The 72,089-nt window shown below is 42.9% G+C and overlaps 2 non-coding genes across 2 annotated transcripts; one reads left to right on the plus strand and one right to left on the minus strand.

Moving 5' to 3' along the window:
* Positions 1-13,958: 13,958 nt before the first annotated feature.
* On the minus strand, positions 13,959-14,035 carry Trnas-cga. Its single transcript has one exon. It is a non-coding gene; the product is annotated as a tRNA-Ser (tRNA).
* Positions 14,036-28,535: 14,500 nt separating this feature from the next.
* On the plus strand, positions 28,536-28,606 carry Trnag-gcc. The gene has a single exon. It is a non-coding gene; the product is annotated as a tRNA-Gly (tRNA).
* The last annotated feature ends 43,483 nt before the right edge of the window (positions 28,607-72,089 follow it).

Here is a 72,089-nt window from a genome sequence, read left to right on the forward strand (position 1 = left end):
AGACAGGAGCGCCTGCGATTATGTACTCGACGACGAACCTGGGTGCACGAATGGCAAAACGTCATTTTTTCGGATGATTCCAGGTTCTGTTTACAGCATCGCGATGGGCGCATCCGTGTCTGGCGACATCGCGGTGAACGCACATTGGAAGCGTGTATTCGCCATCGCCATACTGGCGTATCACCCGGCGTGATGGTATGGGCTGCCATCGGTTACACGTCTCGGTCACCTCTTGTTCGCATTGACGGCACTTTGAACAGTGGACGTTACATTTCAGTTGTGCTTCGACCCGTGGCTCTACCCTTCATTCCATCCCTGCAAAACCCTACATTTCAGCAGGATAATGCACGAGCGCATGTTGCAGGTTCTGTACGGGCCTTTCTGGATACAGAAAATGTTCGACTGCTGTCCTGGCCAGCACATTCTCCAGATCTCTGACCAACTGAAAACGTCTGGTAAATGGTGGCCGAGCAACTGGCTGTTCACAGTACGCCAGTCACTACTCTCGATGAACTGTGGCATCGTGTTGAAGCTGCACGGGCAGCTGTACCTGTACACGCCATCCGAGCTCTGTTTGACTCAATGCCCAGGCGTATCGAGGCTGTTATTACGGCCAGAGGTGGTTCTTCTGGGTACTGATTTCTCAGGATCTATGCACCCAAATTGCGTGAAAATGTAATCACATGTCAGTACTAGTATAATATATTTGTCCAATGAATACCCGTTCATCATCTGCATCTCTTCTTGGTGTAGCTATTTTAGTGGCCAGTAGTGTAGATGTAGAAAATGTTTTGCAAATAATGCTTCCAATCACAAAATTTGTTCACAACTAAATTATTGATGTAGCCTGGGTACTATTGGGTACAACGATGAGTAACACCCGGTGCGTACGCAGGGCACTGACCTTTGTCACCAGTGTGAATGACATAGCGCAACCCCTTCTGCAGAACACCCCAGACGCCAGTTTCCAGCAAGACAACGCACGACCACATGTTGCTGCACGAACACGTGCCTTCTCGGTGCCGCAGGATGTCAGCCTTTTGACCTGCCCGCCACATCACCGGACTTTTCGCCAATCGCAAATGCATGGGATATGGAGAAAGAATGGGTGCAGTGTTGTGCTCCAATGCCGACCACCGCAGATGGATTTTGGAACCAGGTGACTACAGCATGGATGACTATATCACAGGACGCCATTCCCGCCTAACGAGGAGCGTTTGAAAAGTCCGTGCAAAGACCGAGAGATGGCAAACCGGCATGTATCGAGGTCACGTTGGTATATTTCTTTGTGTTTGGCATTCGTTTGAATCAAAAAATGGACGAAAAAGAATTTCGTGTGGTGATTAAACATTACTTTATGAAAGGCAAAACGCGTCAGGAGACTAAAGAAAAGCTTGATAAACATTACAGTGACTCTGCACCTTCGATTAGATCAGTTTACAAGTGGTTTTAAAAATTTTCAGAGTGGCCATACGGGCACAAGTGATGTTGAACGTTCTGGACGCCCTGTAGAGGTTACGACTCCAGAAATCACTGATAAAATCCGTGATATGGTGATCGACAACAGAAGAGTTAAGGTGCGTGAGATCGCTAGTGCTGTGGGCATCTCGAATGAACGTGTGCATGATATTTTGCGTAAACATTTGGACATGAGAAAGCTATCCGCAAGATGGGTTCCGCGATTGCTCACGCCTGACCAAAAACGGAACCGTGTGAAGTGCTGCAAGGATGGTTTGCAGCTCTTCAGGAAGAATCCGCAGGACTTTCAGCGCCGTTTCGTCACCTTGGATGAAACATCGATACATTACTATACTCCTGAGACCAAACAACAATCGAAACTATGGGTTGCCGAGGGAGAATCTGCACCAAAAAAGGCGGAGAGCATTCCTTCGGCCTGTCTTTTGGGATTCGCAAGGGATAATTCTCATCGACATCCGGAACAGGGTAAAAGAAATACAGGTGAATATTATTCATAGTTATTGGACCGTTTGAAAACCGAGCTGCAAGAAAAACGCCGGCGATTGGACCGCAAAAAAGTCATTTTCCATCACGACAATGCACCAGCACACACCTCAGCAGTTGTAGTCGCAAAATTGTTGGAAAAAGGGTTCCGACTCGTTTCACATCCCACCCTATTCTCCAGACTTGGCTCCCTCGGACTACTATTTGTTGCCCAATTTGAAGAAATGGCTGGCGGGACAAAGGTTTTATTCAAACGAGGAGGCGATTGCACCAACTAATAGCTATTTTGCCGACTCGGACAATTCGTATTATTCGGAAGGAATCAACAAATTAGAACAGTGTTCGGCGAAGTGTGTAAGTCTAAAAGAAGACTATGTCGAAAATAAAAAAGGTTTACCCCAAACACGTAAGTAGTTTTTATTTTTGCACGGACTTTTCAAACGCCACTTATATATTCCTTGATGTCATCATGCATGTTACCAGGGCCTAATATACAAAGAGGACACATGCTGAACCGAGGTGACTGAAATGCTAATCATTTCTGCAGAACGTACTAATGTACATTTTCTGAATACGAACGTCCTCTCTCTAGTCGCTCAAGGTGATCTGTTTTTTTTTCTGAACGTGAATGTACAGCTCCTTTGTTCGAGTAGTAAAACTACCGCGCCGGCCGAAGTGGCCGTGCGGTTAAAGGCGCTGCAGTCTGGAACCGCAAGACCGCTACGGTCGCAGGTTCGAATCCTGCCTCGGGCATGGATGTTTGTGATGTCCTTAGGTTAGTTAGGTTTAAGTAGTTCTAAGTTCTAGGGGACTAATGACCTCAGCAGTTGAGTCCCATAGTGCTCAGAGCCATTTGATTTATCGTGTAACCGAAGTTTATCGAGTTCCTTTTAGCACTCATGTGGGTGACCTCACATTTTTCGTTATTTAGGGTCAACTGCCACTTTTCGCACCATTCAGATATCTTTTCTAAATCGTTTTCCAGTTTGTTTTGATCTTGCGATGACTTTATTAGTCGATAAACGACAGCGTCATCTGCAAACAACCGAAGGCGGCTGCTCAGATTGTCTCCCAAATCGTTTATATAGATAAGGAACTGCCAAGGGCCTGTAACACTACCTTGGGGAACCGCAGAAATCACTTCTGTTCTACTCGATGACTTTCCGTCAGTTACTACCAACTGTGACCTCTCTGACAGCAAATCACGAATCCAGTCACATAACTGAGACGAAATTCCATAAGCACGCAATTTCACTGCGAGCCGCTTGTGTGGTACAGTGTCGAAAGCCTTCCGGAAATCCAGAAATACGAAAACGATCCGAAATCCCTTGTCAGTAGCACTCAACACTTCATGTGAATAAAGAGCTAGTTGTGTTTCACAGGAACGATGTTTTCTAAACCCATCTTGACTGTGTGTCAACAGTTTTCTTCAAGGTAATTCATAATGTTCGAACACAATATATGTTCCAAAATCCTGCTGTATATCGACGTTAATGATATGGGGCTGTAATTTAGAGAGACTGAGAGACTCAACTACTTCCCGCACACTTTAAACATAGTTTCAAACCTTTTCAAGTTTTCTGTCCCTTGCAAACTTGAGCTCAAATGTTTAACGCATTAAAAAACGTTTGCAGACGAAATGTGTGTAATTAATGTAGTGATAAATTGTCACAGGTCTAGTATTATTTGATTTGCTTCTTTTTTTCACCGTCTGTAAATAAATATTCATTGTCCTGATTGCAACCTTTAAGCTGTTCCCTTCAGAACAGTTCAGTACCTAATACATGGTATCTTTTCTAGCGCAAATAAAATCGAAGAAAAATCAAATAATACTAGACGTATGACAGTTTATCACTACATCAATTCCTGCGTTTGCTAACCAAAAAACGTATCTAAGTGGTGAATATTCCCTAATGCCCTAAGCTGTGTACCAGTGGTTTGCAACGCGTTGCACCTAAAACGTCGTTAATAGACGATGAACCTTTGATGGAGAGTCGCAAGGACCTCGTCAGCTGAACCCGTCGCGGGAAAACTGCGCCGGCCGCGCAAGGCTGCGTCCAGAAAAGAAAAGAACAATTGTCCGTCCCCATTCAGCAAAGCGCACGGCTGCCGGATTAAATCATCGTCCCGCTATTAAACAATTACACCAGGCGACTGGGGCGACGCCACGAGGAGACGCGTACAACTACTTGCTGGCGGGAACGGGCTCGTCCCAGAGCCATCTAGCGGTCGATGCGTCGCAACAACTAGTGGCACTCCTGGTTCTCGTGTAGCTCAACAGATGGCGAAGCCGTACACATGAAAACAGACGTATTCAACTCTTTTGAATACGCTGCTTTAAATGGTGGATTAATCCACACAGAAGGCGGAAAAAGACAAGTGCTGAAAATGATGAAGTAAAATAATTGAACGACAGCGGCAGAAACTGGACCACATCTGGATAACGTCTTGGGAAGGTGGTTCATTAAAACAGAGTTCGTACGAAGGGAATCCAACAATAAAACTGTACGTGAGTAAACGAGAAAAAAAAAATGGTTCAAATGGCTCTGAGCACTATGGGACTTAACTTCTAAGGTCATCAGTCCCCTACAACTTAGAACTAATTAAACCTAACTAACCTAAGAACATCACACACATCCATGCCCGAGGCAGGATTCCAACCTGCGACCGTAGCGGTCGCGCGGTTCCAGACTGTAGCGCCTGGAACCGCTCGCCACCCCGGCCGGCGAGTAAACGAGACCAAGAGTTTAGTGTTTCCTAGCGAGTGTGTAACGAAGAAAAATGAGTCGCGGGATTATGTGTTGTGGTCAGTTGAAAGCAAGTTCAATGTATACCGAATTGATGGGCGATTAAAAGACGTGAAGGTGGAAGAATCAGGCCCCCACAACCGCACGAGTGGTCGACTGTGAAGAGCGGACAAATTGAATAGCTGGCCGGCGGCCATTAGAGTGGTAAACTGACGCCCGGAGTTCGAATGTTTATACATCGCTTTTGGTTATAAAATGCCTTCCCTTGACTTAGGTCACAAACATAATGCCTCATTTAAATACGTTACTACAATATACTTTTTAATTTACGAACAAGCAGCAACTAGTCACTGTTTATGAATTTATATTACGTAGTACATGGAATCTGCCGTAGCTACAAGTTATGCACTGGAACCCTAGCATTTTTCGTAGTTCATTTACGATAGATGTACGCAAAATGTATCAAAATACTCCAATATTTGCCTACTATATTAATAGATATTTTCTGACTCTACCTTGCTTTAGATTTTATGACGAGATGTGCGTTATATACGGCATAGTGCTTTGGCAACTCACGACGAAATTATCAAGTTTCAACCTAACCTAGACCGTGAAAAAACTACCTATCAGCCAACTTTCTTCAAAATGATCAGAACATATAAAATGGTATTCAGTCGGTCGGAAATCTTGCCTCCTGACAGCGTGTAACCATTTTTGTAACATCTGTGCTTTTGAGAAAGGAAACCTGCAAATAGATGCACAGACATTATGCTAATACCGTGTTACAAAAACATTTAAGCAAGTGCACTGACATACAAAACAACTTAAAATAATCACATACCTGTGAAATGTAATATTCGTTCCTTTCTCGAATTTATTTCTACAATTAATCGCTGCACAATTCTTCACCGTTGTACTTCTTTTGATTGGAACGTACAGACAGTAGAATTACGAGTAACAAATACTATATGTACGCCCCAACAAATGTACAACGTTGAATCAGGGTCTTCACAAACAACAATACTACACAACGCATCAGACTACAACCACTATAATGGCGTCCAGCCGAAGGTTCAAATTATCCCGCGACTGCAGCGCCATCAGTGAGTCTAGTTATTTTTTACAGGGTCTTTGGGAAGAATACTGAGAGGAATGTTAAAAATATGGCAGCTACTGTCAAACGTGGAGCGGAAGGGTAATGGTACTGGAATGGATGGCGTCAAGCTGTGTGGGCGAACTAGCTTTTATTGATGGCAACATGATCAAGTATGTTCATAGGAATATACTACAGGAACATCTGCACAGAAGATCGCTCAAAATCTAAATCTTGGAAATAATTTTTGTTTCCAAGACAACGATGCTAAGCATACCTCAGCCGTTGCAAGGTTATCGATCATTTACTATACAACAAACTCATTCACAACACCACTTCAGTCACCCGATTGAAACCATCTCCCAATGGTTGGAAGATAGAATCAGGAAATACAACATCACAAGTAAAACAAAAATGAAAGACGTTATTATGCAGGAATGTAGTGATATTGATCCGGGATAACCAGCGAACGTGTACATTCTTTGCAAAGGCGTTTGGCAGGAAAGTGGTGATAACCAAGTACTACAGCGCTATTTCAAAAAACGGCTCAAATGGCTCTGAGCACTATGGGACTTAACTTCTGAGGTCATCAGTCCCCTAGAACTTAGAACTACTTAAACCTAACTAACCTACAGACACCACACACATCCATGCCCGAGGCAGGATTCGAACCTGCGATCGTAGCGGTCGCGCTGTTTCAAACTGTAGCGCCTAGAACCGCTCGGCCACCCTGGTCAGCTCAGTGCTATTTTTTTTTTTTTAAGATACTTTCGTGCAACTCCTGTGAGAACATTTTCCACTGTTGAGTACGAAAATTTATTTGTCTTCAGTTTAACTAAATACAGGTCACATTAAAAATGAAATGCAGGTGTGTTAAAAACAATGAACAGGTTGTTCGTTTTACTGTATATGTTTTGATAGTTAAACGTTCTGTTTTAGTAGCAGGAATGCTTCTGTCAGCTTCTATGGGTCCCTACCAAAGGCAAAAGCAGAGAGGTGGCGAAAAAACTAACGAATAAAAAAACAACATGAGGCTGTGTTTACGTGGGCCATGTGTTAGGGCCATGTGTGACTGTAGTAGTGTTGCCGTCAATCTTGCTCCAACGACGCAGCAATGCACACGGATATTCCTAAATTGCCGGGCAACACTGCAGGGTTGCCGGGCAATATTGCTGGGTTGACGGGCAACACTGCTGCGTTGCCGGGCAATACTGCTGCGTTGCCGGGCAATAATGCTGCGTTGCCGGGCAATACTGCTGCGTTGCCGGGCAATACTGCAGTGCTGCCGGGTAATACAACTGGGTTGCCGGGCAATACTGCTGGGATGCTGGCAATACTGCTGGGTTGTCGGGCAATACTGCTGGGTTGCCGGGCAATACTGCTGGGTTGCCGGGCAATACTGCTGTGTTGCTGGGCAATACTGCTTGGTTGCCGGGCAATACTGCTTGGTTGCCGGGCAATACTGCTGTCTTGCCGGGCAATACTGCTTGGTTGCCGGGCAATACTGCTGAGTTGCCGGGCAATACTGCTGGGTTCCGAGCAATACTGCTGGGTTCCGGGCAATACTGCTGGTGCCGGGCAATACTGCTGATTGCCGGGCAATACTGCTGGTTGCCGGCCAATATTGCTGGGTTTCCGGGAAATATTGTTGCGTTGCCCGGCAATATTGCTTGGTTGCCCGGCGATATTGCTGGGTTGCCTAGCAATATTGCTGGGTTGCACGGCAATATAGCTGGGTTGCCGGGCAGTATTGCTGAGGTGCAGGGTAATATTGCTGGGTTGGTGGCAATTTGGCTGGTTTGCGAGGCTATTATTGCTGTATTGCCGGGCAATATCGCTGTGTTCACTCGCAAATTTGCTGGGAAGCTAGGCAATATTGCTGGGTAGGTGGGCAATAGTGCTCTATTGCCGGGTAATATTGCTGGACTGCCGGGCAATATTGCAGATGGAGTAGGCTATTACAAGTAACTGCCAACGTATTGCCGAGGTGCTACCGGTCTCTTCTACCAATGGTGGAGGATATTAAGTACTTCTGGGTCATATCTGCCTCTGTCCTCGTCTGTAAATGTTTTTCTCTCTCACTCTGTTCCTACTTGTCTCTCCTCTGCCGAGTTACGTAATCTGAGAAGAGGAGCAATGTTATTTCGCGTGAGGTCAAAAGTTTGCCTGCGAATATAAAGCCAATCGATTTGTTTGTTCATTACGAGACTTTAGAATTGGACAAATAGATATGATGTGCACATTTACAACCACAGCTGTGAAACACAGAAAGTAAAATACAGAAAGAGCGAAATCAAAAAGGTCACATCCGCAACTGTCATCACAGTAGATCTGCATCAGTGAAGCCAGAGTTCTGTTTTACATAGAATTACACAGCTAAACAGTTTTGAACCTACATCACATGTATTTCCGCTTTCGTGGGTAGCAGCTTGCAAACTTTTTTTCTTTTATTGTGGTGTTTGGACACATTACTTGCGCGTCCATGACAAGGGTATTGGAAAGTTGGGACAACGCTACGACAAATGTCTAAATCGTAGTGGCGACAATGTAGAGAAGCACATGGAAGGCGTAGCTAACTGTTGCAAATAAAACATTTTTGGTTTTCACGGGGGTTTCCATTTTGCGGCCGATCGGACCTTACTTTCTGAACAGGCGTCGTATATACGTATAGGCTTTGCCGATGCCGACTGCTGCTCCGTATTCTATCTGTTTACGTATCTCTGGTTCAAAATGGCTCTGAGCACTATGGGACTTAACATCTGAGGTCATCAGTACCCTAGACTTAGAACTACTTAAACCTAACTAACCTAAGGACATCACACACATCCATGCTCGAGGCAGGATTCGAACCTGCGACCGTAGCGGTCGCGCGGTTCCAGTGTGAAGTGCCTAGAACCGCTCGGTCACACCGGCCGGCTATCTCTCTGTATTTGATTTTTTTTTTTTTTTTTTTTGGTCATCAGTCTAATGACTGGTTTGATGCGGCCCGCCACAAATTTCTTTCCTGTGCTAACCTCTTCATCTCAGAGTAGCACTTGCAACCTACGTCCTCAATTATTTGCTTGACGTATTCCAATCTCAGTCTTCCTCTACAGTTTTTGCCCTCTACAGCTCCCTCTAGTACCATGGAAGTCATTCCCTCATGTCTTAGCAGATGTCCTATCATCCTGTCCCTTCTCCTTATCAGTGTTTTCCACATATTCCTTTCCTCTCCGATTCTGCATAGAACCTCCTCATTCCTTACCTTATCAGTCCACCTAATTTTCAACACTCGTCTGTAGCACCACATCTCAAATGCTTCGATTCTCTTCTGTTCCGGTTTTCCCACAGTCCATGTTTCACTACCATACAATGCTGTACTCCAGACGTACATGCTCAGAAAATTCTTCCTCAAATTAAGTCAATCAAATTGACAGAGTCGGAGGGGGCTATTTGAGTAATCAGGCATGAAAGTGTGCTTGTATCGGCAAAAGGAGTTCCCAGAGTGGGGGTTGGTGGGGGGAGGGGGGGGGGAAGCCTTTCACAGAAGGATGGATCTTCAAAAGTTTTGTAGATGCGCTTCACAAACCATCCTTGAAGATTACACTTCTGCAGGACAATGGTGATGTAAAAAAAAGTAATCAGCACTCCGAATGTAAGTTACACTTCCTTTTAATTGCTTTTATTGCAATATCACGTAACACACAAAACATCACTTCACAATACAAAACGTACCTGAAAACATCTTCCTCGCTATTAAAGTTCACATTTTATAAGCTGACTACGTTATGCGTCTTTCCAACATCACGTCCAAGACTTGACCTTCTCAAGGTCCGACTAACTACTGCTTACGTGGCCAAAAATCAGAGTTACAAGTACGTCAAAGATCATAGTGACAAAAGAAAGAATACACGTAAGAATAATATCATTGCAACATAAACATATCGATGCTCTACATTAATCAAATCAAATCTGAATGTTGTCTCAGAAATACGTTAACTACTTTACAGAAACACAGTAGAATATTGCTAGTATCGAGAGGTTGAGGTGAGGCGCCATAATGGTTGCGTAATTCAAGTACCATTACACATGGGGGTCATAAATCAACCCGCAGGGGGTCAAAATCCGCTTAGCAGAACAGTAGGTTAAGGCGAGGGGGTGAGGGTCACAAATCAATCTGCTGCCACCATTTCATTAATTAGCATATCAATTCGACATCAAAACTGATTTAGAATAATAGGTTAAGGACCTGCCAATCAAAAGACAACAGTAGATTAAGGGCTGATATGGAGCAGAACAATATATTTGCCCCTGAATGTATGCTAGCCCCTGATGTAGGCAACATGCACTAACAAATCCCCCTTATACCCACTTTGTCCTACTACTATTACTGCCCTACAGAAGATCTTTGTCCCGAATTTCTCTGCTTCTCCTACTTGCTACATTCCTCTCATGCAGAGAGATACATTAGTTCTGCTCACGTCGAGATGGCTTTTCTGTTGTACAAAAAATGTGTTCCCACGTGAAAGTATTAGTCATCCTTTCTCACCTGGTGTTACAACTGTTAAAAATAACCAGTAGGGAAAACAGAGAATAGCTATCAAAACTGTCTCAAAATAATTACCTTCAGATAAGGTGCGACAACGTATCAGTTTCGATTCACCCTAGAGAAGGGGTAGGCTGGCAGAGCTTTTTTCCTTTTTTTCTCTTTACTGTATTTCAAATTAAGCCCCCCCCCCCTATAGGGCGGAGGGGTGGGGGTGGGGGGGTCAGCCTGGCAGCAGTATAATACACTTCTCTGCAGCCTACAGGCAAAGCTAAAAAACATATTGAGGAGACATAACAATAAAATGAGGTGATAATACGATGACTGTTTAAAACTGGTACATGGTGAAAAAGTTGTGAAGAAAACAAAAAAGAAAGAGGTCAGTGCTGCTGATTAAAAACATCTTCAATTTTTTTTAGTCCTGTCTTCCTCAGTTGCGTGTAATATTACGGTATATTGATAATTTTTACTTATGGGCCGTCTGACAGCAACTGAATAAAACACAATTTTAGTGCCATATGCGTTTCGCCTTTATTTTTCTGCTAGGCATCATCAGTGGCCTGGAATATGTACATATGTTAGCTATTTAATTTACATTTTTTGCCACTGTGCCTATAGGTTATAAACAGTTCCGGTGGTTGGTATTTCCTATTAACACACACACACACACACACACACACACACACACACACACACACACACACACAAACGCATGCACGAGCAGATCACAGATACTTCAATAATTACACTCGAAAGTTTGGCAATAGCATTCGATCTTTGGCAAAAACATTTGACAGTCGGCAACAGAAACCAAAACATTGCATTGAAACAAGCGTTCAGTTCACAGTGCTGTGGAATGTGGGGAAAAAACCGCAAATTGGCATTCATAAGAAGAAGACCAACACTAGAAATGCAACAGGAGCGTAATATGTGAGAAATTGTCCACGAAACCTGCAAGTGCAGTTCAAAACATTACTACTTAATAGGAAATACCAACCACCAGAACTGTTTATAACCTATAGGCACAGTGACAAAAATGGTAAATTAAATAGCTAACGTATGTACGTATTCCAGGCCGCTGATGATGCCTAGCAGAGAATAAAGGCGAAACGCGTATGGCACTAAAATTGTGTTTTATTCAGTTGCTGTCAGACGGTCCATAAGTAAAAATTATCAATATACCCGATTAAAAACGCTTAGGAAATAGACAGGCACAGTTAAAAAAAAAATGACGACCGTCTAGTTTCTGTTTGCAGCACCTTAAAAAAGGGGAAACATAACACAACACTCGCAGAAAACACTGTGTTATAGAGTATGAAGGCATATGGTTATGGGGGACGAGGGGGGGGGGGGGGGGGGGGGAGGACCCCTTCAGATGAGGGGGGGAAGGGGGAGAGACGATGGAGGGAGAGGGCTCAGAAAAAAAGGGGTGAGAGCAATGTATCGGTTTTTTTTTTCTTTATTGATTTTCGATTCCCCCCCAAAGGGGGTGGTAGGGCAGCAGCTTAGTATGCCACTCTTCAGGCTACAGAATTTGTTTTAAAAAGACGAAGATAATAAATAAGAAAAACAGGCGGTAAAATCGGAGACTTAAATGGTAACATGGCGGAAAAATCGTGGAACTTAAAATCATAGAACAAAGGGATGATGGTGCTAATAAAATACGTATGAAGCAGACAGGTAAAATAACAGACAGACAATTAAAAAACACGGCGACAGTCTGGTTTCTGTTCGCAAGAGACATAAAATTCACACCCAGCGACAGCATGGTTTTTTTTCGCAACACTTTGGAAAGACGAACAACACTGCACTAAAAAATTGGCACAAATGTGATACACCACAGTCGAGGGCAGATGGGGGGAACTTGGACAGATGACGTGAAAGGAAAGGGGGGGCGGGGGAGGGAGAGAAAAAAACGAAGTGGGGGGAAGGTGGGGTGAGAGCAATGTATCTGTATGCTCTTATCACGCGTAGCTCCTGGCGCCTGCACACCACTAGGCAGTACAACTTAACAACAAATAAAGACTCTGAAATATTTGCACAATTTAAAATATTGGACCACTGTCTCCTTTGAGATTATGTTACATTTCACCTTCGTAATACTGCGGTGTGGGCCGCGGTCACACACCCTTCTCCACGCAGGCACCCGTCTCGCCGAAATAGTTCGCCTTTCCGCCGCTGCGTGTCGCTACGTGTTGCAGTGTGCTACAAGGAGAGAGTAATTGAATTTTAAAACAGATGGAGACTGAATGTGTAGATTGAACGAGAAAATTTTAATGACGCGCTCATAGCTTATAAAGATTAATACTATTCGAAACTTGTGATGTATGTACAGGAGGGAGAACAAATCTGCACCCGTTGGAATTCCGTTAGTTAGTATCAATATATTTGCATTTTCACTACCGGATGTGCAACTGTAATTCTTGGATACTGCCGAACCACACTCTCGGTAATCAATTTTTGTAGGCTGATGAGCCGCTTTTTACGCAATGAGTCAGGGGAGAATGAACAACTTATTAACAACGACGCGATTTCTTGCAGTAGCAGTTGTTGTAGAACGCAGCAATTGATGTGCAGTAAAGTTGGCGTGACGAGATATTTGTCAACTCCACCGTGGCTATTCAACGACGCGATTTCTTGCATTAGGAGTTGTGTAGAACGCAGCAATTGATGTGCAGTATAGTGACTTATCAAAAGTTGGCGTGACGAGATATTTGTCAACTCCACCGTGGCTATTGCGCTGCGATTGGAAGAACAAAAGCGTTCACTTGCTGATGTTATATCCCAGAAAATGACAAACTGGTAATGCCTCTATACAAAAGTAGAACTACGGAAGGTAGTTAACATAGCATTGATAAAAAATATTCTCAGGAGCTACTGTCGTTTAAATAAAAGACAGTTTTATTTCGTGCTCAATTTCATTAAAGATGAAGTAAACCATGACTGCTTAACAAACGCAATAAGTGCAGAAGAAAAGTTATATTCGACGCTGAGGTAAGTACAGTATTATGTTGTTCTGCAATCCCAAGACTAGGGTGTGGAGATTAAAGGGCCGATGGTATCACATGGCTAATGTGTTTTGCTCTGTGCAACCATTATTTTATAGTAAGAAACGATATTACACATATCTCTTTTCGTTTCTGCCTTATTCTGGAGGTAAACTGCTTATAACTGCGCTGATGTGACGGAGAAACAGTCAATATCATCATCTTTGTGTTCCATAAGCGTTTTTAATAAATTTTACCTAATTTCGTCCTTTTTTTCTACGCTTTTAATATTGTATCGTCATTTCTACGAACGTTACTACGTTTTCTTTTCCGTGCTGGCACACAACGTTACCCGTTTATTACCTCAGATGTTTCACCACTATTTTCAATTGCATGTGATTCTGTCGTATCTTCTTTCTGTGATGCCGAAAGGACCACCTTGACGAGTTTGATCTTCAATAATCAATGGAATGTAAATAATGATTTACAAAAGACGAAACACTACTCTAGCTTTTTTAATCATTTTAACTGGATGAAATGTGGGTTCTTGCTGAAACGTTGTAAACTAACTAAACATTCCAGAATGAGATTTTCACTCTGCAGCGGAGTGTGCGCTGATATGAAACTTCCTGGCAGATTAAAACTGCGTGCCCGACCGAGACTCGAACTCGGGACCTTTGCCTTTCGCGGGCAAGCGCTCTACCAACTGAGCTACCGAAGCACGACTCACGGCTGGTACTCACAGCTTTACTTCTGGCAGTATCTCGTCTCCTACCTTCCAAACTTTGCCCGCGAAAGGCAAAGGTCCCGAGTTCGAGTCTCGGTCGGGCACACAGTTTTAATCTGCCAGGAAGTTTCATATCAGCGCACACTCCGCTGCAAAGTGAAAATCTCATTCTGGAAACATCCCCCAGGCTGTGGCTAAGCCATGTTTCCGCTATATCCTTTCTTTCAAGAGTGCTAGTTCTGCAAGGTTCGCAGGAGAGGTTCTGTAAAGTTTGGAAGGTAGGAGACGAGATTCTGGCAGAAGTACAGCTGTGAGTACGGGGCGTGAGTCCTGCTTGGGTAGCTCAGGTGGTAGAGCACTTGCCCGCGAAAGGCAAAGGTCCCGAGTTCGAGTCTCGGTCGGGCACACAGTTTTCATCTGCCAGGAAGTTTCATAACTAAACATTGTTTTTTGCCTTTTTTCACAAGCGTTATTATGGTCAGTTTTCATGTTATAAGTCCATTTGCAGGTACATTACTGAAAAGATGATAAAGCAAAGATAAATATGATGGTAAGGCAAAGATAAACATCTCAACTTCTTAATGTATCGACCCTTGACTTGATGTAAAATTACTTCAACGACTACTTTTGACAAAAAGAGGTGAATAATTGAGTTAGGTGTGTATTAAATGAGCAAATTCAGTTATTCACTTTTGTTAGATGATACCACAACTCCTAGATTTAAGTAAATTTTGGGCCTCTATCTATCAGCAAAGAAAAAGTTCTAATTTGGTGTATACCTTTATTCCTAGGTATGTCTACTAATATTAGTGTAATTGCTGAATTGTGTAATTTCTACATCTACATCTACATCTACATCTAGATAGATACTCTGCAAATCACATTCAAGTGCCTGGCAGAGGGTTCATCATACCACCTTCACAATTCTCTTCTATTCCAGTCTCGTACAGCGCGCGGAAAAAACGAACACCTGAATCTTTCCGTACGAGCTCTGATTTGCTTTATTTTATCGTGGTTTCTCTCTATGCAGGTCGGTGTCAACAAAATATTTTCGCATTCGGAGGAGAAAGTTGGTGATTGGATTTTAGTGAGAGGATTCCGCCGCAACGAAAAACGCATTTCTTTTATTGATGTACAGCCCAAATCCTGTATCATTTTAGTGACATTCTCTGCCCTTCTTTGAACTTTTTCGATGTACTCGGTCAGTCCTATCTGGTAAGGATCCCACACCGCGCAGCCGTATTCTAAAAGAGGACGGACAAGCGTAGTGTAGGCAATCTCCTTAGCAGGTCTTTAGTAGGTAATTTGACAAAAAATGGTCATTGAAGTAATTTTACATTAAGCCAAGAGTTGATATATTAAGACGTTGAGATGTTTATCTTTGCCTTATCATCATGTTTATCTTTGCTTTATCATCTTTGAAATCAGTAATGTACTTGAAAATGGCCTTATAAGCCGAAACCTAGGTTGTGTACTAAGAATAAGAAAACCTGTGAAACAAAGCATAAAATAGTGTTTGTTTAGTTAACTGCCTATTTAATATACCGGGTGATCAAAAAGCCAGTATAAATTTGAAAACTTAATAAACCACAGAATAATGTAGAGAGAGAGGTAAAAATTGACACACATGCTTGGAATGACATGTGGTTTTATTAGAACAACAAAAAAAAAGTATTGCTAGACGCGTGAAAGATCTCTTGCGCGCGTCATTTGGTGACGATCGTGTGCTCAGCCGCCACTTTCGTCACGCTTGGCCTCCCAGGTCCCCAGACCTCAGTCCGTGCGATTATTGGCTTTGGGGTTACCTGAAGTCGCAAGTGTATCGTGATCGACCGACATCTCTAGGGATGCTGAAAGACAACATCCGACGCCAATGCCTCACCACAACTCCGGACATGCTTTACAGTGCTGTTCACAACATTATTCCTCGACTACAGCTATTGTTGAGGAATGATGGTGGACATATTGAGCATTTCCTGTAAAGAACATCATCTTTACTTTGCCTTACTTTGTTATGCTAATTATTGCTATTCTGATCAGATGACGCGCCATCTGTCGGACATTTTTTGAACGTTTGTATTTTTTTGGTTCTAATAAAACCCCACGTCATTCCAAGCATGTGTGTCAATTTGTGCCTCTCTATCAACATTATTCCGCGATTTATTCAGTTTTCAAATTTATACTGACTTGTTGATCACCCGGTACTTATATAATAATTGTTGATGCACGTATGGACCTATCTGTTAATAAATAATTGGCAGAATTTACGAACATGTTTTATTTAACTCCTGTGCTTTCCAAACGTCCCTTTCACTAAATCATTTCTCCACTTTTCATGTCCTGCATCATAAATTACAGCACATTTTGCACACACTGTCAGTGAACTTAACTTCATCTAAGCCTGAGAAGCTCAGTTTGTCTGAACTGGGTACATGCAGCCAGTAAAAAGTAAAAGTCTCCAGTCTACATCTACATTTTCATCTACATACATACTCTGCAAGCCACTGTACGGTGCGTGGCGGAGGGTACCCTGTACCACAACTAACCGTTTCCGCCGGCCGGGGTGACCGAGCGGTTCTAGGCGCTACAGTCTGGAATCCTGCCTTGGGCATGGATGTGTGTGACAGGTTAGTTAGGGTTAAGTAGTTCTAAGTTCTACGGGACTGATGACCTCAGAAGTTAAGTCCCATAGCGCTCAGAGACATTTGAACCATTTAACCGTTTCCTTTCTTCTTCCACTCGCCGATAGAGCGAGGGAAAATCAACTACACTATGCGATCAAAAGTATCCGGACACCTCCAAAAACATACGTTTTTCATATTAGGTGCATTGTGCTGCCACCTACTGCCAGGTACTCCATACCAGCGACCTCAGTAGTCATTAGACATCGTGAGAGAGCAGAATGGGGCGCTCCAGACTTCGAACGTGGTCAGGTGATTGGGTGTCGCTTGTCTCATACGTCTGTACGCGAGATTTCCACACTCCTAAACATCCCTAGGTCCACTGTTTCCGATGTGATAGTGAGGTGGAAACGTGAAGGGACACGTACAGCACAAAAGCGTACAGGCCGACCTCGTCTGTTGACTGACAGAGACTGTCGACAGTTGAAGAGGGTCGTAATGTGTAATACGCAGACATCTATCCAGACCATCACACAGGAATTCCAAACTGCATCAGCATCCACTGCAAGTACTGTGACAGTTAGGTGGGAGGTGAGAAAACTTGGATTTCACGGTATGGTGGCTGCTCATAAGCCACACATCACGCCGGTAAATGCCAAACAACGCCTCGCTCGGTGTAAGAAGATGAACAGTGGAAAAACGTTGTGTGGAGTGACGAATCACGGTACACAATGTGGCGATCCGATGGCAGGGTGTGGGTATGGCGAATGCCCGGTGAACGTCATCTGCCAGTGTGTGTAGCGCCGACAGTAAAATTCGGAGGCGCTGGTGTTATGGTGTGGTCGTGTTTTTCATGGAGGGAGCTTGCACCCCCTGTTGTTTTGCGTGGCACTATCACAGCACAGGCGTACATCGATGTTTCTAACACCTTCTTGCTTCCCAAAGTTGAAACGCAATTCGGGGATGGCGACTGCATCTTTCAACACGATCGAGCACCTGTTCGTAATGCACGGCCTGTGGCGGAGTGGTTACACGACAGTAACATCCCTATAATGGACTGGCCTGCGCAGAGTCCTGACCTGAATCCTGTGGAACACCTTTGGGATGTTTTGGAACGCCGACTTCGTGCCAGGCCTCACCAACGGACATCGATACCTCTCCTCAGTGCAGCACTCCGTGAAGAATGGGCTGCCATTCCCCGAGAAACCTTCCAGCACCTGATTGAACGTATGCCTGCGAAAGCGGAAGCTGCCATCAAGGCTGAGGGTGGGCCAACACCATACTGAATTCCAGCACTACCGAACTTGTAAGTCATTTGCAATCAGGTGTCCGGATACTTTTGGTCACATAGTGTATCTATATGCCTCCGAATGAGTCCTGATTTCTCGTTTCTTCATGGCCCATAGGCGAAATTTGTGTCAGCAGCAGTGCGAATCTTTCTGCAGTCATCTTCAGATGCAGGTTCTGTAAACTTTCTCAGTAATGTACATCAAAATAAATTTCTTCTTCCCTCCAGGAATTCCGACTTGAGCTCCCTTACGTGTTGTTCCAACCTGCTGCTAACAAATTTAGCAACTCACCACCGAATTGCTTCGATGTCTTCTTTGAATCCGAACTGGCGCGGATCCCAAACACTCGAACAGTACTCAAGAATAGGTCGCACTAGCGCTCTATAAGCAGTCCCCTTTACAGATGAACCTAAAATTCTCCCAACGAACCAAAGTCAGCCAATTCCCTTGCCTACCAGGATTCTCACATGCCCGTTCTATTTCATATCGCTTCGCAACGTTACACGCAGATACTTACACCCTTGTCTCTAATGAACACTCGCCGTCGAGGACAACGTAGTGGGATCTGTTACATAGGTAGTCTGCGGGCCACTCACATATCTGGGAACATATTCCGTATGCACATAAGTTCGTTAACTGTCTACAGTGAGGTACTATGTAGAATACTTTCCGGAAATCGACACTACTGGCCTTTAAATTGCTACACCAAGAAGAAATGTAGATGATAAACAGGTATTCATTGGACAAATATATTGTACTAGAACTGACATGTGATTACATTTTCACGCAATTTGGGTGCATAGATCCTGAGAAATCAGTACCCAGAACAACCACCTCCAGCCGTAATAACGGCCTCGATACGCCTGGGCATTGAGTCAAACAGAGCTCGGATGGCGTGTACAGGTACAGCTGCCCGTGCAGCTTCAACACGATACCACAGTTCATCGAGAGTAGTGACTGGCGTATTGTGACGGGCCAGTTGCTCGGCCACCATTGACCAGACGTTTTCAATTGGTGACAGACCTCGCGAATGTGCTGGCCAGGGCAGCAGTCGAACATTTTCTGTATCCAGAAAGGCCCGTACAGGACCTGCAACATGCGGTCGTGCATTATCCTGCTGAAATTTACGGTTTTGCAGGGATCGAATGGAGGGTAGAGCCACGGGTCGTAACACATCTGGAATGTAACGTCCACTGTTCAAAGTGCCATCAATGCGAACAAGAAGTGACCGAGACGTGTAACCGATGGCACCCCATACCATCACTCCGGGTGATACGCCAGTATGGCGATGACGAATACACGCTTCCAACGTGCGTTCACCGCCATGTCGCCAAACACGGATGCGACCATCGTGATGCTGTAAACAGAACCTGGATTCACCCGAAAAAATGACGTCTCGCCATTCGTGCACCCAGGTTTGTCGTCGAGTACACCATCGCAGGCGCTCCTGTCTGTGATGCAGCGTCAGGGGTAACCGCAGCCACGGCCTCCGAGCTGATAGTCCGTGCTGCTGCAAACGTCGTCGAACTGTTCGTGCAGATGGATGTTGTCTTGCAAACGTCCCCATCTGTTGACTCAGGGATCGAGACGTGGCTGCACGATCCGTTACAGCCGTACGGCGTTCCGTATTACCCTCCTGAACCCACCGATTCCATATTCTGCTAAGACTCATTGGATCTCGACCAACGCGAGCAGCAATGTCGCGATACGATAAACCGCAATCGCGATAGGCTGCAATCCGACCTTTATCAAAGTCGGAAACGTGATGGTACGCATTTCTCCTCCTTACACGAGGCATCACAACAACGTTTCACCAGGCAACGCCGGTCAACTGCTGTTTGTGTATGAGAAGTCGGTTGGAAACTTTCCTCATGTCAGCACGTTTTAGCTGTCGCCACCGGCGCCAACCTTGTGTGAATGCTCTGAAAAGCTAATCATTTGCATATAACAGTATCTTCTTGCTGTCGGTTAAATTTCGCGTCTGTATCACGTCATCTTCGTGGTGTAGCAATTTTAATGGCCAGTAGTGTATTACTGTGGGATCTGCCTGTTGCCCGTTGATCCATAGTTCTCAGTACATCGTGTGAGAAAAGGTCAAGCTGAGTTTCACACGAGCGATGCTTTCTAAAGGCGTGGTGATACGTGGACAAGAGCTTTTAGGTCTCTAGGGAATTCTAGAGTTGCGCAGCAAACCCATGTAAAGGTTACCGGTCTGTTATTTTTCGGGTCGGTTCTGTTACCCCTGATATATACCGTATCACCTGTGCTTTTTTTTTTTGGCATTCCACCCGGACCTGGTGATTTATTTGTTTTCAGGACTTTCAGCTGTTTCTCAACGCCAGGGATGCTTATTGCTATGTCATACACACAGCACTCTGTGCCATGTTCAAACGACTGTTCAGAACAGATGTATTCTTCCTCAGAGGCTACTGGAAAGCCTGCAGAATCCAGAAGTAATTTGTCAGTCGTCAAGGTGTTGATTTTCACACGGCATCAGCCCAATTCGTAATCTTGCGAGGTGCCGGGGCTAGCAGTGTATTTAACACTAAATTCTTCTCGAATCTTCATATGGAAATAATGCTCTAAGCCCCCTACTTTTGCTGTTGCACATGGATTAAGAAGAAACGCGAACTGACTCTAATCGACCCTGCAAGTGGAGTAGAAAAGAGTTTCGCACCTGCAATAATTTAATTTGATATACATTACGTACATAAAGGAAAGTTTCAGTAACGTAGTGAGAAATGAAAGGGTTGCTCTACCGATTAACAGAATGAAAGTTCTGTCCAAAATAACAATTTGATTTATTATGACTAAACTCAAAACAATAAACAAAACATATGAAACATTTACAATACATCAAAGTGGATCAAATTGGATACTCAAATGCTGTGAAGGTGTCCATAAACTAGATTGTGACATTTATGACGAAGTGGTATGTGGAGCCAATTCCTTGCAACTCAAATCTTAAGAGAAACACAAAGCCAACTCAACATTAATTGCTGCTACGGTAGTGATAACTCAGACAATGAACACCCAAGACAGAACAAAGTTAGAAAAAGACGAACAGGCGCGCTCTGCTTAGCTCTGATTATCGCAGTGCAAATTCCCTAGTCTGCCGGTGCTGCGGATATTCATTATATGTTCAGATGTGCTAACAAAACTAACGGGGTTCCATTTTTAAAAAAACGTAGGTTTGTGTTAAAAAACATAGTTCCGTGCATTTTTGTATGGTTTGTATTAACCAATTACACTAGCCCCTCTCCTCACGTTCGGTCTGTGGAATCGGTTCGTCAGTATCTGATGTGGTTTACGAAATATATCCAGCGGTAACGTTAGGTGACTCACCCTGTATATTTGAAAGTGTAAATAGTGTAATGCAAGGGTGTCAACAGCTCAAGGACTCAATAGATCGGTTCTAAACTAGAGATACCATTGAAAAAGACTATAAACAATGAAGCGACAAAGGAACTGGTATAGGTAAACGTATTCAAATACTATGTAAACAGGCAGAATATGACATATTAAAAGTTTAGGGGTTTGGACGTTGATTAGTATATATGCAGTAACGTGAGTGCGTAAAATTGGAAACTAATACGGAATGGGCTACCTGTTTGACAAGCAGGATCTTTTCCCGGCTACAGCGATATCGGAGATACGATATTTCACCGGATGCCTGATTTTCACGGTACACTCGTGAAATGGTCGTTCGGGAAAATCCCCACTTCATCGCTATCTCGGAGACGCTGTTTCCCATCGCTTGTACACCGACTGTAATGCAACGTTCAAACTCAAATCGATAACCTGCCATTGCAGCAGCAGTAACCGATCTTACAACTGCGCCAGACACTTGCCTTAGGTCGGTATTACACTATAAAACCGAGCGAGGTGGCGCAGTGGTTAGACGCTGGACTCGCATTCGGGAGGACGACGGTTCAATCCCGCGTCCGGCCATCCTCATTTAGGTTTTCCGTGATTTCCCTAAATCGCTCCGGGCAAATGCCGGGATGGTTCCTCTGAAAGGGCACGGCCGACTTCCTTCCCCGTCCTTCCCTAATCCGATAAGACCGATGACCTCGCTGTCTGGTCTCCTTCCCCAAAACCAACCAACCAACACTATCAAATTTCTTTGTCAAAGATTTGATCAAAGATGTGATCCAATATTCCGTCCAATATATTTGACAAGGATGTTTGACGTAGCGCTAGAAGGGGTATTACACTGTCATCAAATTTTTCGTCAAAGTTCAAGATGTCTGACAAATTGTTATTAACCGCAGCAGTTCTACGTACCCCAATTGCATTGTGTGCACATGCGGAAAAGAAGTGGGGGGAAAAAATGGAACCATACATACGAGGTTGACAGTCTTAAAAGTCCTGGGATTACAACTTGATAATAAATTCAGTTGGGAGGAGCACACCACAGAACTGCAGGAATGCCTTAACAAATCTGTATTTGCAATTCGAGTGTTAGAAGACATAGGCAACATAAAAATGAAAAAGCTTGCATACTTTGCCTCCTTTCATTCCAAAATGTGATAGGGGATAATATTTTGGGGTAAATCTTGATGTCAAACAAAAGTTTTCAGAGTCCAAAAGCGTCTAATACGTATTATTTGTGGAGCAAATTCACGGACGTCCTACAGAAACCTCTTCAAAGAACTGGATATACTAACTACTGCCTCTCAGTATATTTGCTTCTTAATGAAATTTGTCGTAAATAATATATCTCTTTTTCCAACGAACAGCTCAGTTCATACATACAATACCAGGAACAAAAATGATCTGCACAAGGTCTTAAAAGCACTTACTTTAGTTCAAAAAGGGGTCCACTACTCAGGAACACTCATCTTCAATAATTTGCCAGGAAACGTAAAAAATTTAGTTAGAAATAAAGATCAGTTTAAAAGGAGCCTGAAAAACTTACTACTGGCCAACTCCTACTCCATTGACGAAATTTTTAATAGAAACAAATGGTGTATTGTATTTATTCATACTAGTAGTATTGTTATTTCAGCTTTAAAAAAATCGACATGTTCCACATACACGAGGATCTCCTCGGCATGGATCTATGGAACGAAAAACTAATCTAATCTGGGTGAAGCCGTGGGTTTTACGAAGACACGATAAAAGCATTCCACAAAACGTGTTACGTGAGCTTACAGTGGAAGACGTCAAGTCGTACATCAGTTACTTAAGGATGGATGAGCATACATTCCTGTATGTGCTCAGTGAAGTGTATCCTCATATCACAAACCACAATATTCACTTAAGAACTGCTACACCTTCAGAAGGCAGGCTCACTGTAACACTCCGATTCCTTGCTACAGGAGAGGGTTATGTTATGCTAGGTCAGGTTAGGTTAGGTCAGGTCTCCAATCTTCTTATTTTATTTTTGTATTCAGGGTGCCTCACGTTGTAAAGCGCCTCATCAGCTTCAGACATCTCTATTAATTTTGTAGTTGTCGGCACACACCAATTGTATTTACCGGCAATGGTTATAAAAACACTGTTGTTGTTGTTGTGGTCTTCAGTCCTGAGACTGGTTTGATGCAGCTCTCCATGCTACTCTATCCTGTGCAAGCTTTTTCATCTCCCAGTACCTACTGCAACCTACATCCTTCTGAATCTGCTTAGTGTATTCATCTCTTGGTTTCCCCCTACGATTTTTACCCTCCACGCTGCCCTCCAATACTAAATTGGTGATCCCTTGATGCCTCAGAACATGTCCTACCAACCGATCCCTTCTTCTGGTCAAGTTGTGCCACAAACTTCGCTTCTCCCCAATCCTATTCAATACTTCCTCATTAGTTATGTGATCTACCCATCTAATCTTCAGCATTCTTCTGTAGCACCACATTTCGAAAGCTTCTATTCTCTTCTTGTCCAAACTATTTATCGTCCATGTTTCACTTCCATACATGGCTACACTCCATACGAATACTTTCAGAAATGACTTCCTGACACTTAAATCAATACTGGATGTTAACAAATTTCTCTTCTTCAGAAACGCTTTCCTTGCCATTGCCAGCCTACATTTTATATCCTCTCTACTTCGACCATCATCAGTTATTTTGCTCCCCAAATAGCAAAACTCCCTTACTACTTTAAGTGCCTCATTTCCTAATCTAATTCCCTCAGCATCACCCGACTTAATTAGACTACATTCCATTATCCTTGTTTTGCTTTTGTTGATGTTCATCTTATATCCTCCTTTCAAGACACTGTCCATTCCATTCAACTGCTCTTCCAAGTCCTTTGCTGTCTCTGACAGAATTACAATGTCATCGGCGAACCTCAAAGTTTTTATTAATTCTCCATGAATTTTAATACCTACTCCGAATTTTTCTTTTGTTTCCTTTACTGCTTGCTCAATATACAGATTGAACAACATCGGGGAGAGGCTGCAACCCTGTCTTACTCCCTTCCCAACCACTGCTTCCCTTTCATGTCCCTCGACTCTTATAACTGCCATCTGGTTTCTGTACAAATTGTAAATAGCCTTTCGCTCCCTGTATTTTACCCCTGCCACCTTTAGAATTTGAAAGAGAGTATTCCAGTCAACATTGTCAAAAGCTTTCTCTAAGTCTACAAATGCTAGAAATGTAGGTTTGCCTTTCCTTAATCTTTCTTCTAAGATAAGTCGTAAGGTCAGTATTGCCTCACGTGTTCCAGTGTTTCTACGGAATCCAAACTGATCTTCCTCGAGGTTGGCTTCTACTAGTTTTTCCATTCGTCTGTAAAGAATTCGTGTTAGTATTTTGCAGCTGTGACTTATTAAGCTGATAGTTCGGTAATTTTCACATCTGTCAACACCTGCTTTCTTTGGGATTGGAATTATTATATTCTTCTTGAAGTCTGAGGGTATTTCGCCTGTTTCATACATCTTGCTCACCAGATGGTAGAGTTTTGTCAGGACTGGCTCTCCCACGGCCGTCAGTAGTTCCAATGGAATACTGTCTACTCCGGGGGCCTTGTTTCGACTCAGGTCTTTCAGTGCTCTGTCAAACTCTTCACGCAGTATCGTATCTCCCATTTCATCTTCATCTACATCCTCTTCCATTTCCATAATATTGTCCTCAAGTACATCGCCTTTGTATAGACCCTCTATATACTCCTTCCACCTTTCTGCCTTCCCTTCTTTGCTTAGAACTGGGTTGCCATCTGAGCTCTTGATATTCATACAAGTCGTTCTCTTATCTCCAAAGGTCTCTTTAATTTTCCTGTAGGCGGTATCTATCTTACCCCTAGTGAGATAGGCCTCTACATCCTTACATTTGTCCTCTAGCCATCCCTGCTTAGCCATTTTGCACTTCCTGTCGATCTCATTTTTGAGACGTTTGCATTCCTTTTTGCATTATTTCACTTACTGCATTTTTATATTTTCTCCTTTCATCAATTAACTTCAATATTTCTTCTGTTACCCAAGGATTTCTACTAGCCCTCGTCTTTTTACCTACTTGATCCTCTGCTGCCTTCACTACTTCATCCCTCAAAGCTACCCATTCTTCTTCTACTGTATTTATTTCCCCCATTCCTGTCAATTGCTCCCTTATGCTCTCCCTGAATCTCTGTACAACCTCTGGTTCTTTTAGTTTATCCAGGTCCCATCTCCTTAAATTCCCACCTTTTTGCAGTTTCTTCAGTTTTAATCTACAGGTCATAACCAATAGATTGTGGTCAGAGTCCACATCTGCCCCTGGAAATGTCTTACAATTTAAAACTTGGTTCCTAAATCTCTGTCTTACCATTATATAATCTATCTGATACCTTTTAGTATCTCCAGGGTTCTTCCATGTATACAACCTTCTTTCATGATTCTTAAACCAAGTGTTAGTTATGATTATGTTGTGCTCTGTGCAAAATTCTACCAGGCGGCTTCCTCTTTCATTTCTGTCCCCCAATCCATATTCACCTACTATGTTTCCTTCTCTCCCTTTTCCTACTCTCGAATTCCAGTCACCAATGACTATAAAATTTTCATCTCCCTTCACAATCTGAATAATTTCTTTTATTTCATCATACATTTCTTCAATTTCTTCGTCATCTGCAGAGCTAGTTGGCATATAAATTTGTACTACTGTAGTAGATGTGGGCTTCGTATCTATCTTGGCCACAATAATGCGTTCACTACGCTGATTGTAGTAGCTTACCCGCATTCCTATTTTCCTATTCATTATTAAACCTACTCCTGCATTACCCCTACTACAGACGACAGAACGCTGCAGCGATGCTAGCGCTCCATGTGGTAACATGTCTCATTGCAGTGAACAGAAGACAAGCGGTTTCTTTGATCAAATATACAGCGAGGCCCTAGATTTGATCAAATATTGGACGACATTTGACAAAGTCCCTATTACACTATCAAATATCTTTGACAAAGATATTGGACAAAGATATTGAACAAAGAAATTTGATAGTGTAATACCGGCCTTACATACGCATTGCAGACCGCAACACCTCAGTATTTACGATGTCAGAACGTCGGAGGACAAAGAGTTAAGTCACCCCAGAGAGCACGCGCGGATAAACCGTATTTAACCAGATACTCTGCCCCTAGGTGAACATAAGGCAATAGCGATCAGTGACACATTTATCTCTCAGGTGGACATTCAATGTAAAGGTCAGTAAATATAAGAACGTGACTGGCTGGCGAGAAGGGGCGATCCTGTTTGGCAGTGCCCATGGCCATACGGTGTGTGCAGTTACGGGATTTGTTTGTCTTTCGCGGTGTACTGTTCCACGTGTCTACAACTAGTGGTGAATCACGCGTGGCCACGAAACACGACCTCAGAATAGTGATGACCGTAAATAAATTCCAGACAGCGAGGGTCCTGGAGGCGCGTCTCACTGCTTCTGAATCAAAATCGCTTTTAAACTCGCCAGGAACGGCAACCAGTCGCAACGGTCCCCTGTAGAGTCTGCCATCTCGCGGTAGATATCTGTACTAGCTTCAGACTAACTCCGAGTATCGGTTGGCAGATGGCGCAGGCGTGCACGTTCTGGTGTCTCGGATCAGCGCATGCTACAACGCTGAAAAGTCGTAACAATAAAAACATAATATCCAGTGTAATTTTCCATTCCATAAAACCAGACTCATGGGTCCTTAACAGTTTATCAATATACCGTCCAAATATAGCACAAAAAGATATTTCGAAACAAGAACGAGCGGTCAGCGATTTTGCAGTTAATTCACAATTTTATTAGCGCGCATACACACACACACACACACACACACACACATACACACACAAACACCCTAACTCCTTATGTCCCAATTATAAGCACTTGTCCTAACAGTATTCAATTTTTTCTGAATTAAAACCTATAAGTGAATTTTATCAAATCGGAATCAACGGAGCGTCATTTTAATTAAATAAATACTCGGATATTGGCACTTGTAGTAATTTGAAGCAACTTCGCTCAAAGTATTATACTGAAAAACAGATGTAATTGGTACCGATAACAAAGGAAAAAAAGGACTTCCGCTTTACGTTAAGAAATTTTTTAGAGCTCGAATGTTTACGTGGCCAGTATTCCTGATTACTGCGACACGACCAGCATTATTAATTACTCTGGATACATACCAGATTTTGATTTTCTAATGGGTCGGCTTTGTTGCCTCTATTATTGATATAACCAACTGAGATACACTAAAACACTCAAATTGAAGCATTTAATAAGCCCAGTTTTCACTCGTTATTTGAATGTGCTGTTAAAGAAGACAAGAAAGCTGTGTGAAGTCATTCTGTCACTTTGTCGGAATGCGGAACTGACTGTCGCAATACGAAGGGCGAGAGAAGAGGTTGCCGTCGTACATATGCCCACCTTTTGAAAATATTGTAGTCTAGCCAATTACTTTGTATTCTAAATTTTTTTTCAATGTGTTTTCTTCCAGATTCTATAACGTTTAATTTTTTTAAAATTTACAGTTAACCCGAAAATTTAAGTCTTAGTAGCAGATGGCACTTTTCCCAATAAAAGTCATAATCAGTCTTTCCGGGTTCAAGAACTTTCTCAGACATGAATATCTCTTGAAAATGTATTTTGTGAGCAAAAGTCAACAACAAGGAACGAAATTTTGAGTTTTATAAATTTGTAGGGTCGTCATAAGCTATCGCCCGTCGGTAGTACAAGTAATTGAAGTATGTTGATATTGCTAAGAGAGTGCGAAAACATTTTCACTTTCTGGACGCTACTTACACATCGGTACACATTTAAAAATTGTTGTTAATATAAGACATCATCAACTGACCAATTTTTATTGTTTTCTAAAGTGGACACAAAGTACCTCCCCCCCCCCCCCCCCCAATGGGTTATGTACCTTATGGAAAATGCGTTGATATTGACAGCATCCCTACACGCAGAGCTCAAGCGAATAGTTTGACTTTATCCTCTTTGGTTTGTGGCCTCTGCGATAATACTGAGAAATACGTTGATTAAACGTAGTGGTGCAATAGATAGTTTAGGGAATAATCTCACAGAATTCAACAGAATCATTTAAAATAAAAAAATTAACTTAAAAAAAGAAACAGAACATGGCACTCATGTTATTGGTAAATACAGAAAAGATATAACGAAATCTTCGTAGCATCGGTGGTTCAGTGGTAGAATGCTCGCCTGCCACGCGGGCGGCCCGGGTTCGATTCCCGGCCGATGCATCAATTTTTTTTTTATTTCTATGTTCCTCGTTTGTTCATATTGAATGATACAGATCATTTGCTCACACAACTGCCTCCCGAAATGAGCACAGCATGAAGGGTAATGCATTCAACATCGTATTTCAAGATCGACAACTACCCAAAAGGGAACGGCGTGAGCCCCAGAGCCCAATAATCGCACGAAATGTACTCAGTATAAATCGCCCACCCAAAAAAGAACGGCACGAGCCATTCGCATGTAAACCTGCATGTCTGACGACGCGACTCATTCGAATGGTCACCTATTCAAGGTCAAAGAGAGAAACTTGGGTAAGGCAACCTAACGAACCGGACAACGGGCATATTTCAATGTCGTGACTCTTTGCTGTATTTCACTCTGCCTAAAATAATTAGACTAATTTAACTACAAACTTTTTCTGCTGAGCTGGTACTGGTGGACAGCTATTCAGTCTTCGAAGTGCAGGTGTGGGATTTCGATGAAGTGGTCGAAGCAAAGTTGAACTGGAGAACAACACGCAGCCCCCAATCTACGATATTTCCCACCCCGGGAAAAATCTTGATATTTCCGCCCTCTCCCTTTCAAGCGTTTGAAGTGGGACATCATATCTTGCAAAAAAAGTTGATTTTTCAAATATATGTTCATTTTGTGGCGCTCACCTGTCTGAAGAGTTTTTTATGTGAAGCATACGAGTTCTAGAAAATGTAAGACATGTTGTTTGGTCTTAAGTGTGCCAAAGTGCAGTGTCACGCAGTCCTCTTGATACAGCATTCTTCTAACGCACGTCACTGTATTTCGCTCTGTGGAATGCAAACAAATGTTTTGCAATTGGAGCCATCAAACCTATAATCAAGGCAATTAAAATTAAAATGTCCTATGATGTCTCTCCTTCTCCCCGTCGGCCGTTTTGACATGATAACCACCTTCTTTAAAAAAAAAAAAAAAAAAAAAAAAAAAAAAAAAAAAAAAAAAAAAGGAAAACAAGAAGAAAGCAATTAATACTGGATGGGATTATTTGTGTCTGTGAGATTAAAAGTTCTTCAGAAAATTTGCACTCTTTATTGCCTATTATCTAATAAAATAGGAATGCGGGCAAGCTACTACAAACAGCATAGTGAACGCATTATTGTGGCCAAGATACGAAGCCCACACCTACTACAGTAGTACAAGTTTATATGCCAACTAGCTCTGCAGATGACGAAGAAATTGAAGAAATGTATGATGAAATAAAAGAAATTATTCAGATAGTGAAGGGAGACGAAAATTTTATAGTCATTGGTGACTGGCATTCGAGTGTAGGAAAAGCGAGAGAAGGAAACATAGTCGGTGAATATGGATTGGGGCTAAGAAATGAAAGAGGAAGCCGCCTGGTAGAATTTTGCACAGAGCACAATATAATCATAGCTAACACTTGGTTTAAGAATCATGAAAGAAGGTTGTATACATGGAAGAACCCTGGAGATACTAAAAGGTATCAGATAGATTATATAATGGTAAGACAGAGATTTAGGAACCAGGTTTTAAATTGTAAGACATTTCCAGGGGCAGATGTGGACTCTGACCACAATCTATTGGTTATGACCTGTAGATTAAAACTGAAGAAACTGCAAAAAGGTGGGAATTTAAGGAGATGGGACCTGGATAAACTGAAAGACCCGGAGATTGTACAGAGTTTCAGGGAGAGCATAAGGGAACAATTGACAGGAATGGGGGAAAGAAATACAGTAGAAGAAGAATGGGTAGCTTTGAGGGATGAAGTAGTGAAGGCAGCAGAGGATCAAGTAGGTAAAAAGACGAGGGCTAGTAGAAATCCTTGGGTAACAGAAGAAATATTGAATTTAATTGATGAAAGGAGAAAATATAAAAATGCAGTAAATGAAGCAGGCAAAAAGGAATACAAACGTCTCAAAAATGAGATCGACAGGAAGTGCAAAATGGCTAAGCAGGGATGGCTAGAGGACAAATATAAAGATGTAGAGGCATATCTCACTAGGGGTAAGATAGATACTGCATACAGGAAAATTAAAGAGACCTTTGGAGATAAGAGAACGACTTGTATGAATATCAAGAGCTCAGATGGAAACCTAGTTCTAAGCAAAGAAGGGAAAGCAGAAAGGTGGAAGGAGTATATAGAGGGTCTATACAAGGGCGATGTGCTTGAGGACAATATTATGGAAATGGAAGAGGATGTAGATGAAGATGAAATGGGAGATATGATACTGCGTGAAGAGTTTGACAGAGCACTGAAAGACCTGAGTCGAAACAAGGCCCCCAGAGTAGACAACATTCCATTGGAACTACTGACAGCCTTGGGAGAGCCAGTCCTGACAAAACTCTACCATCTGGTGAGCAAGATGTATGAGACAGGCGAAATACCCTCAGACTTCAAGAAGAATATAATAATTCCAATCCCAAAGAAAGCAGGTGTTGACAGATGCGAAAATTACCGAACTATCAGTTTAATAAGTCACGGCTGCAAAATACTAACACGAATTCTTGACAGACGAATGGAGAAACTAGTAGAAGCCAACCTCGGGTAAGATCAGTTTGGATTCCGTAGAAACACTGGAACACGTGAGGCAATACTGACAACTTATCTTAGAAGGAAGATTAAGGAAATGCAAACCTACGTTTCTAGCATTTGTAGACTTAGAGAAAGCTTTTGACACTGTTGACTGGAATACTCTCTTTCAAATTCTAAAGGTGGCAGGGGTAAAATACAGGGAGCGAAAGGCTATTTACAATTTGTACAGAAACCAGATGGCAGTTATAAGAGTCGAGGGACATGAAAGGGAAGCAGTGGTTGGGAAGGGAGTGAGACAGGGTTGTAGCCTCTCCCCGATGCTGTTCAATCTGTATATTGAGCAAGCAGTAAAGGAAACATACGAAAAATTCGGAGTGGGTATTAAAATCCATGGAGAAGAAATAAAAACTTTGAGGTTCGCCGATGACATTGTAATTCTGTCAGAGACAGCAAAGGACTTGGAAGAGCAGTTGAACGGAATGGACAGTGTCTTGAAAGAAGGATATAAGATGAACATCAACAAAAGCAAAACGAGGATAATGGAATGTAGTCGAATTAAGTCGGGAGATGCTGAGGGAATTAGGTTAGGAAATGAGACACTTAAAGTGATAAAGGAGTTTTGCTATTTGGGGAGCAAAATAACTGACGATGGTCGAAGTAGAGAGGGTATAAAATGTAGACTGGCAATGGGAAGGAAAGCTTTTCTGAAGAAGAGAAATTTGTTAACATCGAGTATAGATTTGTGTCAGGAAGTCATTTCTGAAAGTATTTGTATGGAGTGTAGCCATGTATGGAAGTGAAACATGGACGATAAATAGTTTGAACAAGAAGAGAAAAGAAGCATTCGAAATGTGGTGCTACAGAAGAATGCTGATGATTAGATGGGTAGATCACATAACTAATGAGGAGGTATTGAATAGGATTGGGGAGAAGAGAAGTATGCGGCACAACTTGACTAGAAGTAGGGATCGGTTGGTAGGACATGTTCTGAGGCATCAAGGGATCACCAATTTAGTATTGGAGGGCAGCGTGGAGGGTAAAAATCGTAGAGGGAGACCAAGAGATGAATACACTAAGCAGATTCAGAAGGATGTAGGTTGCAGTAGGTACTGGGAGATGAAGAAGCTTGCACAGGATAGAGTAGCATGGAGAGCTGCATCAAACCAGTCTCAGGACTGAAGACCACAACAACAACAACAACATCTAATAACTTACTCTTTTGTGTGGCATAAAATTAAATATAGGAAGCGTAAAATAGGTAAAGACAAGAGACAAGCAAAACAGTACACATTTGTTCAATCCTCATGTCCCCAAATTCTTTTATCTCTAATCTTGCTACAGTTTTAAACGGCGTGCTTTCCTTGCTTGCGAATGAATCCGTTACCTCATCAAAGTCCGGTCAAACGTTTTGGTACATGATAAATCAAAAGTCGTTGTCTAATACTGACAAAGTTCTTAATACTGGTGTGGGTTCTCGACTTGTTACGTCTATTTTGTCACTGTCTGCTAGATAAAACTATAGGCCTTTCTAATATTGCGGCAGTTGTAACACACGCCAAATAAGAGAGACTGTTTTTGCAAGAAATGGCCATTTTTTTCTATCTCATACACATAAATAACACGACGGTATGCAGTTTACGTGATGTCCCCGTTTCTTCTCCTTCCTCGATCCAACAAACAATCTTCTCATCACTAATTCTGTGATTATTGTTGCCGTTGTCAAAACTTATTCTCCGGTTAACCCTAGGACGCCTAAGGGAAGGATTCGTTGAACCCACAATTTTTTTATGTCCCCTGGTTTTGTCCAAGTAACTTTCATACTACATATTCCCTTTGAGTTATTCTTTGTTGGCTATTTTATGAAACGTTAGTGTCAATATATTTTATAGAAAATTCCTGCTTTGGAAGAAAAAATAAATAAACTTATTATGGGTCCAACAAACCCCCACCTTAGGTTCCATGCTATAGAAAATTTCCCTTAGCAGAATTTCGTATTTCTCATCTCTACAACAATGCAAGTTAGTTTCTAGTTGGTTGGTATTCTTGATATTCACAACAATCGGTTTACTTTCAGAGGAAGTGATTGTTGAGGTCAGTCAGCTGTTATTTACCTTGTAAACTTGCAGCGAGTTAGTGCAGTTCCGAACACTTAGGCCTCCAGTAACTTTGGTGTACTACACAGCAAAAACGAAACCAAGTAAAAACTTACTGAAGTTGTCAACAATGCACCACGATAATGGCACTGTTGGAGAAGAGAAGAATAAAACAATGCACCAAGATAAAGGTACTGTCGGAGGAGAGAAGAATAAAACCAAGATAAATGCATATTATAATTCCACTAAAGGTGGAATTGATACCATTGATCAAATGGCGAGTATGTACACCTGCAAGAGGGGAACAAAGAGATGGCCTCTATCTGTATTTTACTCTCTTATCGACATTTGTGCTATCGATGCAACCACCATATTCATCCAGCAAACATCTGAGATGGAATGAAAAGAAACACAACAAATGGAAACTTTATCTTCTGCATGCTGGGATGGAACTAGTGAAATTGCAGGTAGAATAAAGAAGAGCCAATGCAAGAGGGTTATCTAACCAAATTGTTCAATCAATAGAGACTATTCTACAAAAGAAAATCGAAGAAGTGACAACAGAAGCACGTCAGTCAATCTAAGTAAACCAAAACAGTATTGTGGACAGTGTCATAAACATGTGTGTAACACAAGTTCAGAAGAAATTGTGAAGTGTGTCTCTTTTGTCTTGAAGTTGAGAACTCAGAGTAGTCTATTGTATATGAACACATCTGTGTTTTGTATTGTAATAAGCCAATTTTTTATTCACTCAATCCAATATTTCTAACAATCAACAACATTTATAAACCGATGCCTTAGTTAAAATACATAAACCATTTTGAAAGTTGTAATTTTTCGTCAGTAAACTTACTTAATACCTGTGGGCTCGCCGAACCCCCCTTAGGCATCCAAGTTAGAAAAAAAGGCTTGGGCGTCCTAGGGTTAACTTCACTAACCCTGCCAGAATCATCGGTCAAAATACCCCGCGTTTATTCTCCGGTTGCGCGTTATTACGTGTTCGTGAAACGTGTTTTCCGCCCTATTCCGAGAGCAGAATTAAACAGCTGCTAACGGAGAACTGTACAGCTGGCCCTTAGTAGTGTAGCTCATGTTGTTGGATACACCGAAAAGATAATACATAATCTTTCTTACCTGTTACTCTTTTATTCCCATTCCGGTAGCCTGAACCTAGAGATTTCGTTAGTAATTAATAACAACGCTTATCATTGGCACAACCAATCAACCACATAAACGGTGACTGGCTTTCACCCGTTCGGGTTTGTTCGGCTCAGGTCGTATAGCTACGTCTGCGGGGAAGTTTTTTGTTTCTAGACGCGACGCTGATTCCCCTGGCAGAAACGTTACGTACTCTGTGCACGCATTCAAAAATCAACTAATGATTCGTTCAGAAATCATCTTAGAATGTGTACAAAAATATTCAAAAACCAGCAGGGATGCATCTCGATATCATGTGAACAACCGATAGGCTAACGTGGGCTGGATGCTAGCTGCTTTGTGAAACAAAGATTGTTTTTTCTTCGAGAATATGAATTTGGAATTTGACGTCCCCTGAAACTGTCGCCCGAGGCAGATATCCCGGTTTGTCCCCCCCCCCCCCCCCTCTCTACCGCCACGACCCAACCAGGTACGGGCTACACTACATCCACATCTGAGTAAACCCCTTTCACTCAATGAGCATCACCTTTTTTTTTTTTTTTTTTTGGTCATCAGTCTACTGACTGGTTTGATGCGGCCCGCCACGAATTCCTTTCCTGTGCTAACCTCTTCATCTCAGAGTAGCACTTGCAACCTACGTCCTCAATTATTTGCTTAACGTATTCCAATCTTTGTCTTCCTCTACAGTTTTTGCCCTCTACAGCTCCCTGTAGTACCATGGAAGTCATTCCCTCATGTCTTAGCAGATGTCCTATCATCCTGTCCCTTCTCCTTATCAGTGTTTTCCACATATTCCTTTCCTCTCCGATTCTGCACAGAACCTCCTCATTCCTTACCTTATCAGTCCACCTAATTTTCAACATTCGTCTATAGCACCACATCTCAAATGCTTCGATTCTCTTCTGTTCCGGTTTTCCCACAGTCCATGTTTCACTACCATACAATGCTGTACTCCAGACGTACATCCTCAGAAATTTCTTCCTCAAATTAAGGCCGGTATTTGATACTAGTAGACTTCTCTTGGCCAGAAAAGCCTTTTTGCCATAGCGAGTCTGCTTTTGATGTCCTCCTTGCTCCGTCCGTCATTGGTTATTTTACTGCCTAGGTAGCAGAATTCCTTAACTTCATTGATTTCGTGACCATCAATCCTGATGTTAAGTTTCTCGCTGTTCTCACTTCTACTACTTCTCATTACCTTCGTATTTCTCCGATTTACTCTCAAACCATACTGTGTAATCATTAGACTGTTCATTTCGTTCAGCAGATCATTTAATTCTTCTTCACTTTCACTCATGATAGCAATGTCATCGGCGAATCGTATCATTGATATCCTTTCACCTTGTATTTTAATTCCACTCCTGAACCTTGCTTTTATTTCCATCATTGCTTCCTCGATGTACAGATTGAAGAGTAGGGGCGAAAGGCTACAGCCTTGTCTTACACCCTTCTTAATACGAGCACTTCGTTCTTGATCGTCCACTCTTATTATTCCCTCTTGGTTGTTGTACATATTGTATATGACCCGTCTCTCCCTATAGCTTACCCCTACTTTTTTCAGAATCTCGAACAGCTTGCACCATTTTATATTGTCGAACGCTTTTTCCATGTCGACAAATCCTATGAAAGCGTCTTGATTTTTCTTTAGCCTTGCTTCCATTATTGGCCGTAACGTCAGAATTGCCTCTCTCGTCCCTTTACTTTTCCTAAAGCCAAACTGATCGTCACCTAGCGCATTCTCAATTTTCTTTTCCATTCTTCTGGATATTATTCTCGTAAGCAGCTTCGATGCATGAGCTGTTAAGCTGATTGTGCGATAATTCTCGCAACTTGTCAGCTCTTGCCGTCTTCGGAATTGTGTGGATGATGCTTTTCCGAAAGTCAGATGGTATGTCGCCAGACTCATATATTCTACACACCAACGTGAATAGTCGTTTTGTTGCCACGTCCCCCAATGATTTTAGAAATTCTGATGGAATGTTATCTATCCCTTCTGCCTTATTTGACCGCAAGTCCTCCAAAGCTCTTTTAAATTCCGATTCTAATACTGGATCCCCTATCTCTTTCTTCTTCTATCACATCAGACAAATCTTCACCCTCATAGAGGCTTTCAGTGTATTCTTTCCACCTATCTGCTCCATCACTTACGCTTGCTAAAATGCTGGTTCTGATACTGACGTACAAAGATGATACTTTGAAAGTGTAAATTAGTGTGGTGCACGGGAGTCAACAGCACGAGGACTCAGTAGATCGGGTCTAAACGAGAGATACCCTTTAAAAGGTTAAAAAAAAAATCAAGATGCAAAAACCACTTTTTGGAAGACTCTGGACGTCTCAGACTATGTCAATTGAAGCGACACAGAAACTGGCATAGGTATGCGTATTCAAAAGCGAAGCTATGTAAACGGCGCTACGGCCGGCAACGCCGATATAAGACAATCAGCCGTGGCTGGCTCATGTTATGTGTTGGATTAAACCTTGGTTGCTATTCTGTGTTCAGTCTGCCGCGGCTATGGCGATTGTGCTGTTATCCTCTCCCTCCGCAGGTGGCAGCATCGGTGTGTAACAATATTCGCACCTTGTACTATCTTTGGCCTGGCACTTATAGTTTCCGGCTGTGCCGTGTGCGAGAGTTGGTCGGGTTGCGTGAAGCAGCGAGGATATCTCCGCGGCGCGTGGTTTGGCCGGGCTCGCTGGCGGCGTCTACGCGCAGAGTCGGAGTGTCTGGTGCTGTCCTCATTGCTACGAGGTCCGCGGCGCACCGATCCCGGACACGAAAGTTGAGTTTTGACTTAACCTACCAGCAGGTCAACAGTGTTCACATTGTGTCGTTTGGATTTCGTTGTCGGCTGTTGGGACATTCCCGCGGGCAACAACGCGTGTTTCCAAGTTGGCAAATTTTAGCCACCCTCTGGTGGCGTGCGTGAAGAGTTTGACAGAGCACTGAAAGACCTGAGTCGAAACAAGGCCCTGGGAGTAGACAACATTCCATTAGAACTACTGACGGCCTTGGGAGAGCCAGCCCTGACAAAACTCTACCATCTGGTGAGCAAGATGTATGAGACAGGCGAAATACCCTCAGACTTCAAGATGAATATAATAATTCCAATCCCAAAGAAGGCAGGTGTTGACAGATGTGAAAATTACCAAACTATCAGTTTAATAGGTCACAGCTGCAAAATACTAACGCGAATTCTTTACAGACGAATGGAAAAACTAGTAGAAGCCAACCTCGGGGAAGATCAGTTTGGATTCCGTAGAAACACTGGAACACGTGAGGCAATACTGACCGAACGACTTATCTTAGAAGAAAGATTAAGGAAAGGCAAACCTACGTTTCTAGCATTTGTAGACTTAGAGAAAGCTTTTGAGAACGTTAACTGGAATACTCTCTTTCAAATTCTGAAGGTGGCAGGGGTAAAATACAGGGAGCGAAAGGCTATTTACAATTTGTACAGAAACCAGATGGCAGTTATGAGTTGAGGGGCATGAAAGGGAAGCAGTGGTTGGGAAAGGAGTGAGACAGGGTTGTAGCCTCTCCCCGATGTTATTCAATCTGTATGTTGAGCAAGCAGTTCGGAGTAGGTATTAAAATTCATGGAGAAGAAGTAAAAACTTTGAGGTTCGCCGATGACATTGTAATTCTGTCAGAGACAGCAAAGGACTTGGAAGAGCAGTTGAACGGAATGGACAGTGTCTTGAAAGGAGGATATAAGATGAACATCAACAAAATCAAAACGAGGATAATGGAATGTAGTCAAATTAAATCGGGTGATGCTGAGGGAATTAGATTAGGAAATGAGACACTTAAAGTAGTAAAGGAGTTTTGCTATTTAGGGAGTAAAATAACTGATGAAGGTAGAAGTAGAGAGGATATATAATGTAGACTGGCAATGGCAAGGAAATCGTTTCTGAAGAAGAGAAATTTGTTAACATCGAGTATAGATTTAAGTGTCAGGAAGTCGTTTCTGAAAGTATTTGTATGGAGTGTAGCCATGTATGGAAGTGAAACATGGATGATAACCAGTTTGAACAAGAAGAGAATAGAAGCTTTCGAAATGTGGTGCTACAGAAGAATGCTGAAGATAAGGTGGGTAGATCACATAACTAATGAGGAGGTATTGAATAGGATTGGGGAGAAGAGAAGTTTATGGCACAACTTGACTAGAAGAAGGGATCGGTTGGTAGGACATGTTTTGAGGCATCGAGGGATCACAAATTTAGCATTGGAGGGCACCGTGGAGGGTAAAAATCGTAGAGGGAGACCAAGAGATGAATACACTAAGCAGATTCAGAAGGATGTAGGTTGCAGTAGGTACTGGGAGATGAAGAAGCTGGCACAGGATGGAGTAGCATTGAGAGCTGCATCAAACCAGTCTCAGGACTGAAGACCGCAACAACAACAACTGGTGGAGTTAAACTGTACTTGGTTATTTCGAATCGAAGTGCACCAGCGGTATCTTCTGCCTTGCGGCCGTTAACGTTACAGTTACCTGCCCTGGCCGTTGACGTAAATTCAGGCAGTGTATTTTCCTCATTGTGTTGTTGCTGTCCAGCACGGTGTCTAGTTTGACAGTTCAATGTATAATTGGTTGTGTGTGGCAATACTTTCTACGTTGTTCCATTGAACTCCATGTTGTGTGCTGGTTGGGTGGAGTGGAACTTATCTCGTCGGTGGGTCCGTTGATTGTCGGTTGGGTTGCCGTCAGATCGAGAATGGTTGGGCCGACTGCCTGTCTCACATAAGCGAGCGTTAGTGTTTGAATTCCAGGCCGGCCCTCGGAAACTTGACAGTGCCATTGGGTGTACTGCCTTTCCTTATTTGTTCTTGTTGTTCGTATTTGTATGGCTTCTAGCCGATTTTTAAATTAAGGTCCTTTGCCCTTAAGGTGTAAGATTGTTTGAGCCTTCAGCCTAATTTAAAGGTTTTAAGTAAAACCTTTGACCTTTTTAAAAATTTAATTTTGTTGCGTCTGAAGTGATGGGCCTTCAGCCGATTTTAAATTAAAGTTGTTTGCTCTTGTTGTTGTTGTTGTGTTCTTCAGTCCTGAGACTCGCTTGATGCAGCTCTCCATGCTACTCTACCCTGTGCAAGCTTCTTCATCTCCCAGTACCTACTGCTACCTTCATCCTTCTGAATCTGCTTAGTGTATTCGTCTCTTGGTCTCCCTCTACGATTTTTACCCTCCACGCTGCCCTTCAATACTAAATTGGTGATCCATTGATGCCTCAGAACATGTCCTACCAACCGATGCCTTCTTCTAGTCAAGTTGTGCCACAAACTTCTCTTTTCACCAATCCTATTCAATGGCTCCTCATTAGTTACGTGATCTACCCACCTTATCTTCAGCATTCTTCTGTAGCACCACATTTCGAAAGCTTCTATTCTCTTCTTGTCCAAACTAGTTATCGTCCACGTTTCACTTCCATACATGGCTACACTCCATACAAATACTTTCAGAAACTACTTCCTGACACTTAAATCTATACTCGATGTTAGCAAATTTCTCTTCTTCAGAAACGCTTTCCTTGCCATTGCCATTCTACATTTTATATCCTCTCTACTTCGACCATCATCAGTTATTTTACTCCCTAAATAGCAAAACTGCTTTACTACTTTAAGTGTCTCATTTCCTAATCTAATTCCCTCAGCATCACCCGATTTAATTTGACTACATTCCATTATCCTTGTTTTGCTTTTGTTGATGTTCATCTTATATCCTCCTTTCAAGACACTGTTCATTCCGTTCAACTGCTCTTCCAAGTCCTTTGCTGTCTCTGACAGAATTACAATGTCATCGGCGAACCTCAAAGTTTCTACTCCTTCTCCATGAATTTTAATACCTACTCCGAATTTTTCTTTTGCTTCCTTTACTGCTTGCTCAATATACAGATTGAATAACATCGGGGCGAGGCTACAACCCTGTCTCACTCCTTTCCCAACCACTGCTTCCCTTTCATGCCCCTCGACTCTAATAACTGCCCCCTGGTTTCTGTGCAAATTGTAAATAGCCTTTCGCTCCCTGTATTTTACCCCTGCCACCTTCAGAATTTGAAAGAGAGTATTCCAGTTAACATTGTCAGAAGCTTTCTCTAAGTCTACAAATGCCAGAAACGTAGGTTTGCCTTTTCTTAATCTTTCTTCTAAGATAAGTCGTAAGGTTAGTATTGCCTCACGTGTCCCAACATTTCTACGGAATCCAAACTGATCTTCCCCGAGGTCCGCTTCTACCTGTTTTTCCATTCGTCTGTAAAGAATTCGTGTTAGTATTTTGCAGCTGTGACTTATTAAAGTGATAGTTCGGTAATTTTCACATCTCTCAACACCTGCTTTCTTTGGGATTGGAATTATTATATTCTTCTTGAAGTCTGAGGGTATTTCGCCTGTCTGATACATCTTGCTCACCAGATGGTAGAGTTTTGTCATGACTGGCTCTCCCAAGGCTGTCAGTAGTTCTAATGGAATGTTGCCTACTCCCAGGGGCTCTTAAGGTGTCTTCAGCGTAATTAAAGAACTGTTTTAAGGTAAGGCCTTTGGCCTTTTAAAAATTTATTTTGAGTTGAGTCTTAAGTGATGGACCTTCAGCCGATTTTTAAATTAAAGTGGCCTTGTCATAAATTCATGAGATTGTATGGCGTATTCAGCCGGATATTATGTTCCAAAAATTAATGCTGTGTTTTTTTGTTTTTTTTTTAATTTTCTTGCTCTGGTTCTGTTTGGTCAAATAAATAAAGTTGTATGTTGGAGTGTAACTGACAGCCGCTTATTTTGACCCCTTTCCACAATTGCAACTACCTGTCCCGTCCTGCGGGTTTAGCAGGCCGTGTCAGACAACAAGTGTCTGGTGCAGTTGTCAGATCGGTTAGCGCTGCTACAGTGGCAGGTTCAGGATTAAAGTGAGTTTGGAAGGTGGCATCAAAGTCGGCGCACGAGCGATGGGACATAGCATCCCCGACGTAGCTAGCATTTCACGAGTGTAACCAAAATATGGAATCCGGTGAAACATCAAATCTCCGACATCGCTGCAGCGGGGACAAGATCCTGCAAGAACAGGACCGACGACGACTGAAGTGAATCGTTCATCGTACACAACTGCAACCATTCCGCAAATTGCTGCAGATTTCCGTGTTGGGTCATAAACAAGTGTCGCAGTGCGAACCGTTCAACGAAATAACATCGATATGGGCTTTCGGAGCCGAAGGCCCACTCGTGTACCCTTGATGAGTGCACGACACAAAGCTTTACGCCTCTTCTGGGCCCGTCAACACCGACATTCGTCTGTTGATGACTGGAAACATGTCACGTGGTCGGGCGAGTCTAGTTTCAAATTGTATCGAACTACGGGTATGGAGACAACCTCATGAATCCGTGGACCCTGCGTGTCAGCAGGGGACTGTTCAAGCTGGTGCAGGCTCTGTAATGGTGTGGGGCGTGTGCAGTCGGAGTGATACGGGACCCCTGATACGTCTAGATACGACTCTGACAGGTGACACGTACGTAAGCATCCTGTCTGAACACTTGCATCCATTCGTGTCCACTGTGCATTCCGACGGACTTGGGCAATTCCAGCAGGACAATGCGACGCCGCAGAATTGCTACACAGTGGGTCAAGGAACACTCTTCCGAGTTTAAACACTTCCGCTGGCCACCAAACGCCCCACAATAAACATTATTGAGCATATCTTTGATGCCTTGTAACGTGTTGTTCAGAAGAGATCTCCGCCGCCTCGTGCTCCTACGGATTTATGGACAGTCCTGCGGGATTCATGGTGTCAGTTCCCTCCAGCAATATTTTTAGTCGAGTCCATGCCACGTCTTGTTGCGGCACTTCTGCGTCCTCGCGGGGGCGCTACAAGACATTAGGCAGGTGTACCAATTTCTTTATCTCTTCACTCTATTTCAAGTGTATTTACACTTTTAAAGCGTGCCATTTAAACCGTGGGTTAAAACAGATTTTGCGGTAACCGAGTATAAAAAACTTTTGTGATATTAAACTTCCTGCCACAAGGCGGTGTCGGATCCGACATGTCTTCCCGGTTTAGGTTTGCTCAGGAAGCAGTTCTAGTGCCTGTTATGTATGTAAACCGAAGGAACCTGATTTATACGGTGAGAACAGGTTGTTTAGCAGTGTGTTGTATACGTTACGGCTTTGTGACATCTGTAACGATATTCCATCTTCTGGCAGGAAGGTTAACACTTAAAGTTACGGACAATTATGTCCTAAAAAACCGCGGAAACTATTTAGAACAGAACAGTTCTTCATACCAAATTCTGATTCATTTTTGCGGTAAATGTAGCACGGGCGAATCCCTGATGGGTATTGTTACTAGCGCATTGTAGAACGTTTTGCAGTGAGGGATCAAGGAAAAATAATACAAGAATTCTTAGCGTATTGCAGCCCCGTCAGCAACTGTGATACACAAATATTTTGAAGAACTAACGCGCAAATTTTCTGGTCTTTACCAGGTTCCGGCAAAATCAATCTAGCCTTCTTCGGAAGCATAAAATTACTACACTACTGGCCATTAAAATTGCTACGCCAAGAAGAAATGCAGATGATGAACGGGTATTCACTGGACAAATATATTATACTAGAACTGACATGTGATTACATTTTCACGCAAGTTGGATGCATAGATCCTGAGAAATCAGTACCCAGAACAACCACCTCCAGCCGTAATAACGGCCTCGATACGCCTGGGCATTGAGTCAAACAGAGCTCGGATGGCGTGTACAGGTACAGCTGCCCGTGCAGCTTCAACACGATACCACAGTTCATCAAGAGTAGTGACTGGCGTATTGTGACGAGCCAGTTGCTCGGCCACCATTGACCAGACGTTTCCAATTGGTGAGAGATCTGGAGACTGCGCTGGACAGGGCAGCAGTCGAACATTTTCTGTATCCAGAAAGGCCCGTACGGGACCTGCAACATGCGGTCGTGCATTATCTTGCTGAAATGTAGGGTTTCGCAGGGATGGAATGAAGGGTAGAGTCACGGGTCGTAATACATCTGAAATGTAACGTCCACTGTTCAGAGTGCCGTCAATGCGAACAAGAGGTGAGCGAGACGTGTAACCGATGGCACCCCATACCATCACGCCGGGTGATACGCCAGTATGGCGATGACGAATATTCGCTTCCAATGTGTATTCACCGCGATGTCGCCAAACACGGATGCGACCATCACGATGGTGTAAACAGAACCTGGATTCATCCGAAAAAAAGACGTTTTCCCATTCGTGCACCCAGGTTTGTCGTCGAGTACACCATCGCAGGCGCTCCTGTCTGTGACGCAGCGTCAAGGGTAACCGCAGCCACGGTCTCCGAGCTGATAGTCCGTGCTGCTGCAAACGTCGTCGAACTGTTCGTGCAGATGGTTGTTGTCTTGCAAACGTCCCCATCTGTTGACTCGGGGATCGAGACGTGGCTGTACGATCCGTTACAGCCGTGCGGATAAGATGCCTGTCATCTCGACTGCTAGTGATACGAGGCCGTTGGGATCCAGCACGGAGTTCCGTGCTAACAGTCATTGGATCTCGACCAACGCGAGCAGCAATGTCGCGATACGATAAACCGCAATCGCGATAGGCTACAATCCGACCTTTACCAAAGTCGGAAACTTGATGTTACGCATTTCTCCCTCTTACACGAGGCATCACAACAACGTTTCACCAGGCAACGCCGGTCAACTGCTGTTTGTGTATGAGAAATCGGTTGGAAACTTTCCTCGTGTCAGCACGTTGTAGGTGTCGCCACCGGCGCCAACCCTGCGTGAATGCTCTGAAAAGCTAAGCATTTGCATATCACAGCATCTTCTTCCTGTCGGTTACATTTCGCGTATGTAGCACGTCATCTTCGTAGTGTGGGAATTGTAATGGCCAGTAGTGTAAGAGGGTAGGTGGCCTAGGAAGGAAAACATCTTTTTTTTACCGTTTCTGTAAGTTTGCGTGGCCAGTTCAGGGCACCATTTCTCCTCAGCCGGAAATGCCACGTGCGATGTCGGCGGGCGATTGCGCTCCATATACGGGTAGGAACCGGCGCTCTGCTACCAGTTGCGGGAAGCACTTTACGATATGGAGAAGGCTCGCCACGCTTTCGCACGGCTAACGCCGTGATTTGTCACTGTTAAATCCCTGGCAACCGTTTCACAAATCAGATTGGATAGCTTTCACCTGTGAAGGAGGGGAGCGTAATGGCTGTTATTCACTACAAAGACGATGTTCCAAGTCTTTAACGAGTTGTGCTGGTACGCCTACGAGCCACGAAAGGGCAGGGTAGAGAAGTACGCGTGTGCTTCGTTCTGGTACTGAGTTTGTAGCAGGAGTGGCGAAGAGGCAGACGGCTAACAATAGAAACAGCACGCAACAGCCGCTTGTAGTCTCGCTGTTGGGATGGTAACAAAGTTATAGCTTGTGCACGTGTCAGAAGGAACTGCTGTGAAAAGAGTTTAAGGGAATACAGCAGTACTGTCTTCTTTCTTTCTTTTTTCTAAAAAAAAAGCAGAGTAACGATTGTTAAGTACTTGTGGAATAACATATTAAAATATTTGCATATCTTCGTGAATCACCCCGTGTTTCCCCAACTGATTGTCTACATTTGAAAATGACGACGTAGTTGGTTGAAACCCGTATTCTAGCCACTTCTTTTAAAGAAAAAAAAATTACTTACTGTGACTATGGCTTCACTATTTTATTGTCGAATAAACATTTAACTAACATTTTAGTCACACTCCTTTACCACAATTATGCCGGAATATAGAAATGCTTACAGATAATTTTTTTTTATTCCTGAGCTAGGGCGTTGGAATTGTAGTACTGGAGACCATTACCTTTAGCAAGGCGATCGAGAGGGCCACAAAATTCCCTAGACGAGGAAATTATTGCAACAAATACTAACAAAGAGATAGAGGGGCTGGCCAGTACTTACCTCAGCTCAGTACAGCCGATAGATACACAAAAAACAGAACCAAAATGTACGTTCCTAGCTTTCGGAACAAATGTTCCTTCATCAAGGAGGAGAGAGGGGAAAGAAAGGGAAGAAGGGAAAGTAGATTCAGTTACTCACAACCCAGGTTATGAAGCTGAAAGGGTACAGTACCGCCCGACATTGAAAATAGGTACAATATACTTCATTATTTTTGTCAGAACAACACATTTTTTTTTATAAAATAACTCAATTTCAATTAATACAGCGAAGCCGGATACCAGTGTGGGAATGAATGACAATTTATTTAATTGATCACATGTGCACTCCCACAAAGTAAATCCCTACATCCAGTTTGGTGAGATCTGTGAAATGGATGAATGTATGGTCGTCTGCTAACCGCAGATAGTGAATGTGAATATATGATCATCTTTGAGTCGATCCTTTGGCCACCTTTGGTGGGACCAAAGAGATGAAATTTACCAGAGCTTTGAGCGCCTGAAATGTGGCTGACCAATACAGTGGCAAGGTGCTTCCCCCACCTCGACAGAGGTGCGAGATGACCTAGAGAACGGCCATATTTCAGCACTCTGCCGCTGGATCTTGTGCTGTTAAGACCTGTTTTAGTTGTGCTCCGTAAAGACAAAAGAGTGGAGACATGGTATGCATGTGGAATATTTAAGAGTAGTTTGAAATAATAATTTCTTTATTTCAGGAACTTTTGTGGGGAGAATTAAATGTCAGGCAGGTAATATTAAAGGGATTGTAGTAATCTTCGGAAGTGACCAACGGTCACAATGAAACCACGTGTAGCAATAAGTTGAAATACTTCCGTGTGCTTAAGTTAAGCTGAATTACTAGCGTGTGTACAATAAGTTGAAATATTTAAGAAATAGCGTGTGTACCATAAGTTGAAATATTTAAGAAATGGCGTGTGCAGGACTTGAAATTAGAGACGAGTACTTCCTCGTGGTGAGTACTGTGTGAGTCTCAAACTGTGTGTGAGACAAAAGATAAAGAGAAGTACTCGTCCATGGCATCAGTTGAGGACTCGCGTGTGTGATGAATTATGAAGTGGAGCAGTGTCGTGTGAAACTGGGATAAATATTAATTGAAGTGGGAAAGCTGAAAGTGATAATGTTGTGACTATTCTCTGTGTAGTATTTCATGTTGTAGTGTGGTGTATGTCATGTAATTTGGGTATGTGTGGTTTTCATGGGAGAGTAGCGAGGTAGTTTCAAAAGACTAGTGGGTTATGCTTGTTCGTTCGGTACCGCTCGGTCTGGAGGAAAGTTTAGTGATGATGATTGTGAGAGTCGAAGTGTGAGGTACAATAAAAGATCCATCATCCTATCCAGAAAGTGCACTGTAGCGTTAAAACAATTACGAGACCATAATATAGAGATTCACCATTGTAAAGTCATGCCCACTGGGCGGAATTTCTCATGTGTTATTGTTGTAGGTTGTAGAATTTGTGTGTTTAGGTTAGAGAATTTATCGGAATAAATAAGATAGTGAAAAGTAAAAGACTGGTGGATTTTTCCTTCGAATTGTATGTTGTCATAATGTCCAGAGTTTATAATGTGTGCGCCATTCATATTCAGTGCGGTGGCCACGTGTTGACAAAAGCCGTTAAATAAAAGACAAAAAGAAAATGTGGTATTGCCAGTGCGTAGTGTACAGTCAGAGTTCTGTAAATTACTGATAGGTCAGATGCGTGTTTCCGTTGCGTATTAATCATATAGGAGGATAACTTGTAACTTAAGTGTGAGTACTAGAGTTCATGTTACTCGATAAATAAGAATGAACCCACTCGCTTGGCAGACCACTCATCTTGCAGGCCTGACTGCTTGATGCCACAGTATGAGCAAGGCATGTGGGTGCCTCTCAAAGCAACAGGGAAAGGAAAACAGGGAGGGTAGCAAGGATGGAGGCATGGTTGTCAGAGGGAAGCCAAAGATATTCTACTGTAAGTACTGTGCCAGCTTCAAACCAAAGAGGATGCATACAGAAGTAAAGAGGTATATAGTATAAAGATAAACACAGCTATGTAGGATGAAAAGATGCGTGAATGGCTAAAGAGGAAAGGGAAAGAGGAGAAGACTGAAGAGTGAATGGGAGTGAGGTTGTTTAACGTAGGTTCAGTCCAGGGGGATGGCGGGATGCAAGGATGTGTTGGAGTGCAAGTTCCCATCTCCGCAGTTCAGAGGGACTGGTGTTGGGTGGCAGAAGCCAAATGGCACATACTCTCTCCTCCCTGATGAAGGAACATTTGTTCCAAAAGCTAGGAACGTAAATTTTGGTTCTGTTTTTTGTGTATCTATCGGCTTTACTGAGCTGAGGTAACTACTGGCCAGCCCCTCTATCTCTTTGTTAGTATTTGTTTCACATCTTTATATGAGATTTTCCATTAATCATTTAAATTATTGCAACAGACATTTCTCAGCTATGTGATTTCGACGTTTGGTGACACGGAATGGCCTCTCCATTCTCCGGGCCTAAATGCTGCACATTTTCATGGGGTTATGTAAAGTCTGAAGCTTACGCGAACTAACGAAAAACGTAGGGACTCTGAAAGCAGCCATAATGAACAAAGTTCACTTGATATCGAATGTAACACTTGTAAAAGTTACGGATGAAGTCTGATTTCTTACCGAGAAGTCCACGCGATTAAATGGACACCTAAAATGTGTAACATTCAAAAAAATAGACAAAGTTTGTTATTATCCTGTATTTTCATGTACCATACTACTTATTATTTCGCTTTTGTAGTAGGACATTAACAGGAATACAGCGAACCTAAATGTAAGTGTGGTCATTAATTATTTGTCACCTTCTAGACACATTTACTACACTCACAACGTGACTGTGTTGCCCGCTATGTCCTTAGGTCAGGTACTGTCCAAGCGCGTTTTCTTGCATTGGATATGATCCAGGCTTCGACTACGTTGGAGCTACTAAAATTACTAAAAGCACTTACTTAAAAAAAGTAAGTTTTTGTAATGAAGGTGTCGTCCTGTTCAGGTGCATTTTACTTCTGATGAAGGTATATTTAGACATACCGAAACCATGGTCAAGCATTTTAATAAATCTTTATCCTGCAACTGTTTGGCTGTTACCATTTACCGTGAAGAACTTCAACAGTTGCTCACCACTGTTTGGCAGACAGTGGGTTTGGTTGCTATTTTCCTACTTTTTCTTTCTGCGCTTTGTTATAAGAGGTCCTTGACGTAGTTGCTTTGCAACGTTTGCAGTTCTGTTTGGTTGCAGTCTTGACCTGTTCCCTGTATGCATGAGCCCATTAAGCGAATCACAGTTTGGTTTCCGAAGTGGCAAAAATACGGAGTCAGCCATACTAGAATTCACAAAGGTGCTGTTGACAAAGATGAGTGTGTCACAGGCATATTTTTGGATCATTATAACGCCTTTGATACAGTCTACCACAAGATTCTATTAAATAAATTAGAAGCATTACGAGTGAGAGGGACAGCTAATGATTGGATTCGAGCATACCTAGCAGATAGGGTACAAAGAGTAGAGATAACACACACTTCAAATAGATCCAAATATTTAGTAAAGCACTTATCAGTACCAAAATACATTAATATAGGGGTTCCGCAAGGTAGCATATTTGGACCAATGCTGTTCCCTATATACATCAATGACTTTCCCAGTAGTGTTACTCATGGTGAAAAAATTCTCTTCGCTGATGACAGAAATATTATAGTCACTGAGAAAACAAGAGAACTCCTTTGACAGAAAGCAAATGAAGCTCTCGAGGAAGTTTATGATTGATCAATAAGCGATAAAGTGAGATTGAACATAAAGAAAACTAATGCCATGAATTTCAGTTTGAAGGGAGAAAATGACAATGTTAAATTAAATGTAAATGGCATCTCTGTAGACTGTGTAATAAATGCAAAATTTCTAGGAATGAATATTGATTCTCAGTTGAAGTAAAGTGAACAGACAAAGGTACATGCAAACAGAATGTCATCAGCATGCTATGCTCTTAGAATCCTATCATCAATGTGTAACATGCAGTGCCTTTTAGTTACATACTATTCACATGTACACTCAATTCTTAGCTATGGCATTCTTTTTTGGGGAACAAATGCATAAAATACGAACACAATTTTCAAACTCCAGAAAAGACCCATAAGAATCATAACCAAAAATGGTAGTCGAGCTCATTGTAAAGGTCTGTTCATAACACTGGGGATTTTAACTGCTCCATGTGAATACATTTACCAGTCGGTTGTACACATCAAAAATAACATTCGTAATTACTACATAAACAGTTTTGTCCATGACCATGGAACACGACCTAGACTGAACTTACATTCGCCAAGAAAAAATAAACATAAAACTCAAAACAGCATTTTCTAACAAGGAATCAAACTGTACAATAAATTATCAAAAGAGATAAAAGAAATTGCAAAAATACACTTATCTAAAAAAGGCAGCTAAAAAGTGCCTCTTATGCAATACATTTTATACAGTGAAGGATTACTTAGATAAAACAGAGTAGGGCTTGGTAAAAAGATGTTATACAAATAAATAATAATAATGATTATAAAACATTCCACATAACACTTTCACACTATGGTTTTTCCTTCTTTTTTCCATTTGTAGAAAAACCTACCCCCAAGGTATGCATTGCACAGTACTAACACCTCTTCCTCTTTCTGAGATCACCATCTCACTCATTATGGAGGGATGGCGACTCAGTTTTTCAGGATAGCAAATGGGAAGTTGTAGTAAAGAAAATGTTTCAGAGATCACCAGTGTGTTTGTGTGTGTAGTGAGTGAAGTGTTTATGAAACACTGTGTGTATAGTGTGTAAAGAGACTGATAGTGAGATATGAGTGAACAATGTGGCATTACATTATTTAATAAGTTATTTGTAAAAAAAAAGTATTGTATACCACAAGTAAATCTTATGATTGTCTCTAACTAGAAGTCTGGAAATGTATGTGTATACGGATTAGCTTGTTGTAAATTTGTCTAAACTTGAAAATACTTTGACATATCCTGTATCCTTGTAAAAAGAGATCTATGGATGAATAAAGCTGCTACTACTACTACTGCTATAACATGTGGCTGTCAGATGTATTCAGTCCCTGAAACACTGAAAATAATCATTTCACCCATATGTAGTTGCGTCATCAGTGTTTCCGCGTTTTGTTAAGCCTGGTTTTACTAGGAGTTTCGAATTGTCGGTATTTTGGAAGTTTTATATTGGCTGTTTCGTATGTGGGTTTGTTTGCCGTATGTGTACTACATCTTGTAGCATAGGCAGGCCCATGGAAAACTGGTCACTGACGGAAAAAGAAACGCAACACCCAAAAATAGCCAACGAAGAGTGATGACATTTTGGGAATATACAGGGTGATTCAAAAAGAATACCACAAATTTAAAAATGTGTATTTAATGAAAGAAACATAATACAACCTTCTGTTATACATCATTACAAATAGTATTTAAAAAGGTTTTTTTTCACTCAAAAACAAGTTCAGAGATGTTCAATATGGCCCCCTCCAGACACACGAGCAATATCAACCCGATACTCCAACTCGTTCCACACTCTCTGTAGCATATCAGGCGTAACAGTTTGGATAGCTGCTGTTATTTCTCGTTTCAAATCATCAATGGTGGCTGGGAGAGGTGGCCGAAACACCATATCCTTAACATACCCCCACAAGAAAAAATCGCAGGGGGTAAGATCAGGGCTTCTTGGAGGCCAGTGATGAAGTGCTCTGTCACGGGCTGCCTGGCGGCCGATCCATTGCCTCGGATAGTTGACGTTCAGGTAGTTACGGACAGATAAGTGCCAATGTGCCTCTTCATACAGTTGATTGTGGAATTTGCAGCTCTCTGCTAGCTCTGCGAGTCGATTTTCCTGGGCTGCGAACAAATGCTTGCTGGATGCGTGCTACATTTTCATCACTCGTTCTCGGCCGTCCAGAACTTTTCCCTTTGCACAAACACCCATTCTCTGTAAACTGTCTATACCAACGTTTAATACACCACCTATCAGGAGGTTTAACACCATACTTCGTTCGAAATGCACGCTGATCAACTGTCGTCGATTCAGCAAATGTACAACTAAATGAAACTTTATAGCTCCCTTAATTCGCCGACAGATAGTGCTTAGCTCCGCCTTTTGTCGTCGTTGCTGAGTTTTAAATTCCTAAAGTTGTGGTATTCTTTTTGAATCACCCTGTATTTGTAGGTGACATATGTAAGTTCAAATGGTTCAAATGGCTCTGAGCACTGTGGAACTTAACATCGGAGGTCATCAGTCCCCTAGAACTTAGAACTACTTGTACCTAACTAACCTAAGGACATCACACACATCCACACCCGAGGCAGGATTCAAACCTGCGACCGTAGCGGTCGCGCAGTTCCAGACTGAAGCACCTAGGACCGCTCGGCCACAGCGGCCGGCCATATGTAAATTATTAAAACCACAGGTTAATGTAAGCGCGAGAGAAGCCATTACAAATGTGAAATGCTGGTACATTAATAACAGGAGTAGCGAACAGAATGTTGAATGCATGCATGCAGGCATGCCAACGTGAAGGCATTGTGTTGCACAGCTACCGGATGCTAGTTTCCGGGACGGAGTTCCCATGCCTGTTGCACTTGGTCAATACAGGGACTGTTAATGCTGTTTGTGGATGACGCTCGAGTTGTCATCCAAATGATGTGCCATACGTGGTCGATTGGACACAGATCTGGTGATCGAGCAGGAAAATGCAACATGTCGACACTCTTTAGAGCATATTAGGCTACAACAGCGGTATGCGGACGAGCGTTATCCTGTTGGAAAACACTCCCCCCCCCCCCCCCCGATTGCTCTTCACGAATGGCAGCACAGCAGGTCGAATTACCAGACTGAGGTACAAATTTGCGGCCAGGGTGGGTGGGTTATCCACGAGAGTGCCCCCGCTGTCATACGAAGTCGTACCACAGACCATAACTCCAGGTGTGGGTCCAGTGTGTCTACCAGATAGACAGGTTGCTTACAGGTCGTCAGCTGGCCTCCTCCTAACCAACACACGGCCATCACTGGCACCGAGGCAGAGCCGGCTTTCACCAGAAACCTCAACAGACCTCCACCCTGCCCTTCAATGGGCTCGAGCTTCACACCAGTGAAGTCCCAAGTGGCGCTGGTTTGTGGCCACGTGGAATGCACGCTACAGGGCGTCTGGCTCGCAGCTGACCCTGAAGTAACCGACTTTTACAGTGCTGGCCATTAAAATTGCTACACCACGAAGATGACGCGCTACAGACGCGAAATTTAACCGACAGGAAGAAGATGCTGTGATATGCAAATGATTAGCTATTCAGAGCATTCGCGCAAGATTGGCGCCGGTGGCGACACCTACAACGTGCTGACACGAGGAAAGTTTCCAACCGATTTCTCATACACAAACAGCAGCTGACCGGCGTTGCCTGGTGAAACGTTGTTGTGATGCCTCGTGTAAGGAGGAGAAATGCGTACCGTCACGTTTCCGACTTTGATAAAGGTCGGATTGTAGCCTATCGCGATTGCGGTTTATCGTATCGCGACATTGCTGCTCGCGTTGGTCGAGATCGAATGACTGCTAGCAGAATATGGAATCGGTGGGTTCAGTAGGTAATATGGAACGCCGTGCTGGATCCCAACGGCCTCGTATCACTAGCAGTCGAGATGACAGGCATCTTATCCGCACGGCTGTAACGGATCGTGCAGCCACGTCTCGATCCCTGAGTCAACAGATGGGGTCGTTTGCAAGACAACAACCATCTGCACGAACAGTTCGACGACGTTTGCAGCAGCACGGACTATCAGCTCGGAGACCGTGGCTGCGGTTACCCTTGACGCTGCATCACAGACAGGAGCGCCTGCGATGGTGTACTCGACGACGAACCTGGGTGCACGAATGGCAAAACGTCATTTTTTCGGATGAATCCAGGTTCTGTTTACAGCATCACAATGGTCGCATCCGTGTTTGGCGACATCACGCTGAACGCACATTGGAAGCGCGTATTCGTCATCGCCATACTGGCGTATCACCCGGAGTGATGGTATGGGGTGCCATCGGTTACACGTCTCTGTCACCTCTTGTTCGCACTGACGGCACTTTGAACAGTGGACGTTACATTTCAGATGTTTTACGAGCCGTGGCTCTACCCTTCATTCGATGCCTGCCCAACCCTACGTTTCAGCAGCACAATGCACGACCGCATGTTGCAAGTCCTGTACGGGCCTTTCTGGATACAGAAAATGTTCGGCTGCTGCCCTGGCCAGCACATTCTCCAGATCTCTCACCAATTGAAAACGTCTGGTCAATGGTGGCCGAGCAACTGCCTCTTCACAATACGCCAGTCGCTACTCTCGATGAACTGTGGTATCGTGTTGAAGCTGCGCGGGCAGCTGTACCTGTACACGCCATCCGAGCTCTGTTTGACTCAATGCCCAGGCGTATCGAGGCCGTTATTACGGCCAGAGGTGGTTGTTCTGGGTACTGATTTCTCAGGATCTATGCACCCAAATTGCGTGAAAATGAAATCACATGTCAGTTCTAGTATAACATACCCGATTATCATGGGCATTTCTTCTTGGTGTAGCAACTGTAATGGCCCGTAGTGTAACAGCCGGCAGTGGGACACCGTCTCAAACATTTTCCCGAAATCCAGAAGTGTGGAATCTGCCTCTTGCCCTCTACCTACGCCAGCGCGGAAAACGCGAATCCGCACAGCGGCGGTCTACTTTTGGGCAGCAGTAACTGGACCATCTGCACTTTGTACGCCGAAAGGCGGAACCGCTTGTGTAACACTCTATGGACAATTGATCTCGCGGGTCCTGCAATTCGCTTGACGCACGACGAATTGACATTTGGGGGCTGCGTTCAAATGCAGTTTGCACTCTGTCGACACTTCCTTGAGGACGCGGAGGGATGTCCACCTCGATTAAGGTCTTTGACGCCGCGTGTCTTGTTAAAGTTTTCGAATCACCCCGGCGTGTTCACTTCAGCCAGTAATGCCCCTTCAACTGCCGTCGGTATTTCCGCGGTGCATCGTTGCAGATTCGAATTCTCCGTACCAGCCGCGCGGGATCAGCCGAGCGGTCAGGGGCGCTGCAGTCATGGACTGCGCGGCTGGTCCCGGCGGAGGTCCGAGACCTCCCTCGGGAATGTGTGTGTGTGTTTGTCCTTAGGTTAATTTAGATTACGTAGTATGTAAGCTTAGGGACTGATGACCTTAGCAGTCAAGTCCCATAAGATTTCACACACATTTGAACATTTTTCTCCGTACCAGATGACACGTTGCCGCATCTCCTAAACTGGTGCTGTGTTAAAGCTCGCCAGGTCGCGTCCACCACGAAAGACAAAGGACAGAATCAACTTTGAGAGGTGCTAAACATTTTTCCCTCGTTTATGACTTACATTTCCTTAAAACTCTTCCTACAAATCTCAGTCTGCCGTTTGCTTTTTCTACTACAGGTATTTCTTTGACGTTTTCATTCCCCTTAAGGTCGCTCCTATATACACTACTGGCCATTAAAATTGCTACACCAAGAAGAAATGCAGATGATAAACGGGTATTCATTGGACAAATATATTATACTAGAACTGACATGTGATTACATTTTCACGCAATTTGGGTGCATAGATCCTGAGAAATCAGTACCCAGAACAATCACCTCTGGCCGTAATAACGGCCTCGATACGCCTGGGCATTGAGTCAAACAGAGCTCGGATGGCGTGTACAGGTACAGCTGCCTATGCAGCTTCGACACGATACCACAGTTCATCAAGAGTAGTGACTGGCGTATTGTGACGAGCCAGTTGCTCGGCCGACATTGACCAGACGTTTTCAGTTGGTGAGAGATCTGGAGAATGTGCTGGCCAGGGCAGCAGTCGAACATTTTCTGTATCCAGAAAGGCCCGTACAGGACCTGAAACATGCGGTCGTGCATTATCTTGCTGAAATGCAGGTTTTTGCAGAGATCGAATGGAGGGTAGACCCACGGGTCGTAAACATTTGAAATGTAACGTCCACTGTTCAAAGTGCCGTCAATGCGAACAAGAGGTGACCGAGACGTGTAACCAATGGCACTCCACACCATCACGCCGGGTGATACGCCAGTATAGCGATGACGAATACACGCTTCCAATGTGCGTTCACCGCGATGTCGCCAAACACGGATGCGACCATCGTGATGCTGTAAACCGAACCTGGATTCATCCGAAAAAATGACACCCAGGTTCGTTGTCGAGTACACCATCGCAGGCGCTCCTGTCTGTGATGCAGCGTCAAGGGTAACCGCAGCCAAGGTCTCCGAGCTGATAGTCCGTGCTGCTGCAAACGTCGTCGAACTGTTCGTGCAGATGGCTGTTGTCTTGCAAACGTCCCCATCAGTTGACTCAGGGATCGAGACGTGGCTGCACGATCCGTTACAGCCGTGCGGATAAGATGCGTGTCATCTCGACTGCTAGTGATACGAGGCCGTTGGGATCCAGCACGGCGTTCTGTATTACCCTACTGAACCCACCGATTCCATATTCTGCCAACAGTCATTGGATCTCGACCAACGCGAGCAGCAATGTCGCGATACGATAAACCGCAATCGCGATAGGCTACAATCAGACCTTTATCAAAGTCGGAAACGTGATGGTACGCATTTCTCCTCCTTACACGAGGCATCACAACAACGTTTCACCAGGCAACGCCGGTCAGCTGCTGTTTGTGTATGAGAAATCGGTTGGAAACTTTTCTCATGTCAACTCGTTGCAGGTGTCGCCACCGGCGCCAACCTTGTGTGAATGCTCAGAAAAGCTTATCAGTTGCATATCACAGCATCTTGTTCCTGTCGGTTAAATTTCGCGACTGTAGCGCGTCATCTTCCTGGTGTAGCAATTTTAATGGCCAGTAGTGTATTTTACCACGATGACCTACCTGTAACACACTGGTGTGCAAAACGTAACGACGAAAGTAACTTCCAAAAGATGTGTCCCTGCCAGATAACGAAGCTCGATCAGACTTGGTCCATACTTAGAAAGAACTGACTCAGTATAGTACAGAAGGTGACGCAGTGAAATACGCAATTAGACAGACAGAAATGACATTTGTATTGAAAGAGACTAACTGAACTGAAGTCAGCCCGCTTTACGGTGATGCCCGGGACATTACAAAAGGTGGGTGTAATATCCACTCATACATTTTATTCAGAAAACTAATTACGACATCATTGTGTGTGGAATCTGAAAGAACATTTTCGTGATATTAATAAAAAAGGACTCCACCGTTACTAGAATAATAAATAATTATTGCCAGTGACATAATTTAATAATCTGTAAAAGCCTGTACCTCAGACAATATGTATGGAAAAAGATAATGGAAGGCTCCATCTATCGTTATCTATCACTCTTCTAGAATAATCCTTCTTCTTGTTCGAACTGTTATACTGATCGGGTGTGATTGATGTCTTGTAGCACTGAGGTGTGTACAGAACTCTGTTATGTTGTTAAGTAATACGGCGTGTACAAAATGTGTCTCCGCAGTGTCGTATGATTGTTAGCCGCGCGTGCCGTATACCGCAAGTGAATATACCGCAATGAAACCTAGTGAAATACAAGTTATTAATTTATTGAATATTCATGTTTACTTGAAAATTTTCACATTAAATGCTGAAAGTGTCCCCCCTGTTGTTGAATACACAATTCAATTCGTCTAATCATGTTTCCAAACACAAGTTGTAATTTTTTATCCATAGCAGAAGCAGTGAAAGTGGATATTGCAGTTTTCAAGTTCATCGATGGATTCTGGACGGGCTTTATAGACACTTGCTTTCGCTGCAGCCCAGAAAAAAAAGTCAGGTGGTGTTAGGGCAGGCGATCGTGGAGGCCAAAGTCCCTGCGAAATTATGCCATCACCAAAAACATCAGCAAGCAGTGACATTGAAAAGCGAGCTGTATGCGCGGTTGCACCATCTTGCTGAAAATAGCCGTTCAGTGTTACACTTAAACACAAGTTCTCCTACGAATGGCTGCAGAATATCACTGCAGTATCGTTGTGCGTTTATTGTTTCGTTGAAAAGTATGGGACCCACAATCCGACGTCTAGGAATTGCAATCCAAATGCCTATTTTCACAGAATGAAGAGGTTCCTCGTGAAAACACAATGGAGTTGCAGTACTCCACATACGAGAATTTTGGGAGTTTATGTACCAGGATAAATCAAACCACGCCTCATCAATGAAAAGCGTCTCATTAAGAATATCCCTTCCATTTTGTTAAACGAAATAATACCATGATCAGTATTTTTCTGTTCTTGCACGACTATCACTTTGTATGGGAAAAGTTCTAATTTTTTCCTTACAGCTGTGTGGGACGTTCCGACACTAACATCGATTTCCTGCGCGAGTTTTCTTACTGACTTGTCCGGACTCGTGGACATTCTATCGGAAATACCGAGTAGTTTATCCTCAGACAAAACGCTAGGATGACCACCTCTCGGTGCATCTGTCACTGAACCCGTACTTCGAAATTTGTTGGTTGGTTGGTTGTTTTGGGGAAGGAGACCAGACAGCGTGGTCATCGGTCTCATCGGATTAGGGAAGGATGGGGAAGGAAGTCGGCCGTGCCCTTTGAAAGGAACCATCCCGGCATTTGCCTGGAGCGATTTAGGGAAATCACGGAAAACCTAAATCAGGATGGCCGGACGCGGGATTGAACCGTCGTCCTCCCGAATGCGAGTCCAGTGTCTAACCACTGCGCCACCCCGCTCGGTCTCGAAATTTGTTAATCAAATCTCGTACAGTATCGCGATCTGGGAATGTTGTCTCCGGGAAAACTGAATTAAATGTTTCACGAACTGAAATTGTGTATTTACGGCCAGCTTTGCACACTTGTTCGACTAAAAACACACGTTGTGCAGTGGTTAGTTTTTTTTTTTTTTTTTTTTTTTGCGGCCCGCCACGAATTCCTTTCCTGTGCTAACCTCTTCATCTCAGAGTAGCACTTGCAGCTTACGTCCTCAATTATTTGCCTGACGTATTCCAATCTCTGTCTTCCTCTACAGTTTTCACCCCCTGCAGCTCCCTCTAGTACCATGGAAGTCATTCCCTCATGTCTTAGCAGATGCCCTATCATCCTGTCCCTTCTCCTTATCAGTGTTTTCCACATATTCCTTTCCTCTCCGATTCTGCACAGAACCTCCTCATTCCTTACCTTATCAGTCCACCTAATTTTCAACATTCGTCTACAGCACCACATCTCAAATGCTTCGATTCTCTTCTGTTCCTGTTTTCCCACAGTCCATGTTTCACTGTACTCCAGACGTACATCCTCAGAAATTTCTTCCTCAAATTAAGGCCGGTATTTGATATTAGTAGACTTCTCTTGGCCAGAAATGCCTTTTTTGCCATAGCGAGTCTGCTTTTGATGTCCTCCTTGCTCCGTCCGTCATTGGTTATTTTACTGCCTAGGTAGCAGAATTCCTTAACTTCATTGACTTCGTGACCATCAATCCTGATGTTAAGTTTCTCGCTGTTCTCATTTCTACTACCTCTCATTACCTTCGTCTTTCTCCGATTTACTCTCAAACCATACTGTGTACTCATTAGACTGTTCATTCCGTTCAGCAGATCATTTAACTCTTCTTCACTTTCACTCAGGATATCAATGTCATCAGCGAATCGTATCATTGATATCCTTTCACCTTGTATTTTAATTCCACTCCTGAACCTTTCTTTTATTTCCATCATTGCTTCCTCGATGTACAAATTGAAGAGTAGGGGCGAAAGGCTACAGCCTTGTCTTACACCCTTCTTAATACGAGCACTTCGTTCTTGATCGTCCACTCTTATTATTCCCTCTTGGTTGTTGTACATATTGTATATGACCCGTCTCTCCCTATAGCTTACCACTACTTTTTTCAGAATCTCGAACAGCTTGCACCATTTTATATTGTCGAACGCTTTTTCCATGTCGACAAATCCTATGAAAGTGTCTTGAATTTTCTTTAGCCTTGCTTCCATTATTAGCAGTAACGTCAGAATTGCCTCTCTCGTCCCCTTTACTTTTCCTAAGGCCAAACTGATCGTCACCTAGCGCATTCTCAATTTTCTTTTCCATTCTTCTGGATATTATTCTCGTAAGCAGCTTCGATGCATGAGCTGTTAAGCTGATTGTGCGATAATTCTCGCACTTGTCAGCTCTTGCCGTCTTCGGAATTGTGTGGATGATGCTTTTCCGAAAGTCAGATGGTATATCGCCAGACTCATATATTCTACACACCAACGTGAATAGTCGTTTTGTTGCCACTTCCCCCAATGATTTTAGAAATTCTGATGGAATGTTATCTATCCCTTCTGCCTTATTTGACCGTAAGTCTTCCAAAGCTCTTTTAAATTCCGATTCTAATACTGGATCCCCTACCTCTTCTAAATCGACTCCTGTTTCTTCTTCTATCACATCAGACAAATCTTCACCCTCATAGAGGCTTTCAGTCTTTTCTTTCCACCTATCTACTCTCTCCTCTGCATTTAACAGTGGAATTCCCGTTGCACTCTTAATGTTACCACCGTTGCTTTTAATGTCACCAATGGTTGTTTTAACCTTCCTGTATGCTGAGTCTGTCCTTCCGACAATCATATCTTTTTCGATGTCTTCACATTTTTCCTGCAACCATTTCGTCTTATCTTCCCTGCACTTCCTATTTATTTCATTCCTCAGCGACTTGTATTTCTGTATTCCTGATTTTCCCGGAACATGTTTGTACTTCCTCCATTCATCAATCAACTGAAGTATTTCTTCTGTTACCCATGGTTTCTTCGCAGCTACCTTCTTTGTACCTATGTTTTCCTTCCCAACTTCTGTGATGGCCCTTTTTAGAGATGTCCATTCCTCTTCAACTGTACTGCCTACTGCGCTATTCCTTATTGCTGTATCTATAGCGTTAGAGAACTTCAAACGTATCTCGTCATTCCTTAGTACTTCCGTATCCCACTTCTTTGCGTATTGATTAGTATTTTAACAGTGACAAAAACGAAACAAACGAACAAAGGAACTAACCTTAAACGTCCACGTCAACACGTAACGACACACACCAACGATACTAGGCTGACGCTGGCTAAGCGAAACAGTGGAATGTTGGGAGAGTCCACTTGAATGGAAGTAACCTAGGCAGGCGAAAAATCGTACGGCACGCGCGGCTAACAATCATACGGCACTGCGGAGAGACTTTTTGAGCACCCCTTATTTGAAGAATAGAGTATCTGAGTCATTGAAATAATACGTGTGTTTGAACTTTTATTTTAATATGACGCTCGTCTGATATAAATGTTAAGCTTTCCGTTCAGCTGCAATGGAGAGCAGCCATTAGCGCTATTGGTCTGCAGCGCGGTTTATTGGTAAAATGCTCAATAATATGTGATTAACATTGAGAAATACTTTTAAATGTTATTGCATATAGTAAAGGTACAGAAAAGATTTAATATATATTATTTGTTAATAATAAAACAATGCCTGAACCAGAATCGATAAGTGACAGTCTTTTGTTAGCCGCCATCTTAATGAAATATTGCAGCGGCAGTTTTGAACTGAATTTTTTAACACACATAAATCTTGACGGTCAGTTATTGCGATAATAATTGTGTATTGGTCGCCGAGAACCCACTCAGACGTAATAAATTCCACTTAGATCGTGAATAATCTTCAAATATAGTCCAAACAGCATCTTACGCCATAAAAATTGTTCTTTACTGATGTATGGAGCATGCTTACCTCACAACAACTTTTATGAAATATTTCTGACAGGAAAGAATACACTAGTGCTCGTGTGGTATCGTGTGTAAAAACTGTTCGTTTTGCTTAAAGAAATGTGTTGCCACCTGAAATAACAGTTGCGGTAAATTGTATAAGATCACTTTTGTGGACTGCTCGACAGATTACATTGCTACACGTTAGGTGTATTTAGTTTTCAAATGTGATGCGTTTCGCCTGTTCTAAACGTCATCAGACAATCGAATAATAACTTTCAAATGATAGAGCACAACAACGAGTCGTCCTTTTCTTGCGGGTTTTATTCGCCAATGCACCATTTCGTAGTATCAATGCAGGTTCTAGTACGTTAGTCTCCTGTTCTTCGGGCTCCTGTCACAGTTCATTCAAGACTACCACTACTACCGTAACCTCGAAAGAACTGTGACAGGAGCCCAAAGAACAGGAGACTAACGTACTAGAACCGGCATTGATAATACGAAATGATGCACTGAAAATGGCTGGGCGCTAGGCGAAATATAGATTTACCGAATGAAACCTGCGTGAAAAGGACATCTGATTGCTGTGCTCCGTGATTTGTAAATGATATCACAGTCGTTGAGTGAACCCACTTTCCTAATGGAAGGTAACCCGACGAATACAAACTCTCGCTAATTGTGAGTCCCATATAATCAAGGGTGTCAGCCCGATAGCTACAAATGGTTCAAATGGTTCTGACCACTAAGGGACTTAACGTCTGAGGTCATCAGTCCCCTAGAACTTGAACTACTAAAACCTAACTAGCCTAAGGACATCACACATCCATGTCCGAGGCAGGATTCGAACCTGCGACCGTAGCGGTCGGGCGGTTCCAGACTGTAGCGCCTAGAACCGCTCGGCCACACCGGTCGGCCATATAGCTACAGTCGATGCTTTTACATCACCGACAAAATTCTTCCTGAATGAGACTCTCACTCTGCAGCGGAGTGTGCGCTGATATGAAATTTCCTGGAGGATTATAACTATGTGCTGGATCGAGACTCAAACTCGGGACATTTGCCTTGCGCAGCCAGCTAACTCCTTTTTTTTTTTTTTAATTCATTTTCGTCTCCTACCTTCCAAAATTCACTGAAGCCAGGAAGTTTCATGTCAGCGCACACTCCGCTGCAGAGTGAAAATCTCATTCAGGCTGTAGCTAAGCCATGTCTCCGCAATATCCTGTCTTCCAGCAGTGCTAGTTCTGCAAGGTTCGCAGGAGAGCTTCTGTAAAGTTTGGAAGGTAGGAGACGAGGTGCTGGCAGAAGTAAAGCTGTGAGTACCGGGCGTGAGTCGTGCTTGGGTAGCTCAGTTGGTAGAGCACTTGCCCACGAAAGGCAAAGGTCGAGAGTTCGAGTCTCGGTCCGGCGCACAGTTTTAATCTGCCAGGAAGTTTCAGAATTCTTCCTACTCGTACACGAGGCGTCAGACGTCATCAAAAGTCCCAAAGAACTGGGAGGAAACAGCCAGATAAGAAGAATTTTATCGGTAATGTAGTAAAGCATCGATTCTAGCTGTCACCCTCCCATCCTATGGGAATTTTAATTACGATGGACGCCTCGGTCACGATTAGGAAGAGTTTTTATTGGATTGTCTGATGATGCCTAGAACAGGCGAAACGCGTCACATGTGAAGATTAAATAAATCTATTTTGTGCAACCGAGACTGTTTTTTTCCTTTCTGTATCTAATCATGGTTGTAGAGGCTTATCTCACTAGGGGCAAGATAGATACTGCCTGCAGGGAAATTAAAGAGACCTTTGAAGAAAAGAGAGCCACTTGTATGAATATCAAGAGCTCAGATGGAAACCCAGCTCTACGCAAAGAGGGGAAAGTAGAAAGGTGGAAGGAGTACGTAGAGGGTCTATACAAGGGCGATGTACTTGAGGACAATATTATGGAAATGGAAGAGGATGTAGATGAAGATGAAATGGGAGATATGATACTGCGTGAAGAGTTTGACAGAGCACTCAAAGACCTGAGTCGAAAGAAGGCCACCGGAGTAGACAACATTCCATTGGAACTACTGACAGCCTTGGGAGAGCCAGTCCTGACAAAACTCTACCATCTGGTGAGCAAGATGTATGAGACAGGCGAAATACCCTCAGACTTCAAGAAGAATATAATAATTCCAATACCAAAGAAAGCAGGTGTTGACAGATGTGAAAATTACCGAACTATCAGTTTAATAAGTCACAGCTGCAAAATACTAACGCGAATTCTTTACAGACGAATGGAAAAACTGGTAGAAGCCGACCTCGGGGAAGATCAGTTTGGATTCCGTAGAAATGTTGAACACGTGAGGCAATACTGACCCTACGACTTATCTTAGAAAATAGATTAAGGAAAGGCAAACCTACGTTTCTAGCATTTCTAGACTTAGAGAAAGCTTTTGACAATGTTGACTGGAATACTCTCTTTCAAATTCCGAAGGTGGTAGGGGTCAAATACAGGGAGCAAAAAGCTATTTACAATTTGTGCAGAAACCAGATGGCAGTTATAAGAGTGGAGGGGCATGAAAGGGAAGCAGTGGTTGGGAAGGGAGTGAGACAGGGTTGTAGCCTATCCCCGATGTTATTCAAACTGTATATTGAGCAAGCAGTAAAGGAAAGAAAAGAAAAATTCGGAGTAGGTATTAAAATCCACGGAGAAGAAATAAAAACTTTGAGGTTCGCGGACGACATTGTAATTTTGTCAGAGACGGCAAAGGACTTGGAAGAGCAGTTGAGCGGAATGGACAGTGTCATGAAAGGAGGCTATAAGATGAACATCAACAAAAGCAAAACGAGGATAATGGAATGTAGTCGAATTAAATCGGGTGATGTTAAGGGAATTAGATTAGGAAATGAGAAAGTTAAAGTAGTAAAGGAGTTTTACTATTTGGGGAGCAAAATAACTGATGATGGTCGAAGTAGAGAGGATATAACATGTAGACTGGCAATGGCAAGGAAAGCGTTTCTCAAGAAGAGAAATTTGTTAACATCGAGTACAGATTTAAGTGTCAGGATGTTGTTTCTGAAAGTATTTGTATGGAGTGCAGTCATGTATGGAAGTGATAAATGGACGATAAATAGTTTGGACAAGAAGAGAATAGAAGCTTTCGAACTGTGGTGCTACAGAAGAACGCTGAATATCAGATGGGTACATCACATAACTAATGAGGAGGTATTGAATAGAATTGGGGAGAAGAGAAATGTTTGGCACAACTTGACTAGAAGAAGGGATCGATTGGTAGGGCATATTTGAGGCATTAAGGGATCACCAATTTAGCATTGGCGGGCAGCGTGGCGGTTAAAAATAGTAAAGGGAGACCAAGAGATGAATACAGTAAACAGATTCAGAAGCATGTAGGTTGCAGTAGGTACTGGGAGATGAAGAAGCTTGCACAGGATTGAGTAGCATGGAGAGCTGCATCAAACCAGTCTCAGGACTGAAGACCACAACAACAACAATAAGCTGTCCTATTATTATTATTCACATATGGGCCAAATAGGACCACGCAAGGTACAATCCATCAACGTCACTTTTGATGGATGACCTTTCTTTGTGCAAATTTGTTTGATCCTTTCAGAATGATGTCTCTTTCTTTCGTCAGACCGCGGTATTCGAGTCCGTTTTCTAACTGTCCTCCCGTGAACTTTCCCAGCAAATATCCTTTGCCTGAACGGTTTTCTATCTGTAAGGTCTGCCTGAATTATACCGGCTACTTTAAGATCTTCCTTAATCACAGCGATCCGTTAAACTGACTCAGTTTTTGCCTTACTTCTCTTTTCGTAGGATTCTACTATTTGTTTTTTCGACATAGTGGGTGCCGTTCTTTTAATGCGCCCATAAAATTTAAGTCTTCGTTTTCTCATGTCACCATGTATGTCTGTGTATTATATTTCCTTTTTACTTCTGAGTACGTAAGTTTCTCCGTCAGTAATTTTAGGGCCGGCCACTGTGGCCGAACGGTTCTAGGCGCTTCAGTTCGGAACCGCGATGCTGCTACTGTCGTAGGTTCGAATCCTGCCTCGGTCACTGACTAATGTGTGTGATGTCCTTTATGTTAGAGAGGCTAAAGTAGTTCTAAGTCTAGGGGACTGATGACCTCAATGTTAAGCCCCATAGTGCTTAGAGCCATTTGAACCAGTAATTTTGGGGCCTAATATTCTCTTAACCATCTTTCTTTTGAATGTTTTCAGTATCTCTCTCTCTATTTAAAATTACAGTTTCTGCTCCATGGAGACATTCGGGTTTGATTACAGTGCTGTAATGCATTAGTTTACTGAATTTAGAAACTGATTTTTTACTGCAAATATTTTGTCTTAATCTGAATGGAGTTGCCATTTTTTGCCAGCGATCTTCGTTTGCAGCTTTCTCCAGACCGTTTTCTTGTATCAATTCCTCCAGGTATTTAAACTGAGAAACCCTATTTATTTTTCCATGTTTTACATTCAGAAATGTTGGTGCCTGTTTGTTGCATGTCATATATTTCGCTTTTTCAAACGATAATTGTAGTCCTACTTTTCCCTCACTTCTTTAAGTATTTCAGTTTGTTTTTGAGCTGTGGTAATATCCCTAGTTAAAACTGCCATATCATCTGCAAAGGCGAGACAGCCCACTCTAATGTTACATCTGCCTATCTCGATTCATTGATCTTGATTTTGACTCGACTTTTGCTCTGGCCATTCAGTAACCACCTTTTCCAAAACATAGTTAAATAGTAAGGGGGAGAGTTCACCCGCCTGTCTAATATTAGTCTTTATATCAAATGGTTCAGAAATTTCTCGCATGAATTTAGAGCCAGTGTCAGTATTAGAGTTTTATTATCTCGCCTTTGCTCCTATAAAAATTTGGAAAAGGAGTTCACGATCAACAGTGTTACTCTTCTTTAAGGTTTGCGGAACAGTGTAGTTTCCAATTTACGGATTTTTGGAAATTACAGCGGGGCTTGACGGAGACCATGTTTAGTGGCATCTGCTGTACCGGCTTTGAAGTTGCTGTGTTTGCTTTATTTCGGTTGCGCAGCGTCCAGAACTGCAAGAGGCGTGAAATCAAACCCGGAAAAGTGCGAGACTGCTTTGAAGTGACACACACACACACACACACACACACACACACACACGTCGCCAAGTCCGGAAGGCTGCTTGTAGCGAGATACGACGTCAAACCCAGCTGAAGGAACACTCCGCCAAAGTCGCACAGTTTGAAACACGTCACAGCCGCAGAAACTTAAAAGCGACCGCCTTGAGTTACCTCCCACTTGTAGCGACTGACTTCCTCTCCTATAATAATAGCACGCGATTTCCCTGGCGCCGCAACTGCCCGGTCAGAACGATTTCGTGGCGGTAACCCTCTGCGTTATCAAGGCAGAACGGAGCGTTCAGTGATAGCTAGTGTGTTACAATGACCATCTAGTGCAAGACAGTAGGGCTTATACTGCGCTCGAACACGTTCTGACAATCCAGGGTAAAAACAAGTGACTGTCAAAGAAGCGGCACGAATTCAACGGGAAAACCACTTGAGTGGTACATGGTAGGGACTTTACAAAAATGGTTCAAATGGCTCCAAGCACTATGGGACTTAACTTCTGAGGTCATCACTCCCCCTAGAACTTAGAACTACTTAAACCTAACTAACCTAAGGACATCGCACACATCCATTCCCGAGGCAGGATTCAAACTTGCGACCATAGCGGTCGAGCGGTTCCAGACTGTAGCGCCTAGAACCGATCGGCCAACCCGGCCGGCCGCACATAACAGTTAATGCATTGTGAAAAATTCCTTTATTAGTCAAGATCGCAACTTATTATTTTAATTGCTCACTAGTTTCGGCTGAAGTTGTTAACAATGGTTACATCTAGTAATTACACAGGAAATAGAATACAGATAAAAATTGTGTATATTTTCGATTTTTCCCTTTTGAGGGAGCAATCGAACTTGAGTAGTCATGATTTCTTCTTCTTTCTTCGTTCTTCCCAAGTTCTCTTCATACGTTCACTGTGTTCTCTCTTGCGTTCTTCCGATCATCTTTTTCCCATTCTGTTCTCCGTATGTTCTTGTTAAGGTGTGTGTTTCTGCATGATGTTTCTAAACTGTTCTCTATTGTTTATGTTGTCTTGTGTGATCCCCAGGTCTTTAATGTCTTCTTCTGTTTCAGTGATCCACTTTGTCTCCTTTTTGCTCTTGTTTACTATCTCAAAGATTTGTCTTCTGAGCCTGCTTTTATTCATCCTGCTGATATGTCCATAGAATTTCATCCTCCTCTTTCTAATGGTGTCTGTTATTGTTTCTATGTCTTTGTAAATCTCTCTAGTTGGCCTCTTCATCCACATTCCTTCCCGAAACACTGGTCTATATATTTTCCTCAGAATTTTTATTTCCTGCTTTTCAATCTCTCTGATCTTCGTATGACCATGAATCACTGTAGTTTCTGCAGCACAAAGTGCTTCTTGTAGAACTACTGTATTGTAATGCCTTAGTTCCGCATTGACAGAAATAGATTTCTTGTTACAGTGATTCCAAGTGAGCTTATATGCTTTTTGTAATCTGGAGATTCTATCTTTATTGGCTATTGAGTTCAGATATCTGAAGTGGGCAACTTGTGCCACTTTCCCGTATAGAGTTGTAACGGGGAGATTATCTGCAGGTTTCTGGTACGCCTGCCTACTATCGTGTAGGGCAAGCGCTAGTACGCAGAAGTGCCGCAACACGACGTGGCATGGACTCCACTAACGTCTGAAGCAGTGCTGGAGGGAATTGACACCACGAATCTTTCTGGGCTGTCCGTAGAACCGTAAGAGCACGAGGGGGTGGAGATCTCTTCTGAACATCACGTTGCAAGGCATCCCAGATATGCTCAATAATGTTCATGTCTGGGGAGTTTGGTGGCCAGAGGAAGTGTTTAAACTCAGGTGAGTGTTCCTGGAGCCACTCTGTAGCAGTTCTGGACGCGTGGCATGTCGCGTTGTCCTGCTGGAATTGCCCAAGTGCAATGCGCAATGGACATGAATGGATGCAGGTGATCAGACAGGATGCTTAAGGGGCTCCGGAACGCCCTATACTTGCAATGTTAAAGTAACGCTTATAAATTACATCTTTCCTCACAAAGTATTTGAGGTAGGAAGTTGAACTTTTTACACATTATTTATTGGAATATGGGCTACAACTTAACACAGGGATTTTACAAGATTTTAGTTCAGTTATTAAAGATGATTTATTTTCAATTGTAATGAAAAATCACAACATTATTTTTTGCAATTTTTTATTTATATATTCAAAAATATACAGTTTTTTGGAAAAAGGCTGTGTTAAATTATGCAGAAGGTACTGTGTAACATTTACTGAAAGTTTGAAACAAATATGTTTGGAAGATCCTTAGAAAGCATGTAATTAGTATGAGAAAATAAAAGTTTTGGGAATCGAGCGACAAAGATTGGATTAACTTTTTAGTGAATTCCAGGTCCATAGGATGGATTATCTTCATCCTCTGCAAACTCCTCCCCCAGCTTCCTCTTGTACCTCCTTCTGTTTACTCTTGCTTGTATTTCTAGACTCTTTACAGCCCTGTCTGCAGTCCGAAGGCGTTCCTTGTCTAAAGCAAGCATCGCTCGTACCATGTTAGAACCTATCTTCATTCCCATATTTCTAAATACCTTGCACCTTACAATGTTGTCATCATTTAAAGTCGCAACAGCATCATACACACCAAAGTGAAGTGTTTCTATTCCAACAAATACAGTCTTGGGGATTCTCGACCATATAACACTATTTACACTTTCATTGGGGTTTTGAGTTTTTCCGTGAATACACTTTTTCAACAGTTCAGGTGCTGCTAAGTCTCTGAAAATAGGTTTTATCACCTCCATTTTTGCATGAGGCAGACTATGCTTATGAGTGTACACTTCACCAGTTAGCAATCCTTTGTTATATTTACACCAACTGTCTCCTTCTTTGGGACACAAGCTATGTTGGGGATTTTCATCGGTTGAAGAAGTACGAAAAAAAAAGAGCCCAAACAGCCTTCTTCATTTCGTCGACACTTTGTGTATTTTGCCTAATAGCCATTCCATAATAGTTCTGTATTTTGTCAATTACACTGTCAGTTAACCTTCCCTTCCCATCCAACCCTTTACCATCATTGAGTTTTTGTTTTTTGTACGAAGCTTTCAGTCGCCGAAGTCTTGTTCCCATTCGCTTCTGTACGTGTCCAATACACTCAGATTTCTGCACTACAACATCATCACCATAGGGCTTCAGTCCTTGAACATGTTTGAAACTTTTAGAATCACCGTCACCAAGGTAATTAACATATCGCACTTTATCACACGCCTCAGAACGCTGGAATATACTGGCAACACCAGCCACTTCCATTCCTCCACTACTGCCACTGTGGTTAGCTTTGCAATTATTTTCCTTTGTACCTTTATATTTTTGTGGACATCTAGAATACTTTGATATTACTGCTACATCTAAAACTTTCCCTGTATACATACTGGTGGCAGATACTACACCATGAAGAGATGTGAGTCCCCGTTTATGCCAGGTACCATCGAACGCTGCAGTCAAATCTCTGTCACCATTATTTTCCATTACTGCCTCTTCCACAGCGTTCTTCATAGATTCTATACAGACATCTTCTACTTTAGACCCTATTAATTTATTATAGGTCGTAAACTTGGTTGGGGGATTTGGAAGATTCATCATGCCACAGAAAATTGCACCTGCAGTAGCACCCTTACCAACTGAACGCAAGGAATAAACAAATCTAATGTTGTGTTCGTAGATTTTGCTACCATTTTCTTCAGTTGCAGTTACTGCAACACTGTTCCAAAAGGTGGAGTATGAACACTTATCACATTTCAGTTGTATTTCACTAGCAAGTCCTACGTGCTTTATTATGGAGAGTTCCAGACCAACTTCACTACAATGAATACATCTTACACAGTTTGAAAAAATTCCTTTGAGAACCGACATATCAAATATTTCATTCACATCCGATTCGCCCATAAAACATTCATAGTTTTCACTCATTGAACCAAGCTTCTTCTGTGAAGTATTTTCTTTCCCACTTTGACTGCTACGGGCAGGTGTACTTGAGAGGTTAGGTTCACTCACTTGGTTATCGTCTTTATTGTTTGCAGTAATAACACATACCTTTGGCTTTCCAACATTTCTCCTCTTCTTAAAAGCCTTCAGAGGATTTCTAATAACTTTACTTTTACTCATTATTATACTTCAACAAAACGGAGACTCAAGAAACAGAATTAATTACGAATATTTTCGAGATAACGACAGAGTAAATAAACATGAAACAGTCGACAATCACACCAGCGATATATATTGAACCATCACAGGTTAGCCACAACACATACTTTATCTCACATCACTAAAATGTACCTGATGAACACGGACGTTAATAATAACACCATTTGACACCAGTTTAACAGCGCCACAGTGGGTCACGCCCATGTAGAACACATTTCAAAAAAAATTTAAAAATAGTTGTAGTCTTCGGAATTGAATAAATTATATATCTATTAAGAGGTAATAGTCTGCAGATTCAGAAAACGGAAAAAAGTAAAAATTGAACTTTTCATGATTTTGAGCCTTTCCGGAGCCCCTTAAGTACGTGTCACCTGTCAGAGTCGTACCTAGACGTATCAGGAGTTCCATATCACGCGTACTGCACACGCCCCACACCATTACAGAGCCTCCACTAGCTTGAATAGTCCCCTGGATTCGTGAGGTTGTCTCCACGCCGGTACACGTCCATCCACTCCACAGAATATGACACGAGACTCGTACTACCAGGCAACACGTTTCCAGTCATCAACAGTCCAGTGTCGGTGTTGCTGGGTCCAGGCGACACTTAAACCTTTGTCTCGTGCAGTCATCGAGGGTGCACGAGTAGGCCATCGGCTCCAAAAGCCCATCTCGATGATGCTTGGCACGCTGACACTTCTTCATGGACCAGCATTGAAATCTGCCGCAATTTCCGGAAGGGTTGTACTTCTGTCACACTGAACGATTCTGCCCGCATCTCGTGGTCGTGCGGTAGCGTTCTCGCTTCCCACGCCCGGGTTCCCGGGTTCGATTCCCGGCGGGGTCAGGGATTTTCTCTGCCTCGTGATGGCTGGGTGTTGTGTGCTGTCCTTAGGTTAGTTAGGTTTAAGTAGTTCTAAGTTCTAGGGGACTTATGACCACAGCAGTTGAGTCCCATAGTGCTCAGAGCCATTTGAACCATTTGAACTGAACGATTCTCTTCAGTCGTCGTTGGTCCCGTTCCTGCACGATCTCTTTCCTCCAGCAGCGGAGATTTGATGTTTTCCAGGATTCCTGATATCCACATGGTCGTACGGCAAAATCCCAACTTTACCTCGGAGATGCTGTGCCCCATCGCTTGGGCGCCTACGGTAACGCTACGTTCCGACTTACATAAATCTCGATAACGTGTCATTTTAGCAGCAGTAACCGATCTAACAACTGCGTGAGACGCTTGTTGTCTCATATAGGTCTCGTCGGCCTCAACTCCGTATTCTGCCTGTTTACATATCTCTGAATACGCATGCCTGTACCAGTTTTCTATGAAAGACGACGTCTGTTCAGATTTCGCGCCAGTCTCTTAAGAGTGGCGGTGGTAGCAGCATTGTGAGGATACAGATCAGGTTTGGTTTAAATACACCCTGTAACAGTGAAAACTTCCCGTCTCCTCTACATCTCTTTTGTTACCCAATAACCGTCTCCTCTACATCTCATTTGTTACTCAACCTTCCCTTCTACAGTGTCCTACGAAACCTTTCCTTAGGATTTCTGTCTCTTGCTTAATAATAACAAATGAAATCTTCTCTTTGAAATTTATTCTCTTTCTCAATCTTTGCATACAAATTTAATTGCTGCTCTCTGATTATTTCGACGAAACATACACTACTGGCCATTAAAATTGCTAGACAAACAAGAAATGCTGATGATAAACGGGTATGCAGCGGTAGAACATTTTCAGTATCCAGAAAGGCCCG

Source organism: Schistocerca americana, chromosome 11 (genome assembly GCF_021461395.2).
Source record: "Schistocerca americana isolate TAMUIC-IGC-003095 chromosome 11, iqSchAmer2.1, whole genome shotgun sequence".
NCBI lineage: Eukaryota > Metazoa > Arthropoda > Insecta > Orthoptera > Acrididae > Schistocerca > Schistocerca americana.